This window comes from Paramormyrops kingsleyae, chromosome 23, assembly GCF_048594095.1.
Source record: "Paramormyrops kingsleyae isolate MSU_618 chromosome 23, PKINGS_0.4, whole genome shotgun sequence".
Taxonomy (NCBI): Eukaryota; Metazoa; Chordata; class Actinopteri; order Osteoglossiformes; family Mormyridae; genus Paramormyrops; species Paramormyrops kingsleyae.
In genome coordinates this window covers 6,231,611-6,292,558 of record NC_132819.1, presented here as the reverse complement: position 1 = coordinate 6,292,558, position 60,948 = coordinate 6,231,611, and the positions used below count along the sequence as shown (strand labels likewise).

General features: G+C 51.0%; 2 protein-coding genes across 6 annotated transcripts in view; one reads left to right on the top strand and one right to left on the bottom strand.

The window, feature by feature from the left end:
• Positions 1 to 3,042: 3,042 nt before the first annotated feature.
• fam49al (family with sequence similarity 49 member A, like) lies at positions 3,043 to 31,038 on the top strand. Of its 4 annotated transcripts, none has more exons than XM_072705442.1 (12): positions 3,043 to 3,434; positions 14,273 to 14,355; positions 19,855 to 19,934; positions 22,522 to 22,643; positions 23,257 to 23,362; positions 25,109 to 25,245; positions 26,329 to 26,406; positions 26,531 to 26,647; positions 27,349 to 27,428; positions 27,898 to 28,024; positions 28,524 to 28,594; positions 28,726 to 31,038. In XM_072705442.1, the coding sequence occupies exons 3-12, from the start codon at positions 19,862 to 19,864 to the stop codon at positions 28,787 to 28,789; spliced, it is 975 nt and encodes a 324-aa protein (XP_072561543.1). In that variant the 5' UTR covers positions 3,043 to 3,434; positions 14,273 to 14,355; positions 19,855 to 19,861; the 3' UTR covers positions 28,790 to 31,038. The 4 variants fall into 4 exon arrangements, with proteins under 4 accessions (XP_072561543.1, XP_072561545.1, XP_072561544.1 ...); XM_072705444.1 differs by lacking the exon at positions 19,855 to 19,934 and adding an exon at positions 19,200 to 19,280; XM_072705443.1 differs by lacking the exons at positions 3,043 to 3,434; positions 14,273 to 14,355 and adding exons at positions 15,069 to 15,437; positions 18,412 to 19,280.
• A 9,799-nt stretch (positions 31,039 to 40,837) lies between these two features.
• The window catches only part of trit1 (tRNA isopentenyltransferase 1), a 21,586-nt gene continuing 1,475 nt past the window's right edge, over positions 40,838 to 60,948 (bottom strand). The window contains exons 2-11 of one of the 2 annotated variants that reach the window (XM_072705672.1): positions 52,016 to 52,155; positions 50,490 to 50,589; positions 50,088 to 50,230; positions 49,193 to 49,335; positions 48,641 to 48,752; positions 45,932 to 46,041; positions 45,138 to 45,215; positions 42,039 to 42,148; positions 41,587 to 41,704; positions 40,838 to 41,481 (exon numbers count right to left, since the gene is read on the bottom strand). In XM_072705672.1, the coding sequence (XP_072561773.1) occupies positions 41,204 to 41,481; positions 41,587 to 41,704; positions 42,039 to 42,148; positions 45,138 to 45,215; positions 45,932 to 46,041; positions 48,641 to 48,752; positions 49,193 to 49,335; positions 50,088 to 50,230; positions 50,490 to 50,589; positions 52,016 to 52,155 (1,332 nt within the window). In that variant the 3' untranslated portion in view covers positions 40,838 to 41,203. Of the gene's footprint in view, positions 41,482 to 41,586; positions 41,705 to 41,913; positions 42,149 to 45,137; positions 45,216 to 45,931; positions 46,042 to 48,640; positions 48,753 to 49,192; positions 49,336 to 50,087; positions 50,231 to 50,489; positions 50,590 to 52,015; positions 52,156 to 60,948 lie in introns of those variants that run through there. The other variant, XR_011984936.1, reaches the window with a different exon arrangement.

The following is a 60,948-nucleotide window of genomic DNA, read 5'->3' as shown; positions in this document are numbered from 1 at the left end:
ACCATAAAATGGTATGTAAATTAATAAATGCTTCAGAAAACACAGCCAGTGTCTTTCTCATGACCTCCTGGTGGGTTGTAAGCCTTTACGGTTAGATATCGAATTGAGGTCTTCATTCATAAATGCACGGGGGGGGGGGGGGGGGGTCACATTAAAAAGGCATGTGTGGAATCGTTACCTGTCATTGGCCCCAGGCTGGGTGGGGGCGGGGGAATGTTCTCTTACCCATGAAAACTGGCCATTTAGCCCAGCCTGGTGTGCCGGGTTTGATAAGGGATGGCCCCCCATGCTTTACACCCCAGTCCTGTGTGATGGGAGGGGGTAGGGGGTTGAGACAGCCCAGCCAATCCCTTTATAGCACTTTTTCTTATATAAAGTCTCTTCTTTTTCGCCCTGTGGATCCTTTCTCATGGGGGCATATTTATTCCATAAATCTGTCTCCCACCAAAGCATTTTATTTCCACCAGGCAGTGGGGAGAATCTCAGGTCCTTTGAAGCGCTCTGCCTCTGCAGAGCTGGTGACTCGCTCTGTTCCACGGACAGTTACTCATCAAACATGAGCTCTCCTATAGGCAGGCCGAGAGCTCGCTGCACGTGTTTTAACGGCAAAAGAAACTAGCGTTAAAATGAAAGCTCCTCTTCCTCTATATGGCACCTGCGAGAACGCGCACGTGTGTGAACATGCACCCGCGGGAACGCACACGCGTGTGAACATGCACCCACGGGAACGCGCACGTGTGTGAACATGCACCCGCGAGAACGCGCTCATGCATTCAGGGTCCCAGGAAGCTCAGACTTCGATGGATTGACTCAGATGTAATGCCAGCGGCGGCTTATGAGGCATTTTGCACATAAAATAACTATTTTAATTTAACTCTTTGGGTGCCTGGTCTTCACACTTAAGGTATGCAGTGACCCAGGTAGGAAGCAGCAGATAGAAAAAATAAGTTCTGGTCCTGGATTATTTTGAATGTCCTACTTTGCTCTTGTGTGGATTAGCCTGTTCCTGATCGGACTCGCTAGCACAGAACACAAAAAGACACCAAGCTGTACTGAAGTAACATTTTGATGAATGTGCAGTTTGACTTGCGATTCCCTAAAAACAGAGACCATTTTGACTGATATAAAATATACTTTGTTAATCCCAGGGGGAAATTCTTTCATATAAATAAAGTATAAATCTTATCGTATCTTATAGTATCGGTGATATATCATACTATCGATCACTGATCATTGATCCATCCACCACACAGTGGAATAGCTGAAATAGGGGCGTGCTTCGGAAAAAATGCCGGCATTTTTACACATCCTCAATTTCACAAAGCGCTAACAAACCAAAACACCTTGGAAATGTGGAAGTCCCACTTCCCTCTGGTGGCCGCCAGTTGCCCGGCAACGGCCTGCTCTGTCAAGAGCCACGCGCAACAAATGCGCTGCATCCATTCATCCGTGAGCAGCTGCTTCTGCCTGCCAGGACCCAACTGCCCAGTGCATGACTGTAGACGTAGTCCAATCTCTCGATGTCCTTCTCTATTACAACAATGGGTTTTGGCCGTTTTAAATTATGCATCTCGGCGCAGGGTAATCTTCAAGGTGACTGAAGGGCGCGAGGGGGGCGGCCTGCAAGGCTGTCTCTCTGAATGTGGCAGAATGACACAAGGCTGGTCCTCGGGCCGGGTGACATCTCTGGTTATGCGAGCCCTCGCAGGAAGCCTTTCGTTACTGATATACTTAGAGACTGTCGCTCCGCACCGCGACTCATTCAGGAAACGTGCATCTAAAACGGTGCAGGTGTGAAGCGCCTTATATCTATAAACAGAGAGGCGGGCCCTGTTGTGGTATGGCGAACGTCGACAGTTTTTATCTCCAGATCCTCGCTTAGCCTAAAAGTGCGTTACGCTTCTCTTACTTTGATGCAAATAACAATGAATAATCATTTGATCTCCTTGGCAGGAGGAGAGAGTGAGGAGTACCGGGTGCTGCATGCACCTCCACGTGGGCCCCTCCAGACTCCGCCCCCTTCCTGGCGTATAGTGGGTGGCTTCATGGATTGGGGTATGTTCAGCTCCCACCATCGCTGTTGTGTCCCTGAGCATAGCCCTTCCCTGCTAATTGTTGACTCTGCATCTCAAGAAGATGTATGTCACTTTTGATTAAAGCATCTCCTAAATGAATTAAACACACAGCGGACACCCTAGGGCACACGACGGCGCCCCCTAGGGCCCCGGTGAAGAGCGACTTTTTAAGGAGCGAGCTTAGCACACCTGCAATTTACAGGACCGAGACGTGGAGCATTTCAGGAGGAACACTCTTGATTCGCCGCCGGGTGACAGTTCAGACGGCCACCGTTTTCCAGATCTCTCAGGGTCAGGGTGACAGTTCTGATGACCAAAACGATTTGATTGACAGTCATGCTCAGCTAGATGAAATTCTGCATGTAAGTCCTGGGAAAGTCTGTGCTTATTAGCATAACCCCCCCCCCCAAATGCATCCCAAATATGAGGGTCTCCCTGTTCAGGAGCCCCTATGAACCCCCCCACCCCCACCACAATAACACCCAGATGCAAAGGGGCTCCCAGGAAAGCCAGCATTACTGGAAAAGCACATGCAGGAGATGGGTCCCAGTACAGGTTACATCACACACCTGTCCGTAAGCAAGGCAGAACTATTAAGGTTCTGTTTAGGTTCTGATTACCACCTGCAACAAAAGGAACCCGACATCCTTCTGTCCACAGAATTTATTGAAGCTACCCCCCCCCCTCCTCAAACTCACGCTTAGCCAGCACCAATGAAACTGTTATGGGGCTGGGGGCTGGTAAGAGGTAATAGGGTCACCCCCCCCCAAAAAAAAAACCAGTGAGCTTATTGGAAATGTCACTTGTTATTCAAGGGGAGGGTGGGCAAATGGGGTTAGTTGGTGGGGGTCTTTGTAAAAGGGGGGTGGGGTTAGGGGGTGAGAGAGAGAGCAAGAGAGAGAGAGGGAGGGAGAGAAAAAGAGAGACGGAGGGAGGGTGAGGTGGCATTCTGTTTCACATTGAAGAGCAGCTGCTAGGCAGGGGCTGGCTTAAGCAGATACACGCCGAGAGAGAGTGAGAGAGAGAGAGAGAGAGAGAGAGGGAGGAGAGAGAGAGAGAGAGAGAGAGAGGGAGGAGAGAGAGAGAGAGCGTAAAGGAGAGGCAGCAGCAGCCAGGCAGCCGCTGACACAGAGGGATCCTTCGGCTGAGACCGCAGTGCGAGGCAGAAGCAGGTGCCGAACCAGGGAACCACGCTCCATCCTCGGGGGGGTTGATCGGATACCATCCCCATCCAGGAGAACTCCCAGCGAGCGCCTGTCATCTTTGGGAGGAGGGGGAGCCGTCCTTGCCTTCGGTCGCCTGCCGGTGTGGACACAGGAGGAGCAGGACACCGTGTTCCCGTCGCCGCCCTTCTGGCCGGTGAGTGCGCTGTCCTTGGTGCCACCTCTTTGCTCGCTCACTCGCTCTCATACTCTTTTCATTCATCCTTTCCCTTTGGGCAGATTGAAGGAGATGTCAGCCGGCTCGCCTGGGCGGCACGATGGGGCTTAGCTGAGACCTCCATGGGGGGGGGGGGGGATTGTGAATGGGGGAGAAGTGTGAGGGGGCAAAGGGGGGGGGGGGGGGCGGCTGTCCCCAACACCCGGCAGTGTGGACAGCTGGGGCTCGTCCCTCGCTCGCCGGTGCATTCCGATCACACACACACAGGGTGTGTGTTACCCTGTTGTCTGCAGTAACGCGGATCCCGTCAGGCGTCAGCTGACACACACACACACACACACACACACACACAAACTGCGCATCCGTCCTAATCCGTTCTGAAACCAGGAACATGGTCGATCAAAAAAAAAAAAACAAGGATCTGAGACAATGTGTTTATTACACAACACACAGGAAATGTGCTTGCCGTGTAAAAGCGGGGTACTGAAAATACCGCCAATCACCGTGGAAACGCACTGTATGGACGTGCGGTCCATCAAGCCTTTGAAAGCCTATCTGTGACTGAAGATGCCTGTTCGCTGTTTCCCTGTCAGATTGGCATGGCTTTCTGGGGGGTGGAAGGGGGTTGTGCCTAGGAGTTAATAGGTCCCTGTGTATGACCATGTGTTCCATTCTGGCGTCCACATGAAAAACAATAGCTGTTAATATGCAGCTCGTAGCCGGGGGGCGGCTGGATGCTGGTCAGATTGAAGGAGCCAGGGTTGGGGGGGGGGTAGGGGTGTGAAAGAATGAATGGAGAGGTGGGCAGTGCGAGAGGCACTCCTTTTTTCACCCACTGACGGAGGGACAGGAGGCGAGGCGGACAGACAGCCCTCTCGGGGTACAGCGAAGGGCGACGTGCCGATGAAGTTTCAGACCTCCGGGGAATCGGCCAGGCGTGATGGTCCAGCGCTGTGTGTGTGTGTGTGTGTGTCTCTGGAAGCATGAACGAGGAAAAAGAGAACATCGGCAGACTGCTGCATCCCAAGCTGCAGATCAGAGCGCTTCTCTGACGCCGCTTAGGCAGGCTGTGTATCTTCCCCCGTCACCGATTTAATGGGGTTTGGCGTCTATTTTGTCGCCTGAATGTCCGACGCTACCAGCAAGATGGATCTGTTTCTCCCTGGTTTATTTGTGACCCGTCGTTCCAGTCTGATTAACCCCCGTAATTCCACAACACCCTGAATTAGCTACTGAAGCCTCTTTGTCTCAGACAGTGGTTTTATGAATGATTCTGAATGCCGTGGAGGACAGAACGAGGACAGACATTTTATCGCAACGTCGATTTCCCTTCGGGAATGTTGGGGCAGCAAACTGGGCTGTGATAACTCATGATTTAGTCAGAAGCGCGTCAGGAAAATTGACAGCAGGTATTAATGCATGCGATCTTCTGTTGCTAGGACACTCCCTTTGAATATTATGAAGGAAGCCTCCCATTGGCTGTTGGGAATGATGCAGGTCTCCCTTTCGCTGGTCCATGGAAACATGTCTGCCCGTCTATCTGTCTGTCTCGCTCGCCTCCCTTGTTTCTCCCTCCGTCGTTCCTCATTTTCCCTTTGTCATCATCCTTCATCCCCGCCGTTGCCGCTACACGGATCTGCCTGGGTCGCAGTAAGACAATAGCGCGGTAGATCATGCTGCTCGTTTGTGCATCAGTCCTTCCAGAGAAGTCTCTAAACCTGGTCAAATTTCATTCTTTAATATCAGTTTGGCTTCAGCCGCTTCTGTAAGATTTTTCACGGCTCAGCCAGGAAGAATATTGAGGGGGGCGGGGGGGGACAGGGGCTCTTACCCCCCCCCAACCTAGAAATAAACATCTCACTTGCTGTCTGTTTCCCTTTGAGGGGGGCTCTTTTATGTGCATGTGCAGGGGTTGACATCTGACCATCTTTATCTACACCCCCGCCCCCTGCATTGTCCTACGAGCTTCCAAAGCTGTCACTTAACACCCCACCCCGAATCCATCCTATTATATGACTATCCGTAAAAATTATTAGCTCATTCAGGCAACTTCTGGGGTGACATTGGACACCCCCTCTTCCCTCTAACAAATGGGATGGCTGTAGAGGGTCTCGGGGTTGGGAGGGGGGATTGGGGTAACTCTAGCATTGGGGGTTGGGGATCGATCCCGCCTGGCTCGTTGCTGGATTAGCCAAGGAGCAGAATGCCTGTTAAGGGCTGAGGTCGATTTTCACGCACACCGGACATTATCCCACTGTCCGGACGAGCTCCTGTCATAACTCAAAGCCAGCTCTTCACGCCGTGCCATCAACGACTGCCGCACTCAGTCAGGGATAAAAAAAATATGGCAATCGATGTGACTTATTGTTCCACAGAATGCTTCGGAAATGCTTTGCATTTAGCTCTAAATTGTTTCACGGGAGCCGTTACAAATTGCACTGGCGATATTCGAAATAGCAGTGCATATTGACAAGGCTATTTCAGACCAACCTGGCCCTGGCCAGCAGTTCAGGGCGCGACTGCAGTGCATTAAGTAATATGGCTGTTTCTGTTCAGTTTTAATTCCCTAAGTCTTCTGATGGATGCAGAAACACCACAGCTAAGGGTCAAAGTGAGGCTTTACATTATTTAGTATATTATATATTATAATTTATCCAGATGGACTTACATGGTTCACACTTTTATAGCCCTATACTTAGTGAAGCAATTCAGGTTAAGTAACCAATAACCCCTCCCACCATGTGTGAAGGTACAACAGGCTCGACACTGTTTAATTTTTCTGTAGCTAAGCGGTGACGTAGCCGCCTTTGGTGTTTGACGTTTGGCTACACAGGCTAAAATAACCGCCTCGGAGGCAGAGAGCCGATGCACCTCTCGGGGGTTTGGACGCTCACCTCGCTGAAACTGCCGTCTGCGCCGGGCTCATCTAATCACTTTTCGCTCACTTTCAGAACGACACCTTATTTTTAAAATCATCTCCTGCATGCTGCAGAGGGCGATACAGGTGAAATGTCACCCCTGTGGACAGAAAAAAAGAGAGAGATTCTTTTCATTGTGATTTGTGTTTAAGCCAATGGGTTATAGCCTGGAAACCTTTTTGTCACAAGGTCTATTTGGACGTCCAGTGGAGGCGTATGACCATCTAGGACGCATAATGATGTCACTCTCAGGTGATGCTCCCCCTCCCACGCCCACACGGGGTGACCTGCCATGTGAGTTTGGCTCTGGGCCCCCGAATGGATCGCTGCGACAGTACAGATGCCTTCGGTCATCTTTACAGGGGGCATCCCTGTAAGCGCCTTGAGGCTGCTACGATCTCAGGCGAATGTCAACCAAGCATCGTGATCGACCTTAACAGTTGTGGTGGGGGGGGGGGGTGGAAATGTAAATGCTAAGCAAAGCTAGGGCGCAGCTCTGAGATGCATCTGGGGGGGGGAGGCAGGGTGATTTTTCAGATTAGCGCGAAGGCTAAGTGTTCTCAGAGGCCGCTGACTGTTTCGTCGTGGACCGTCCTGTGCATCTGCCGGTATCATCGCCCCTCCCAGCCGGGCAGAAGCAGCATCTGTCAAATCGGCATCTCCGCTTCGTCCTGGTTCGGTGCCGAAGGTCAGTGGTCAGCAGTTAAAAAGCTGAGAAGCAGAATTTCTGCTATCAGGAAGGTCCTTCAGCATCTGTTAATGCAGGTTCGGTTATACAGACCTCATTCAGAACCATTGTCGATGGCTCAAAGTGCCAGACCAATCAGGTTTCTTGAGCAAAGGGGGCCTCCTGATTGGCTGCCAGTTCGGGTGCACAGCCCTGTAAATCATCTTTCGTCTGCAAGGCTGGCGAGCGACATGCAGACAGTTGGTTAGAAACTGCAGACAAAAGCTGACCTCACATCTGACACCAAATATCTGCGATTTAGTTAATAACTGTCACATGAATGCAATTGATTTTGAAGAACGTAATTATATTAAGCGATGGCTTCTCAAAGAATGGCAGAATCTGGGACTTCCTTATGAGGGGAAGTGATAATGTCGACACTTTTGCGAATCCCGATTAAACTAAATTACTTAACCTTCTACTGCAAACTCCCACTGCATTTGATCCTATAGCACATTGAAATACAAATGGGCCTTTTAGCATTTAATTCATTGTAGAAATAAAAAAATCAATGCATTTGCCATATTCTTGCGCAAAGGGCGCCTCCTGATTGGCCGTCGGTTCGGGTACACAGCTCCCGTATGAGCGTCCAAAATAGGTTTAAGAACCCAGTTTGGGGAGACTAGACTCAAAATGTTTGACTTTCTCATATATGTGCAAAATTTGGTGGTTAGTGCTGCCATCTGTCATGCCTTAGGAATATTAATATTCACGAACAGATGTGACATTCAATAATAAAAACCATTTACATTTAAGAATAAGAATGCATGCCTTAGTAGAATGCAGTTTTTTTCTGTATTAATATTTTCTTATATATATTTTTCTTATATACATTTTCCATCCATTTGTGTCCCATGTCCAGTGCTGCAGTGAGTCTGTTCCACTGTTACAGTGAGCACAGAGAGCTGCTGGTAGATGCCAGCTGGAGATTGGGCACTGTGGGCTGTCGGTCACTGCCTTTTTTTGGCAGCGGTTTGGGCAAGGTACTTGGTCATCAGCGTCAAAAGCCATCGATGGGGCAGATCTGCAGTATGACATGGGAGAGAGAGGCGGCGGCCTGATTTTGAAGCGACGAGGTCTCTGAAATATTCGCTAGTGGAATCTGAGGCCTGTGCTGGAGCGACCCGGGGCTGTGCAGCACCAAAACGAGGCCTGAGCAAAGACTTGTGCAGCAGTGAGTCAGACTGCAAAAGGCATATCAGGCCAGGTGATGCTGCTACGGAAATGAGAAAACTGCAGTGGATTGTGGGAAGCCTGCCACATTACGTTCCCCAATCCTACCAAGTCCAGCAACATTTTCAGTAGTTTCAACATATTTTTACCAATTAAAACCTGTAGCTCATACCATATGCCACAGAAGATATCAGTAAGTGTTGTCGAACCACATACATTTGATGCATCAGTGGGTATTTCGTTGTCATTTTTATGTCATATTTGACGATCAGATTGACGATCATCTAGATTGCACGTTCTTACAAAGGCTTGTTGGAAGCTACTGCCGCTGTCTCCTTCATCCATCCCGACATGCGAAACCCCTCACCCACCTCTCTCCTCCCCATCCTCCTTGCTGTCTTCCTTGGCCATCTGCCAGTAAGCTGAACCAGCAGTCAAATGACATGTGAAATATTGACACCCAGGCTAAGACCAGCCCGCCATCGGCTTAAACATAGAAATCTTCTTCTCGGTCTCTTACAGTTCATGCTTTTGCGGATCAAACCATCTAGTCTCTAGTAATTCGCTCCATCCTCTCTGCCTATTTTACAACCTACCCGGTTTGGACCCGTTCACATCTTCTCTCCAATAAATGAATCAGGCTCTTTATAAAACCATCCAGAATCTGTTAAAATCTGTTCAGTCTCTATTTAATAATCTGCAATTTCCAGTAATCCACCCACAGTCTATTAATCCGCACAGAGCCTCAGCCTATTAACCAGTCCATCTTGTTGGCTTATTTTTCCTTTATTTTCCTACGGTGATGCTATCTTAGCATTTTTTGCCATTACACGCGTTCCGCTGTCGCCTAGCGAAGGGGGTGGTTTACATCAAGCAGAGACAGGAGGAGCGCGGACACAGATACGGACCAGTAATCTATTTTTCAGAATGATTTCATAGTAATTGTTGCATCAATGACCTGCCAGTCTTAAGTAAAGATAGTGAGTCCTAACAAAGAGCAATGATTGCAGGGGCTTAGACGAGCTTTCCCATAAACACCTGTTTATCTGAGGCCACAAAGCCCATGAATAGGACATGCTGCTCTGTGTGGTGACACAGGTACACTGGCTGTGCTGTTATGAAAAGCGGGCAACTGGAATTGTTCACTGTGTCCTCATTTGGGGTGGGGGGTGAGGGGTGATGATGATTTTCCAGCCTTTCGCAGTGGCTCTGGTGCTGAAGCAGACAACCATAATTAACAGGAACCCCATTAGCAGCCACAGGGGATTATGGGTATAATCAGCTCAGGCCAGCTTTTCGCAACAGAAGATTTTTAAAATGCATGCTAATTTATGGCATTTCATGAAAGAGTCCTACTCCAAAACATCATCAACTCAAAACAGCACCAACAGCCCCCCCCCCCCCCACTCCAAGGGGGGGGACTGTAAGGTGATGGAGGGCAGAGTCACGCACGATTGTTCAAACGCCGCCCCCACCCGCGGCCAACATTTACAGAGCAGCATCTCTGCCCTACATCTGAGCCAGACAGACTGCAGCCGCCAGCCCCTTATCTGGGAGAATGGAACCTCTGCCTGCCAGGCTTTGGTGGCAGACGCCTGCCTTAATTAAGGAAGCCAGCGGCAGGCTGCTGGAGGAATAGCTCAAGGTTAAGCCTGGTCAATTAGGTGCGTGGTCAGCATCTGGAGAGAGGGGCCAAAATGACCCCAAATGTTCAAAGTCCCCAGCAGCACAATAACATATGTTGCACCCCGTGAACATGAATGAATGGAGAGGAAGTTGGGGCAAAAGCAGGCCCGTCACATGATCTGTGTCACATGATGAAGCTGCGATGCCCTCTCGAATCGCTAAGACTCTCAGGAACGTGCTTTTCTGCTTCCACTTTATTTATTCATCTAAAGGGAAAGAAAAAGCCCTTTAGCCAAGGTGTGACAGGAGAAGCCGGGCAGTGGAAAGACCGCATTTCTCGTTCCTGTATGACTCCAAGCAAGTCGCTGCCGGAAACGAATGAGCGGAACCGTAGACCGCAGAAGGCATCGGAACAAGTGGGCATGAAGTCATGTCTTCTTGTCCGTTTGCTTTTTGAGGAACTCAGATATAACCTTTGGTTTTGAATAACAGATTCAAATTCAGTTCAGGCTTCCATTAATAGTGGTTTGCATTAGATTATTTGTAGGTGATTTTTTTTGTAATTGTTCAAACCTGGAGGGTCTCTGTCACTACACAGGCATATGGGGGGGGGGGGGGGGGGTGAGCAAGTGGGGGAGGGACCGCTCTGGGTTACTGTGACCCGAGAACGTGCATGGGGGGCAGGTCAGGATGCAGCTCTATCCTCGATTCGACTGCGCCGTGGGGGCTGAGGTGGGGTGGGGGAGGGGGGCATAAAGCTCTTTGTCATCTCCGTGGGAACAGCAGGAAGGCTCGGCGATATGCGCGAAGGGGATGTGCGAGCACTTCTGCGTTCCCATTGCCATGGAGGGCTGATGGATGGTGGGGGGGGCAGGACAGGGGGGGACATAAACATTATTTCATATCGTTTGCATCATTTTAATTCCCCGGCAGATTCTTCTGTGCAACGCAGCTCACATGGTTCACAATGTCCACATAGGGCACCCACCACAATGGGGAGGGCAGGGACATGCAACTCAGGACACATACACTCACCCCCGACACCCAACCACACTAATCCTAGATTCAGACCTGCAGCCCCGGAGGTACTGAGCCCCCGCACCTCCCAGCTGACAAATCAAAAAAAAAATTCTCCTTATTTTCTCACTTAAATCGGGCTTTAATTAAAAGCAACGTTTATACACATTTGCACAAAGGGACTTTTTACTTCACCAAAGAGCAAAGTTACCCACTGGTGACCACAGCCTGATGGGGGGGGGGGGGGTTCCTCTTGGGAAGCGGGGCTGCAAGCCCTGACCCAGAATCTCTGCTAGGTTGCGGTGACGATAGAGCGGGGTTGGGGGGGGGATACCTCCCCCAGATGAAGCCGGCAGGTTGACCAGCAGTAATTAGGGCTAAGAGAGAGGCTGACATTGAGAAAGCACCAGACCCCCCCGCATCCAGAGGGGATTTGACTCACTGTCCACAGCAGTCTCTCCTAGTTATGACCCAATTGGGGTCTGTTGATATGGTAACTGTTGCCAGGGAAAGGTTGCTAGCTGGTGTTGGTGACGGGAAGCAGCGTAGCAGCCAAACACATCTGCAGGCAGGAATGCCAATGTACCTCTGTGGTATTAGCTGTTATGCTAACAGGTATAACACATGCTGCCCCCTACTGGGGGGGTTGTGCAACTCAGCGGGTTAGGACACCATGCCTGCAATCGGAAGATCCTAGGTTCAAATGCCAGAGTCGACAGAATGATTTTTACCAATGAGCATGACCCTTAACCCCCATTTGCTCCAAGGACTGGCTCACCCTGCATTATCAATTGCATGTCACTTTAAGTAAAATTGTCTGCATAAAAAAATTAACTGTAGCCTGAGTCAACGTGCCATTTAAATCACTCCAAATGCTTAATGGTGTATTTGAACAAAAATGCAAATATAGTGAATTCAGACTTTAATAATGTGATAGTTAAACAGTTTTCACTTACAGTGCTGTCCAATACGTCACATGCGGACTGAAGTTACTGAATGCACCTTTATGTACCTTACGTGTGAAGGGGACCTTGGTTTAGTCTTGTACAGGTTCCTAGCTTCAGCCGCTAGCAGGCCGAGTGCGTCCCTGTCATACCTGGATCAGGACCCCCGTCCCCCACAGGTCCCCACGACAGCAGCAGGGCATTCTGGGTGCTGCTCCTGAAAGTTCCGCACAGAGATCGATGCCGTAGATCCTTTGACAAGCAAAACAAATAATGTATCAGGTTTCCAACCATCAACAAAAGGGTCCAACTGTTTAAAGAAGAACTGAAACCGGCATTTCTTCTTATTTCGATTAGACAGTTCATTCGGCCAGGCATTTCTCGTGACCGGCCAGACCGGACCTTCTTACCAAGAAGCCAATGCAGAAGCCACTTCTGGCCAACGTCCTCCACAATGGAAATGCCGCCCACGGTCATGTGACCACCGGAGTTGGCGCATCTGCCCTCTGCTTGTGCTGTAAACCCACGGGGGCGAAGATTTACGGTGCAAAACCGCTTGCGCTGCTCATTGATCCAATCAGAGGGACTCATTCAGGTGCTGGGAGGCCTGTTGGGGGGGATCTGCTGATTTATAGACTCCAGTGGTGCTGATCTCTCCACGCTTTAGTGAGGGGGGGGCAGGATGGCAGTTAAATGCCTCAGTGCACTGCACTCTCATCTCCTGCACTCGTTTGACTCCAGGCTCTTTTAAACACAGGAGCTTTTGACTTCCAGGCAAAATCATCACACGCAAATTGGATTTTTTTTTTTCCACCCGACAAAAGGAACGGGTTGTGGTATTTCTGAATGGTCCCCCCCCACCCCCCCCCCGCCCCAGTAGCTTGCTGTTCTCGGCTCTCCACAGCATCACATGAGCATGGCGCTGCCTGTTACCGTGGCAACAGGAGGACCCAGTAATCGTGGTGCCGGAGTACAAAAGATGATCGAAGGAGGAGTTGTTTTTACCATCAGTTGAAATATAGAAAACAATATATTCATGTCAAGGCGCTAATAATCACTGCTTAACATTTTTTATGCAAAATATTTCAATAAATTGAATAAAATGCACATGACGCTATTTTTCACAGCCATTGTCAACTAGCTTCATTTGAACCATCCACCAACAACAATGCACTGCATAGGGAAGCTGATTGGTTCTTATGAAGGCTCTTGATTGGCTGAGAGTGAAGTAGCATGTGATTGGGCGAGTGAGAAGTCAGAATGTCATGAATATCTTCTTGAGGCCACATTTATTCAACTCACAGAGGGCTCAGGTAGACGTGCCTCCCTGAGGCATGCCCCTCCCCAAAGAGCTCTCTGTCGCCCCCTTCTGAAGGATGTGAAATACATAGTGTGACTTTCCTACAAGGCAGTGTCAGTCCTACTCCAGTGAGAAGGGCCATTGTAGGGGAGGGGTCTGACAGGTAAGGTTCTGCAAGGGTCTCGAAGAAGTAAAAGAGGCCACGCTGCTACCCAGGTGGAATTGCACGATTCCCATCCATGCTGGAATATTCTTTCAGTTTCCTTCTGCGGTAGTACTGAGGGCTACTGGCTAAGAGCAGCACTGAGCCATGCGATCTCACGATGAGATCTCTGAGCACGGGTACACAGCGCTGGGCGAAATTTGATCCACCATGAGCCAACGTTTTCCCGAAGTCCGCCATCGATTAGATGATATGATACGCGTTTGGGGACGGACAGGCAAAAGGGCAGCCCATCTCAGATTAGGCACTACGTCGCTGTCACAGCGGAAGTGGAGATAATGGGAGAGGCGGCTTTGAATGCAGCCCCTCCCCCGGGGAATGTCATTCCCTGCCATCCTTCCGCCTCGTCGCCTTTTTCCAGACCCTGATCAGAGGGGAGCAGCATTTTGAGCCGCAAATCACCTCACATGAATAAAGCTGGGCTGTAGGTTCTCGACGCGTCGACGTGCACTTTCACAGACTCCTCCCCCGGCTGCCCCTCCCTCAAGGAACTGGTGCTGTAGCAGTGTGCCGTCATGGTTTTGCAGTGAAGGGGGGGGGGGGGGGTGATATTCGGTGGACGCTTCCTTTCCAGAAATGCCTTTAGCTGCCTGGAGATGCTGCCGCGGAAAAACACAGAAGGCCTGTTTCCATGGTTACAGTCCAGGTGCGGCGATGGCGGGTCCGGGAGTCAGGGTGCCGGGTCAGTCGGAAGTCCACTGGGTTTATTATTTTTATTACATCCTTACGGCTATCTCCCATAATTCCACGGGAGCAGAGTCACAGAAGGATTCGTGCGGCCTTTCTCCAGCAAGGACACAGAGGTGGGGGGAGGATGCTATTTTTAGACTCAGCCTCTCCTCTTCTCTCTCTCTCTCTCTCTCTCTCCCTCTCTCTTTCCATCCTTCAGGTTGCACGGAGCAGATGCTGTGATTCCACCAGCAGCTCCGGTTGATGCAGTGAAGTGCTCCAGTGAGGAATATCGCTTGTAAGGTAGCTAAGAAAACGCCGGCCATTAATCCCCACCCCCCAAACCCCACCCACTTTCTGTGGCCAGTCGCAGGCCAGTAGGCACATGATCGCAGGCACACACAGCTAGAGCTAGGAACTTCTCTTGCTTCACAAACATCACGCTGCATGAATCTGCTCCCTGGGTTGACGTTCCCCAATCCTGGCGGCGTCCTGGCAACCCCATGTTAGCGTCGGACCCCGGCCGGGGCCGAGCTTGGCGGAGCACCCGCTCCGGGGAATGGGGGCTCACCGGCACCGAGCGCTAGCTTTAGCATTAGCTCGCGTCAGCCTCTCGCTGTGCAGCGTACCGAGCATGGAGACTGAGGAAGCGATTCACAGAGGTGCACGAGTCCCCAGGGGGGGCGCAAGCCACTCATTTAACAAGACTCCTCTACAGTATCATGGCAAGCAAGTGTGAGAACAGAAGGGAACCTCCGCACCTTTCTCCCCCTCGTGGTCGGGGACTGAAACTGGAGCCCTTTCGTTTCCCAATTTGGATCCCAGGCTGGAAACATCCAGGGACCTTTGCTGCTGCACGTAGCATTAATTTGGTAATATTTTGTATATTTTAGTGTGAGCCACTGAAGAGAGCAGGAAGGAAGCACACCAAACCACCCCCCCCCCCCCCACTGGAAACCTTACCCCCACCCTGGTCAGCGACATTTGTGAGAAACAAAAATAGGAAGTAAGAGCTGGCATTTTTTGGTTTTCTTTTTGAGGAACTTGCGTGGGTGATATCGCGCTTTCACGACAAGAAGACATCCCCCCCCCACCCATGACCTCTCGCTTCTCTCAGAGCATTTCAGTTTTAAAAAAGCCCGACCAAGCAAACGACAATAACAAAAAAAAAACTTCTCTTAAAAAAAAAAGAGAAGCGTGGATGGCTATGAGCTGCAAAGGGGAGGATAGCGAGCGTAACCTCAGAGGATCCGTCACAGCGGATGCGGGTGCATAAGAGAGAGGAGCCTTGGATGAGGAAGAAAGAGGACGGATGATACGGCAGCAAGACGACAGCACGCAGGGCAGCGGTGTGTACAGAATCAGGCAAGGAGCAGGACAGCAAGGTGGGGGTCCACGACATTCGATAAGGGCGGGGTGACAGTCACGCCGAATGCTCTGTTTATGCCGTTTGCAATCTGCACCATCCTGCAAAGCATGAACCGCTATGACGCTACGATACTTTTGCAAGAGTCAGATACCTATTTGTGTGTTTTAAAAAGGGGGTGCAGAGCATTGCAGGTCAAACCATCAGCTCGGCTCCCGTCGGCGTGTCATGGATAGAGGTCAGGAGCGCGGTCCTTCAGAAGTTGGAGAGAACAATGAATGAGCGCGTTGGTTTGATCCGGAGGGCTGTTATGGGCGTGGCTTCTGCTTAGGGTTCAAAAGCCGGGGTCCGCGGGAATGTAAACTGCGGCGTCAGTGAGAGAGCCGTCTCCCCAGGGCTGCTTCTCCATGTCAAGCGAATATACAGGTCTGGAGCCGCATGCGGTCCAACCTGACTGAGCTCTTCTGCAGGTTGCCAGGCAACCAGCGCCCTGGCAGTGACATGCTTTTTGCAGAAGATGTGAAACTCACTTCAAACGCAGATGGCGCTTTCTGCAGTATGCGGTTTTGCTTCTGAGCGAACGATCTGTACTGATCGTTCAGTGATAGATATCAGCCCTTTGACCTGGGGGGGGGGGTTTAGCTTGAGTCGGACGGTAGGCATTTTGTCTTTGGCCTTTTGTACAGTGACTGCTATGGTTACATAATTGAGAGGCTCTGTGAAAGTTCCGTCCACAAGCATGGCAGACAGCTGCAGTTCTTTTTTGAGCTTCCTTCCGAGCGTCTGCGAGGTGCAGCTTCCGCTCCCTGCTACAGGAACTGTAATGCAGGGTCACGGTGACTCTGAAAGCTATCTTAGGAAGCACAGAGCACGAGGCAGGGGACACCTGGGGTCAATCACAAGCACCCAAACTCTGCCAATGTACGGCCGCCATGCAATGTCTTCTTGACTTTCAGTTACCCAGAATCCTCATTGCCATGTTGCAGTAAGCAGTAGTGCAGCTACAGTGAAACATGCCCCCTTTTTTCCATTGTGGGAGGGTGCTCTGCAGATCAGGGAATCACCCTAACTATTTTAGATTCCATATTGACAGGGGCTGTGCGTATCATCTCATCCAAAGGTACAACAGCAGCATCCTGCTGGAATTTCATCCTTATTTAATGCTCCACCAAGTGCTGCTATTTACACCTGAGCCAGTGGTACAATTTCTTCTATTTCAAAGTGCATTGACTTAAACTCTCCAGGGCTGGAGACAAGTAATTTCGTCGAGGGGCAACTACAAAAAGACCGAACGCTAGCCCACTGCCGGACTGCATTTTTCTTTTTACTAAACTAGCCTTGTCGGCTAGTGCCAAAAGTATTTAAGTTCCATCCCTGCTTACCACTGAGATTTTTCAAGATTATGCTGCATATGCATGTGTCTTGTCCTTTTCAGTGTGGCGGGGTTCAATGTTGTACACACACCAGCTCTGACCCCACATCCTGCGTGTCTTAACCAGCCAGGCCCCCGTCAGTGGGCTAGCGCATTAGCACACTGTCACGCCGGCCTGTCAGGTGTCCCAGCCCTCCTGGACTCCGGTGCTGCGGCGCCTGAAAATCATCCACACGCTGCATTATTCATCTGCTTGGTGCTTAGCGTGCGCTTTCATCTGCGGCGATTTACATAGCTTAGCATTTCATGCCTTGCCCGTTTACTCAGCTGGGTAGGTCTTTGTCTTTCTTTTATATCAAACCAGGCTAAGCAGCTCACTCAAGGGCACGCCATCTCTCCTAGGTCAGCGTCCATGACTACTATGCTCCCAGCTGCTCAGTGGCAATCGTCACAAAGACATAAAATTTATAGTACTTATGTCAACAGCAGCCCGTTTAAGAATGTGTCTTTACTTAAAGATGAGCACACTCCCCAGTAGACCCATCCAAAACGGAGTCTCTTTCAGATTTCAGTTCAAAGACACCTGTCGGTTTTGAAAAGGTGCAGAAAGTCCAACTTTCCATTCTGCCGGTAACACAAACCCCCAAGTTTACCTCATACGTCACTACTGCTGGGCTGAATCACTAATATTTGTGCTCCTCGACATGAGGGGTATTCCACAAAACAAGATTTCCTAGTTAGCTGGATAACTTAAGCTAACTGTGAAAACTGTCCAATAGGAAGACAGGTCCTAATGCTTCACCTCAGGGATGTTTGATACATGAAGAGTAAAAACAGCTTAAAATGTGCTGATTAATGAGCCTGAAGCTGTCTCTGCTAGCGTAGGTCATACCCAGGACAGGATTTTACGAAAAATAAGTGACCACATAAAGACTGAAATATTTTTCTCAGCAATAGTGAGCAGAGGGTGGGCAATGCCTTGCTTAGTACGCTTACTTTCACGGATCTTGTACCACAGCAAAGTTCTATCGCACTCAAAACATCTCGAGACCCTGTTGAAAAAACAGCAAAAAACCAACCTATGCTGGTAGCTGGTCTTAGCTGGTCTAAGATGGTCTTAGATGGTCTTAGATGATCTAGGATGGTCTTAGCTGGTCTAAGATGGTCTTAGATGGTCATGTCCCATGTCCCCTGTTCTTTGATGGTTTAACTGGGTGAGTCACCAGTTAGTCATGCTAGTGTAGTCAGCCTATCAAGCTGTTCATGCCCATATAACCAGCTCAACCATCAAACCATCATGCAAAATCAAGGTCAAGGTGGTATTTTTCAGCACACAGTGCTCAAAACCCAGTTGCTCTGGACCCACTTGGAAAGATTCTGCTACAGTGCCATCAAAAGATGACACACTGTGTCCTGGTTCCACAGCCAGGGCGCATTACGTGCATCTATAGAGTATTCCTGTATTGATTTTTAATTCTTCAGCTGCTTAGTGCGGACAAGAAAACAAACGAGATACATTTCTCAAAACATGATGAGTTTGTCAATATTTTTCTGTTCTCTGCTGCCATATAAAGAGGAAGGCATCTTACAATCAGCCAGAACCAAGTCTTATGTCACATAGATCGGTGTGGAGCTGTGCAACCTCGAGCAGAAAGAGCGAGGACTATTTCGCTGAGCCGATGTGCCAAGTAACTGACCGAGGAATATATGGAAACTTCTGGGAATGATGTCCTTGCTACATTGGAATTACATGGGATCCGTCTTCCTCGTGATGACACAGCAGCAACCTCAACCCACTGAAGAGGACCCAATCTGAAGCGGGTAAGGCTGCTGTGAAACACAAACAGCCACAGCAGTGATGGAGCTGACGTCCTCGATGACGTCAACTGCCATAATCTCCCAGCAAGCTGCGCGATTGGCTCGCCAAGGCCGGAGGCCCCAGGCTAAGCGAATTGGGCGAAAGGAAGAGATGATGTCACACCCGCTAAGCCGGTGCCCCGTCCTAGTAATTAAATTGTCACATGGAGCCCAGGAGGTGGAACAGCAGGAGTCTTAAGTGTCACCGATCCGTCCAGAGAGCAGCCGCAGCGGGAGAGAGACCATGGATGACAGCGAGGTGACGGTCACAGTCCTGGAGGCTGCGGAATCACACAAACGAATCAAAAAGCTAAGCTGGTTAGTCGCAGGAAGGAGGTGCAATTAAAACAGCACAATTTAAACTAAAACCCCCCCATTCATCTGCTCCAGCCATACACACTGCTCCATAGCATCCACCCAACATGCTGGGAAGATAAAGATGTCCAGTATGAATGAGTGACAGGTAGACAGAAGATGGAGAGACCTGGGGTAAGAGTAGGAGGTGCGCACTCCTCCGTACTGTATGTGTCTGTTGTTGTCTTCCCTGTTCAGGTTTGCCGGTCATGGGGAATCTCATTAAGGTCCTTGGGAAGGATTTAGAAAACTGTCCACATTTTTTCCTGGACTTTGAAAGTAAGTGAGCACTGCCGTGCATGTACGTGTGTGTGTGCACGTGTGAGCCGGAGAGCGGGGTGCTCGGAGGTGATACGGTGTGTGTGGCTGGGTGGGGGGGGGGAGTCATGGGAGGGGCGGGGGGACAGGGGTGGTTAAGGTTTCATCAGACACTCTCCAGTCTCTTTCCAGATCATTCCAGCTGCTCCCTGCTTCAAAAGCTGGCTTGTGACCATAAACCCAGACCCCCCCCCCTTATAGCCAGCTCCCCACCTCCCCATTTCTGTTCCCATCAGGCCTTTTTGGCATTTCCCAGAATTCCCAGTGACCATTTCCTCTCCTTATCTGAAGGATGAGCTGAGGAAAACGGGAGCAATAAAGAAGAAGAAGGAGAGAGCAGGAACGGGAGAGTGTCTGTGCGTTTGCGTCGCCATGCCGACAACGCTCAGAGCAAGCCCCGCCCCAGGCTAGGCCCCGCCCCCTCTACTGATATCATCACCACACACCCGCTCCTGCCCCCCAGGCGTGCTCCCTGGCCCCGTGCACACACGTCGACCCCCCATCACCCACGTGCATCTCCCTCTCTCTGTTCCAGGGGACACATGGGGAATCTTCTGAAGGTGTTGGCCTGCACCGACCTCGAGCACGGCCAAATAGTTTTCCTTGACTTTGAACGTGAGACCACTGACTTCTTATCTATCGGCGTACCTCTTCATCGCTCCCTTCCTCACCCTCTACCTGTTCGGCTACTTGATTTTTTCCCTCTGTGCACTAAAGGCTCGACTAAAGGCAGCGCAGATACTGTACAACCACCCCACACAAAAAAAAATCATACAATAACAACTGACTTCCATCTAATATAATTTTTCAACCAAAGAGGTCAAACATAATGAAACACACACACACAAACAAACATACACACATTGGTGTGTATGTGTTGAGAAATCCAATAAATGTGTTTTGTTTTTTTTACACATTTTTTGCGTTATAAGTTTATTCAAACAAATACCACAGCCTGCACCCGCCATATAACATATATATAACAGCAAGGTGCTTGAACAGACACCCACAGCTTGCAGTGCTTCCCAATCCAGTCCTTGGGGATCCTCAGACAGTCCACATTTTTGCTCCCTCCTAACTCCCCCTCAGACAATCTATGTTTTTGCTCCTGTCAGTTGGTCCCCAAGGACCACATTGGGAAACTCTAGCTTAGTGCACAAAGACACACCATCAAGGAGACAGACTTTGTTATAACGTTTGAAACTCACACATACAGCACTGAAAAAGGCTTCAGTTGGACCTTTACTCCAAACCTTACACTCTCCTTTTAGACCTGCTCCTCTTCTGCGGGCTGCTGCAAATGGAAATTACAATCACTGCTGTTATTTTCTCCTCTGAAGGAGTCTCCTCTCTCCATCCCAGCCTTTCTTTTCCCTGTCTCTCAAACTCTGGTCGGACACCTCTGATTAACATAGACACTTTCGTCTTCTGAATAACTTTTCGATCTTCAGCTACAGCCGGGTTCTCTTTAACTAACCACTCCTCTTCCAGCTTCTTAACTAGGACCTTCTCTTCTTCTGTGGTTGTCTAGAGCAGATCAGGGGTGGGCAAATCCATGTCCTCTAAAGCCTCAGTTATGTAAAGTCTGTGACTAGCTTAGATTAGCTTAGCAGAAGGTTGACGACTGGTACATCAGGTGCAGGGACTTATAATCACTGTAGGCTTGGAGGACTCAACTTGCCCAGTCCTGGATGGGCTTTTTCCAGGCAGGGGTGTTGAGGTCTGGTCTGGAAGATGTGCAAATCCATAGTTTATATACAGACTCAAATAATATGATGAATTGGCCTAGCTTTTAGGGGTGTGACGTGTAAAGGCATATAACATAAAATCATAGGTGGCTAATATTTGGGGGAAACTGGGGAATAGCAAACAGAGTTTCCAGAATTATTGGGATCGATCTTCCGAGACCAGGCCTTGGCAACCCTAGCAGGCCAGTGCGTCACCTTGGCCTCCCGTCTCCGAGGCCGGAATGAGTGAACTCGTTTGTGAAAATGAGGTTAATCTGCCATGGAGCCTCCTAGCAGGAACGAACAGAATTGGGCGCGTTTGCAGCTAGGGAGCCCCCGGGCCTCCACGGGCCCCTGCCGGCCTTTGGCGCTGACTCTCCCGTCCACTGATGCAGGGTGGAGCTATTTACCTGCGGCGGTCTCAGCCGGCGCTACACCTGTAAGCAGCTAGAGGGCGCTAGAGCCGCTTCTCCTGTGCACTTATCATGCAAAGCTCCGAAAGGGGCCAAGATTCATAGACTAACCATATTATTAACCAATGATATGCTTTGAATCAATGACAGGAGAGGGGGCATTCCTGTGGCCAATCAGCTTTCAGCGAGGGCCCCGCCCCATATACGGCACTAGCTGTGCCGCGAAGCCCAATTCTGTTCATGATGCCTTACAAGTGTGATGGGGGGCAGGGTTGGGATAAGATGGCTTCTTTGTGAAGTACACAGCACCAGCTGATGCTGAAATCCTTACATTTCTTTGAGGCAGGAATGCATCCTTAAAACCGCACCCTTTATATAATCAGACACGCTCACACAGGCAAGCAGGACACCCAGCGGATCATCACCAGGCTGTCAGAGGGCGAGAGAAAGAGAGAGAGAGAGAGAGAGAGAGAGAGAGAGAGAGAGATGGATCCGGAGATCGTGCTCTGAGCAGTAGATATTAACATTGATATAGACAGAGGCTCATGGGGGCTTCACCATGCTCTTTATCACCCATGTCATTATGATTTTGATTATACCGCCCCCTGCAGGGACGTCCCCATCCTCGCTCGGAGTGCCATTTAACCCATTAAGAGTGATCAGAGCGCTCCTGTTAAATCTAGCCTGGATCCAGCAGGGACCCCCATCCTATCCAATAAGTTACATCATTAGCTTACAGCGCTAACTGCATTGTGCCAGTATAATTAACGACCTCATCCCCGTAGACACACATGCTTTTGTTACATAATAGATGAAAATAAAGAGATAATTCGGGCACATTTGCATATAGATGACATCACCGTCACATGACCAACCCCTGGCACTGTTCTCAAGTCTCACCCCACCCCCTCCTGGCAAAACACACACTCACACCCACACACACGGGACGCATGACCCGTGCCCTGAATTCTGGTGCCGGTTGCTCAGAGATGGAGCGCGTACGCTGGCTGGCCCTCACATCTCTTCAACACGCCCCCCTCCCCCCACCCCGCCCCCGTCCAGATGCCCAACCCACAGAGGCGGAGACGGCAGTGTGGAACCAGGTCAGCGCTGTGCTGGAGGAGGCCCACGGCATCCTGGCAGAGCTGCAGTCCTATAACGGAGCGGGCCAGGAGATACGAGAGGTGAGCGCGCACCCCTTCATCACAGCTACGCCCAACATGCCCCCCCAGGAACAAGGCGCTACCCCCCCCGAGTCAATTCAAGTCACATTTTAGGTGTGATTTATCCACTATAGGGCGGTGTACCGCTCAGTTGATTTAAGATCCATGCTCACGTCCAGAAGGTCTTGGGTTCAAATCCCAGCAGAGTAGCCACCTCACTGTTGGACGCATGAGAAAGGCCCTTCTCAATCCCAAATGCTTTAGGGACATGAGATGCTTTCTGATGATGAAAGCTCCTACTACACATGTACATACAGGAACATCGTCACCTCCGTACAAGATGAGAAGGAGGCACCTACATACAAAGTGGGTAACTGAATGAATAAAATCGCAGATCAGTTACCGACACGTTTCATTTTCAAAATCAAGAGATATTCGTTTTGATATCTTCCCATTAAACTGACCTTAGAGATCAAAGACAGTTCAGCTACAAAAAAGAAAAGAAAAATCAAAAGCACCAGGGAAACTAAAAATGTGGCACTGAAATATTTTCGACCCACGCGGCTGAGGAACATACTAGCGTCGAATCCATCACAGTGTATTTTTCCTGCTCAAGCCATGTGTCATTTTCTAGGCCATTCAGAACCCAAGTGACCTACAGCTGCAGGAGAAGGCCTGGAATGCAGTGTGCCCCCTGGTGGCCAAGCTGAAGCGCTTCTACGAATTCTCCCTCAGACTGGGTATGTTAAGCCTCAGGGGGCAGCTCACCTTCTGATTAAAAGCAGTCTAAGCTGCGGAATAGTCGAGGCCGTGGTTCTCGGAGGCAGGAGGGCTGCTGACGGAATCAGGTGTTTCTCCTGTGCCCATTTTTGGGACCGTCGTGCCACTAGATCTTGTGACTCAACAGTAAACAATGGCAGACCTGAGAGAGTGGCTCTCTGCGCCAGGGGCGGGGCTACAGAGGCACCGGCCCCAGATGAAAGCTGATTGGCCCCCGAAGGGCTCCCATTCCTGTCACTCACTGATTCAAAACACATCATTGGCTAACAATAAATTTGGCCCCTCCATATAAATTATGGGCCCTCTTGTGCCCCCCCAACCTTAAAAAATCCTAGAATAGCTCCTGCTGCCTTTCCACAGGGATTGTGGTCTACAAGTCGCCCTAAAGGCCATTGAATATATAAAATACATTATTTATAGACCCAATCCTGCATGTTTTATGAGGGGGTGGGATGCTTCCCTGGGGGCCTGACCTATATTACCATCACCACGTCTCACCTCAGCGTGGGAATGTGGGTATGGATACCTTACAGGGCAGCAGCAGATGGTTACATCACTAACCCCCACTGGTTTAGATAGGTAACTTTGGGTTAGCGTATCTGCTGAGCCACTAGCGACCGTAATGGAGTATAAGCACATGAAGACTGCGAGTGGACAGCAATGTACCTCAGTTATGAAAGGTCTTGTAGAAAGTTTCACAACTTACAGATAAATTGGCAAAGAATTCTCAGCTCTATCCACTATCCCGGGCCTCTTATATTATATATGTCTTATATTATATATGTTATATATGTCATTTCTACTTTTGTAATTTTCACATTTGTGGTGGGCGGGACCCACACACATCCCGTCCTCTGAGGCAGGTGATCGTGGGCTTGTCAAATGGCGCCATGACAGCCACCTCACTTGGGTAGATCTGCTGTCACAATCCGCCAAGCTTACCTAGACTTTTTAACGCCAGGATATAGGTGCCGCCGGAAACAAAAGCTGCCCCCCAGCACCCATGGAGTCGATACTCCTTGTACTGCTGTACCTTCTCATATCCATGGGCTGCGGCATAGGGTGAGAGGGCAGCATATGCAGGTTCCAGTGGGCCATCAGCGATATATCTGATCTTAACATCAGGACCATGCAGACACAACAGCCTGGAGATGATTTGGGAGGCGCCTGGTTTTATCCTGTACTTCTGTACTGCTGTGTTGAAATCAGCAACTTCAATCCACACAGCAGCCCCAGCCTGGAGCCTTCGGTCCGGTGCGGCCAATTGGATATAAAGCACACTGTCATTCAGACTGTCATTATCTGGCCTTTGTGTAGGAGAAACAGAAACCCGGAAGCCCCAAGACTGCTACTCAGCAACGATTCATCATTTCTAATATGTTTTCACAAGCTGTTTGTCACAAATCGCTTTCTAGAGGATATGAAAGGGGAAATCGAAGCACGGGGAAGCCAGAATTAATTACAAGGCAGCAGAGAAGTATAATATTCAGAGTTGCTTTTTGCCACGATATCACGGTGTATCATCAGGGGTTGTACTAAGAACATAAGAACATAAGAACATAAGAACTATACAAACAAGAGGAGGAGGGAGGGACGTTTGTGCTGGGTTTGTACTGGGAGGGAGGGTCATGCAAAAATACAGGACTGGAAGGAGTGAATTAGGGACATTCGTGGTCATTTTTTTCCCCCGTGTGTGTCCGTTGCAGAGAACGCACTGCGCAGCCTGCTGGAGGCGCTGACGAGCCCGCCGTACGCCCCCATGCAGCATCTGGAGCGTGAGCAGGCTCTGGCAAAGCAGTTTGCTGAGATCCTTCACTTCACGCTCAGCTTCGACGAGCTGAAGGTGAGACTGGGGGGGGGGGGGGAGTCATTTAGGGGCGGGCCTCCAGCTCCTGTCCCTCTACCAGCAGACCCGCTGTCGCTCAGCTAATGCCGAAGCTAATCCCGGCAGTGCCTGCGACCACGCATTCAACCTGGCATATTAGCGCTTGGTTTGGAGTGCTCGTTTAAACAGCAAAACTGGGAATCCATCGCTTCGGGATTTCTGTCTGGAAATCAGTTTGAATGCTCCAGTGTCTGACTGAATCACATAGCTGACCATGGCTTAGTTAAAGCCCATAATAAAGCAACAGAAGGGCACTGATGGATGTCAGAGGTATGTGGATTGTTTCAGTCCTGCAGGGCTGCACAGAGGATTTTTGAGGTAGGTGTTCAAAGGTTAAAAGACGGCACTCAGTATCTGTAAAGCTCACGCGCAAGATCTCATTAGATAGTTCAGAGAAAATGGCTGGTGTTCAGGCAGGTCCAGCACACTACACGCCGGCAGTCTGGGTCTGTGCTGGGTTCACTGTTGCTTTCTGTTGGTATTTTTAACATATTAACTTCAAGGCACAGAATATAGCATTCAGTATCAAATCCAAGTCCATCTGGTCCCACCTTGTAAATCCACCGGCACAGTGTCACCCAATCCTGCTGACCCACCTCAAAGTGCCCAGAACCCAACGTGTGCCTCTGAATCCACAAGCTGGGCTGTGCCAAGGTGCCAACTCCCTTTCTGGGGCGGTGGGCGCCATTTTGACAGGACACCCACATGCCACTACCCAACGGTGCTAGCGCACTAAATAATGCACTCTGACGTGCAAATTTTTTTTCTTTTTTACCAGCCTGCAGACTAGTGTTCAGGTTTTTGTACTCGCCCTTTATCTAAATGACTCACCTCAGATGAGTGGGCGAGTTTAATTTTCAGTGCCTGTGACTTTAGGGCACAAAATCGGCCTGGCCAGTAACTTACTGACAAAGAAGCTTTGCATACCAGTGCCCCAGCCACAAAATACCCCCGGGCTCTGACCCATCCATCCATCCATCCATCCAAACATCCATCCACGCTTGGCTCTCTAGACCAAAGCCTCTTTTTTCCTCCTTGCAGATGACCAACCCAGCCATCCAAAATGATTTCAGCTATTACAGGAGGACCATCAGCAGGAACCGGTTAAATAACCAGCAGGTAGGCCTGTATCTGCGGCACGTACCAAATCATATATACATCGGGATACGTTTCCCAAAGCATGATTGCTAACAATGGCTATGCCTCTCCCCTAACCTTGAGATATCTGTCCTCCCTGACTCAGCTGGATGCCGAAAATGAGGTGAACAATGAGATGGCCAATCGGATGTCGCTGTTCTATGCAGAGGCCACGCCCATGCTGAAGACACTCAGCAATGCCACCACCAAATTCGTGTCAGAGGTGAGCTCTCGCCAGAGCCGGCCTACATTCGCCTTTCCCCTGCCACCCATGCAAAGAAAAAAGCAGTGAGGCTGTGAATGCCATGGCAACCGGGCAGAGCCTAGCTTCTACCCTAGCAACTGCGAGGATGCAGCTGACAAGCAATATCCTCAACATTATTAATATTATTGCTCAAGTGCCTAGTCCTGCATGCATTCAGACAGAGGGTGTGACTCTTTGTTTTATGAATCTTTGATTCAGCAATAAAGAAACGGTCACCAGAACAAGAGTTAGTTGCCCAGCGGACATGGGTCGGGTTAGTAGCACCTTGTGAAGGCAGCCCAACCCAGACTCAGGCGCTGTGGCATCCCAGGACATGCTGTTCTCATTGGACTGTAACTCAGCGAGCTTCAGCCGAGCTTCTCCTCAATGTTACTTTACAGATTTAAGGATCCATATAGCAATCAAAGGGATGAAACAGATGCAGCATTCTCTCAGAAACAATGGTGCTTCACCAGAAATGCAATCAAAGTTTCCCTTTTTATCCATTTGCACTTTCTGAAACAGGACAGTAGGATGGCACATTACAGGTGCATTGTGTGAGATTTACACAAAATAGCTTCAAATGCTGTTATTGCAGGCAATTCATTTACATGGCTGTTTTTTTTTTTAATGAGTTTTGTCTCCCTCTGGTGGACGTGAATTGTACTAACTCATTTCAGAACAAAACGCTGCCAATCGAAGACACAACGGACTGCTTGAGCACCATGGCCTGCGTGTGCCGAGTCATGCTGGAGACGCCGTGAGTTTCCGAAACGAAATGCAATAACTTCCCCACTGCCAGATAATCAAAGAGCTCCCTCAGTCTCAGCTCTGAAAAAGCCTGCATCCAGATAAAAGACATCAGCTTCCAGTCACTTTCAAGCTACTCTAACTTCTTGTATTGCAAATGCACTTATCACCACTATTCACATCTGAATCAGGTAATTACCCACGACCTGCACATGCAGAGACGGCCTTTGTCTACACAATATACAGTCAAATGTGTGCAAGCACATTTCAGGAAAGAGGATTAGAGCTGTCCGGCGCAGAAGCTTCTGGCCTGGCCAAGACATGTGTCATTAGATGGTGCTTTTGGTTTACTATGGGGGATGCTTTGTGCCTTTTTTTGAACAGAGAGCGCCATCTAGTGGGTAAAAAAATACAGCAAATGGTTCATGAAGTGTCATTTTGTCCATCACTTCTAACCACTCTTGTCTGTCTGTCTGTAGGGAGTATCGCTGCCGTTTCACCAACACGGACACCATGCTCTTCTGCATGCGGGTCATGGTGGGCGTCATCATTCTCTATGACCACGTCCATCCAGTGGGCGCCTTTGCCAAGACCTCCAAGATCGATGTAAGCACCTGTTCGCATGTTCCATCAAAATAAAAGATAATTCTGCAAGCAACACCCCCTCCCCAAGCCCATTAAAGCAAACAGAATTGAGGTTAGGTAGAAAACATGCTTCCATGGAGTAGATGGATCAGAACCACTGCGCATCCCAAAGGGCCACTTTGTACTAATTGAAAAACTGAATAATTAGCCTCTGCTCTACATATAAAATGTTGCTGAACAATTAATTGGCCTGTTTTGCGGACTCACATGTTCACACAGCAAATTAAACATCACACAAGATTACACCAGCTTGACATCATTAAGGACTAACTGTTAGTCAGCTAAAGAAACAAAATGAGGTTTGGCCTTGACAAGGGGTGATGGGCGGTCTGTGTTTGCATGGGCACAGGTGAAGAGGGGGGTGTGATCCTCAGAGCGGCCATGGGGGGGGGTCAGGTTAACAGGAGGGTGACCTTTCCTGTAAAGTACTCCACAAGGATACCTTTGTTGACCCCTACAGATGAAAGGCTGCATCAAGGTGTTGAAAGAGCAAGATTCCAACAGCGTGGAAGGGCTTCTAAATGCTTTGAAGTGAGTGGGGGTGCTGGGGAGGGGGGGGGGGGATGCACGCCCATTATTGGACTTTCTGTTAATCTCATACAAAAAAAGTTAAATCATTTTTTTTAAAAGTTTGAAGCTAACACTGGTATCCTGTCCTGCAGGTACACGACGAGGCACCTAAATGACGATAGCACCTCCAAACAAATCAGAGCCATGCTGCAATGAGTGCGGGGGGGAAGGGAGAGGGGGGGTGAGCACGGGATCGATGTTGAGGAGAGAAAGAGGGGAGACTGTCGAGGGAAAGAGGAGGGCTGGGAAGAGGTTACGGGCGCGACCCAAACTCTGAGGCCCCTTAGGTTACATGAACGACATGCAGAACCATTCGTGTCAATATCTTGTTGTCAATATATATATATATTGTCAACTGCTCATCTCCATGTCTCTCATTTTATACAAAAAAGAAACAAAAAAATAGAGATATATATTAAAGTGAAAACATAAAAAACACAGTGTATGACATAAATAGGACAAAAGAAGAGAAATTATATTAGAAATTTTAAGGTTAAGAAATGGAAAACGAAAGTCCATATTCCAATTTAAGAAAAGTATTTTTGCACTCGTTAAGAAATCAATGCCATCACTATCGTTTCACTGTAAAGGCAAAAAATAAAAAAGGCGAGAAATGAAGTGTACAGTCAAATCCTACTTACCTGCATTCTGATTTCATTTGATTTGGTATCATGGCCTCATCTTACCCATAATCCTCGGCCGCCATTGGTAGTGCTTCATGCCGATTGGCTGGCGCGCTTTCCTTACTTGGTACAGAAGACAGATGTCCAACAGGGCCACAGTCTCTCCAGCTGATTTTTCGCATCGATGCAGACAGGACAGGACAGTCAAATATATAAATATCAGATTTTGCGTTTTGTAAAAGGAAGCCTGTGTTATGACATTGTTAGACAATGTTAGACGCAAGAAACTATTTTCTGGGTATTACAAAAAAAAAAAATGACCTAATCCAGTGAACTGCTATAAACTGCTGTTTGTATGATAAAAGCACACTTTAAACTTGATTAATGATCTTGTATGGAGTTTGAATACAATTCCGGTTAAGTGCTCTGGTTTTTTCTTTCCATTTTCTTGTGCAAAAACATGTTTACGGCAGTAATAATCTCCTTAAGGCCTTTACCAAACAAAAAAAGAAGGTTGCGATCAGACTGAGCGCATGAACACAGTGAACCGAAGAATATCAGAATGTCACCCTGCACCTTCCGTGTCTGGGTCTGCACTCCTTCCTTAAACTTCTTCAAGAGGAACTTCCAACGGTGCTACTACACTTAAGGCTAAATGAATGGCAGAGATCGTCGGCATGTGGGCGGGTCATAGGTATAGAGGCATTCCACTGGATTCCACCACCCTGGAGTCCCACCACTGCTGGTCACGTTCCTTCATCTCAGATGCTTCTATTCTGTCCTCCTTCCCCCCCCCCCCCCCCCAGCTGGTGGGTGTGCCACACATTTCTCCAGCAGGATGTGTGCTGAGGCTGTTCATGTAGCTGCAGTCATATTTTCGGGGGGTACGAATCTACAATTCCCCTCCACTCCCTGAATGCACATCCTGCTCTCTACTATGCCACCTGCTGGCCCATATCCCCAACTGCAATGGTTACCCATCATTGCACCAACATTAACGACATCATTAGTTAAATCGGGCCACAAGCTGTGCCAAAATAAACATCGTTCAGCCTGGAATGCTGGAATAATTCATATGACATGTCAGGTCATTCAGATCGCCAGTAGCCATCTTGGAAAATCAAATGTATTTTGATGGCAACAGGAAGACATGGAGCAGATTAGCAACGCCCTCCTCATTCTGGGGCTGCAGGCACAGATGGAGACCAGGGCAAGGCTTAACACCCACCAGTAGGGGGCAGTATTGGAAACAGGGGATGGAGGAGCAAAAGCATTCCGTGACAGACATGTACGTAAACTGGATCAGAAATGGAAATAGTGTGCTTATGATCTACTAAAGAGTCTACCTTTTAGTATGAGGCAAGCAGCGAAGATAAATCCACAAGGAAATAAAATTATGATGATATTAATAATAAATTCAAAGGAGACAAGCATTTCTGTACTGTGGATGTCCATAGCCCTTAGAAAGTCTAATTTAATTTGATCTTATAACATATATTTTAAATACAGGTATGTGTACATGCATATACTGTATAAATATATAGATGGCATGTTGTAAGTTCTGACGTGTAAATACCGTGTTTTTAATCACTTTTCTTGTTCAGTGAATCTGGATTGGGTATATGTCGTCTCTCCCATGCGTTTGGCTTGGACCTTCGGACTTAGTCACACACTTTGGATTTATAACTTCATATTGACGAACGGAACAGAGAAGAGAGTGTCCATTTGCTTGTTATTTTGTACATTTTGTGCAACAATAAACTTGTCATTTATTACATTCAACCTCAGGTTGTGTCATTTTGATTCATAACGTTTCACCAATTCTGCTGCCACCGATTCTCTTCATGACTTTCACGGACAGAATTTCTAGGCATAGCCAAGTTGCAGCGAGAGTCCGGTTTGGGGGCCTCGGGATCGCGTCTTTGCTTTTTGCAGATGATGAGGTCCTGTTGGTATCATGCAGCAGGCACTGGGGCGGCTTGCGGCTGAGTGTGACGCGACCGGGACAAGAATCAGCACCACCAAGTCTGAGGCCAAGGTTCTCGACTGGAAAAGGGTGGATTGTCCTCTCCTGGTGGGGGATGAGTTGGTATCTCAAGCGGAGGAGTTTAAGTATCTCGGGGTCTTGGTCATGGATGAGGGAAGAAAGGAGCGGGAGATGGACAGGTGGATCGGTGCAGCTTTCCTAGTAATGTGGACATTGTCCTGTTCTGTCGTGGTGAGGGAGCAGAAGGAGAAGCTCTCGATTTACCGGTCGATCTACGCTCCAACCCTCACCTATGATCATGAGCACTTAGTAGTGAACGAAAGAATGAGATCGCGGATACAAGTAGCAGAAATGAGTTTCCTCTGCAAGGTGACTGGGCTCAGCCTTAGGGATAGGGTGAGGAGCTCGGACATTCAGGAGGGGCTCAAAGGAGAGCCACTGGTCCACCACATCAAAAGGAGCCAGTTGAGGTGATATGGACATCTGTCTAGGATGCCCCCTGGACGGCTCCCTGGGGAGGTGTTTCAGGCATGTCCAACCGGGAGGAGGTCCCGATTATATCTCTCGCTGGCCTGGGAACTCCTTGGTACTCCTCCTGGTGATGCTGGAGGAGGTGGCTGGTGAGAGGGAGGTCTGGGCATCCCTGCTTATACTGCTGCCTCCGTGACCCAACCCTGGATAAGCAGCAGAAAATGGATGGATGGATGGATTGATGGATGGATGGATGTTTCAATACATGTGTAAATTTTACTGCAGGTACCCATACCGAGCTATTAAATATCACATGACAGATTACATGAGCTCCGTTTCTTTCCAGGTACAGCAGTCCACACGCTATTACTGTCTAACACATTACTGAACGTTCATTTTACTGGCTAGGATGAAGTTAATGGACGCTTGAATTAAATATTTTCGAATGCTGAAAGCCTGACAGAAATGTGTCTGCAGGAACGGAGGTACCTACTGGATTAAAAAGAAAAGAAAAGAAAAACTCCAGCGTTGCAGTTCTGCCAATTCAGGCCACAGCTTTGGATTGCCGGACAGAACCGTGTTCAGCAGTACCGCTGTCCATGGTACTGAGAGGGAGTAGAGCCTGAGCTGTCCAAAATCAAAAGTTTTTAAAAGCCATTTTTCATTAACATTTGCATCACTACAAGCTTCACTTGACTACACACAGAAACCTCCTTTACCAAAAAACCATAACCTGGATTTACACTACAGACAGTAACACTAACAATTTGCCCTTTCACCACCTCTGTTAATCTCTTAACACTTTCTTCAGACTAATTAAAGGAAAAACAGGACGGGGAGGGGTATTGGTGGACTTAAACATTTCTCAAAGGACAGTCCTTACACACCATCATTTGCAAAGCATCACCAGAGCAAACCACACAGCTCTGCATCTACACCACAGTGTCAGGAAGGTAAATACGAAAAAAGACCACTAGCACTTTTAAGGCAGCCTCTGCAGTTTACTTGAGGTTTCCTCTAAGCAGTGTGGCCCTTCATGTAAGCGTGCGAGGCAAAGGACAGCGCATGCATGAAGGCGCTCAGACCTATATTCAGGATATATTTTTTTGTTGACAGATAGACACAAATTCAGTCACATCCCATAAACTTTTATCCAGTTCAGGTTTGTAATGAGCCAGGAAGATGTGCCCGGGGGCAATGGAGATGGCAGGGGACACCCAGGATGGGATGCTTGCCCCCCAAACACACACACACAGACACACACACACACAAAGGGAAACTTATAAACACCAACCAGATGACTCTCGACCGGGTGGAAAGGGAGGAAACTGGGGAACCCAGACAAGACCCAAGGAGAACAGAAAACAACATGGAAACTCCACAAATACACAGAACATAATGTACTTTCTGTATAACACCATAAAAGTATTATTGATCATTTTACTAGAATAGTTAACATCAATTGTCTAGTCAAATTAAATTTTCTACCGAAGTATCTTCAACTTCGCCATGTTTTATCATTTCCTCAATTACGCCATAAGAGGGCGACAAAACCCTACAAATGATACCCTCTTGTCCGTTTTATTTCAGGAGGTTTTAAGTCCCCTTTACTTCAGTTTAATTTATAGTTTCGCCCAGGTTGTGTGTGATTGAAAAACAGTGCATGTCCTTAACTACGCTCAAGGCTCCGTGGCTATAATTCTGATGACTTCCATTTCTTATCTAGTGGTATAAAATAAAACTGAAATCCGTGAAAATTATAATAAGTATTGACCTAAAAAATAATGTAAGATCGAACGAATGAATGCATGAAAAGCGATGTGACATATTAGTGTTTTCACCTTATTATAGTATATGAATATCAATATACCTTATAAAGGAGGTAATGACAAAAAAAGCGCGATGCCTTAATCATTTACGCACTAGCGGGTAGTGTTAACGGATCAGTACATTTATAACAGAAGCAGTTTCCTACTGCACATCTGGGAACAGTCTGCCACTAAATAGGGTCTGGGAAGTGGGGGTGGTGGGCTGCTCTGAATTAGGACAAGGATACCCAGGAGATGCAGCCGGGGTTGGGCTCTTATCTCAGTACCAGCCAGGGATGGCTGCAGCGACAGATAGGTGCTGCCGTAACAGCGCACACTGACACGTACTTTCCTAAAATCTTTAACCATTACAAAGTCAGCTCTGTGTTTTAATGGAGACCATCAGGTCGAACTCTTTCTCGAAAATCCTACTTATTTATCACTTTGAGACTGCCCCTCCCCACCGTGTCACTCATCCATGCGTACGATCTGGGGGGGGAAAAAAGGACTAAAGTACCAGCAAATCTACCGACATCCCACATGAGCGCCAAGCCAAGACAGCCAAGGCGTCCTGGAAATGCAGGGTGCGGCGCCTCCCCAGCAGCTTATGGTCAAAAAAAAACCGCGATTGATAAACTTCTAGCGAAAACACCGGGAGCCGCATTAATCGGGGAGGGGCAGCCAGGGCAGGAACCAGCCCAACGGTCGGGGATCATTTGCCTGACAATCTGGCATTTAGGCTCCTTCCTTTGTGCGCCCGCGCTGCCCAGGGGCACCTGGAGGGATGACTCACGCGCCTGTGTGCTTCCCCTACTTCTGCTCTGTTGTTTGCTGTATCCCGCCACCCACCCGCTCCCTCTCATCCATCCATCGCTCTCCACACCTCTATTTGAATTTAACAAGTGCCGCTCATTTGGAAGGTAAACGATGCAGCTCCGCAGCGTCCACCTGCTGGGACGGGGTGTCATCCAATGCGCAAATATAGACACGCACGGGCAGGCGTGCGCACACACGCACACACACACACACACAGCTACGCGGTATTATGTGCACGTTTGGCACGGGATCTTGCCAGATCCCCTCCTGGCAAAACAGCCTGTGTTTCCAACGGCCGTGTCGACCTCACGCTTCTCAGCCCGCTCACTTCCCCTGTAAGCGGCAGAATATCCTCGGTCCCCGTCCCACACACAGATATCTAGCCGGAGTAACTTCACCCAGTATGACTACCGCATGCTTTAACCAGTCAAACCTGAAAAGAATCCAACTGGGGGGGGGGACGACGACGTATGAACTAGAATCGGAATCAGAATCGTTAATTTTTTTGCCAAGTACTTTTACATAAAGGAAATTTCTTAGGGTGTCGTGCAAAACAATCAAGCAGGGATCGTCAACCTGTCCGTACACGGACCAACGCATCCGTGGCAAAATGTTTTAACTGTGGGGAAATTACGTAGGCTACGGTTTTAAATACTATGTCCGTGGTTTAGAAATGCATTTTGATCAAAATGTCCTTCAGGATTTGTCATGGTGTTAATACCTGCAATCAATGACAATCAAGACAATAAAATAGATTAAATAAGGAAAAATGCCTGAGCCAGATAATGTGCTTGGTACTGGTTAGATATGCTTCTCGCTAAAGCCACACACACTGTTAACCATAATAATCTTATCGAGTCACTGAGGCGACCTGCTCTTCTGATAAAGTCAGCGGAGAGTCAACAGGCAGCTCCGTGAATACAGAACAGATTCATGGAGAGCAAGGGCAGTAATGGACGGGAGCGGGGAGCGGGAGGGGGGCAGTGACGCTTTAAAGGGGGTGGTGAAACACAATGCCACCAGCCAGGACAGGGGGCAGGCTACTGGTAAAACAGCAACCCGGTCAACATGAATTTGGAGGGAATTGGGCTCGGATCACCGGGGGGTGGCAGGTGCATGCGTCACTCCCATCTGCCTGGCTGTAACTGTAACAGTCAATAAACGGGAGACCAGCTGGGCAAGTACAGGCTTATCGAGCAAACAAGCGGCAGGTGCAGTTACACGGGGCCACACCCAGGGGGAGCTGAACCCGGAGCAGCTGGAATGCGGGCTGCACCGCGACACTGCGGTCTGGGTGCTCAAGCAGGCAAACAATCATCTCCCGAAAGTCAACACCCACTTAAAAAAAGAATACAGATAAAATCTACTTAATAAATTAATTCTATGAACTCATTACGAAGAAAATGCTGGGGAAAATGGCTATATACTCTTCATAATTAATTGAAAAACTCACAGCCAGTTAGTAAGCTACCCAAGGGTGTTGCTAGAGATTTTGGGCCCCATGAAAGCATATCATATTGGGCCCCCCAGTCCAGAGCAATCCCGTTACTGTCCTAATATTTTTGGGACCCTGTCACTCAGGGGCTCTTGGAATCATCCTGACTCCCCCCCCCCCCCCCTCACAGCGCCCCTGAAACTACCTATCCAGCAGGGAAAGCAGCTGTACTTGGGATGACCAGTATCTTGGAACACATGGGACGACCATATGTACTGGAAAGAAAAGGGTAAGTAAAGGCTAGAAGCTGCCAGCACAGGAAGAGTTAATGTCTTCCAGCGAGCAGCAGGCCCCACCCACTCTGCTCATTTGCATACTTGCCATTTGGCGGGAAGCCTTCTTCCTCTCTTTGTCTGGGCTCCTGGCCAGGGCCCCTCCCCCGCCGCGCCATTCTCAGATGGCGGGAAATGGAAGCCTGAGCGCGCTCACTGCAGCAGTTAAAGTCCCCGCCCATCCCCCCCCCCCCTCCCGCCCCCAGCCGGTCGCCAGGCAACCGCTCTGGAACACTGACACACAGAAGAGGCGCGGGACTGAGGGCGAGGCACACTGGTAGCGCGCGCTTTCGCCGCGGGAGGAAGGAAGTGATAAACGACCGTTTTCACAGCAGAGCGGGGCCGGGGGGGGGAGGCGGGGGGGTTAAATAAGGGCTCCCTCCAGCACACCAGCTCAGCTATACTCGCTGCTTCTGTGCCCCGTCTCGAGCCGGTTGTGGCTCATTCTCCAGCAGCTTGCATATGTGTAGCATGTATGCAGACATGCCTGGCTGACAGCATGAGGTCAACGTATGCCGTGTGACGGGGGAGAGTCACTAGGCCGCTGGTCATGAAAGCTCTAAAGCTGCTTCCACGCACGGAGCAAAGAGGGTGGCCAGTGGAGAGATGAATGTCACACACACCCACAATGCACCACAGGCTCTACCGCGCAGCTCGGAAGCCAGACCCTCGGGCATGGATGCAGCCCAGGTCCCTCTCACGCTGCCATAACGACACCGGTGCTGAGCTCACACTTTCAGACTGGCCAAAGTGCCCGGGCTCAGGTCAGAGCGGACAGCACCCTCTGGTGCCAGGAGGGCATATCAGCCCCCAGTTCCTGTCCGACCTCCTGAGCGCACCAGGACTGATCCAGCAGCTGAGAGTCAGAGTGGGAAAGAAAAGAGCCGTGATCAAAGTCACTACCCATCATGATCAGCCGCACTTTGAGGGACGACCACATCGCAGGCTGGGTCTCGATCTCACAAACACACCCTTAAAACATGACCCCTCTCTAAGACATTTCCTGTTATTACGCTTCCTTTCAGGTCAAAGGTCACGACCCTGCTGCACACACGTGAGAGTATTCAAACAGGACACCCCCTGTGTCCTCACCCCCTGAACTTGGCTCCTGTTTCAGGAGCCCATCGGGGCTACAAAGGTCACTGCAGATTGACGTCTTCATTGCTGTTCCTCTCTGCAACATACCTGTTTGATATGGCTCACACCTCACACAACGCCGCAAGTCATTTCCACCCCCCAAGACAGGGAACCTGAGGAAACGGATGTCCGGCGGACGATGACCAGGGCCTCAAATCCTTTTCCTGTCATTGTCTTCTCCTGGAGTGCTCAAGCCTGGCTATCACCTATAAGAGCAGAGTTACATCTCAAACCTGAACTTTATCTGGCTGCACAAATCAACTAATCAGCTGCTGATTGGCAGATTATTGGTTCCACAGCCCAGTCGGCTCAGTCTCAATTGGCTTTTCCCTGAGGGACTGTCAGGCAGAGCCTCTGTTGGTGGGGTCACTCGTCTCCTGAAGGGGGGGCTGGGGAGGGGAGTCATCTCTACGATTCTGAAGCCGGAGGGGGAAGGGGGGGGCAGTTTGTTCGACACACGGATGCAGTGAACCAGCATAGTTTGAAGTCAGAGGCAGTTCATGTGGTATAGGAAAAATCTAAAGCCTTCTGGGTGGGAAGGACTGCTGACAGATCAGAGTCATTACTACATTTTATTTATTGAACAGATACTTTTATCCAAAGCAGCAGCCTTTTTGAGTAAGCAGGGCCAAGTAATGACAGGAATTATTAAGGGTTAAGGGTCTTGCTCAAGAGCCCAACAGTGAAATTACTCAGCTGAGTCGGGGATTTGAACCAATGACCTTCTGATCACACGAACAGCATCCTAAGCTGCAGAGTCACACACACCCTTTTGCACAATCTGTGTCTTGCTACCAGTAGCACAAAACCAGCTCGTTTCCTTACCTGCTCCAGAACATGCCTCCAGCTGCGAGATCCTTTCTGAGATCCGACATTGTTTGGTTTCCCTTGCGGTGACGCAGAAACGGCTCTGTTTGCTGCTGTACGCCCCCCCCCCGCCAGGTTTTGCTCTAAACCTGTCTCCCCTCCCATGCCCAGATAAACTCCCCGTTCCTTCCTGCCATCCATGAGTCACGTGCAGGAGCAGCTTTCACAGCACCGCTGAGTTAATGATTGGCCTGACACACTTTTCACCCTTATGAAAACGGCCGGGACGCACACCAATCCGCCGCTGTGGCTTCCGTCTTAAAGAGCCACGCCGTTCAAAGCCGGAACGGCACTCGTGTGGCCACCCACACGTCTGACACTCGCCAGGCCAAAACGTAATAGGACCAGTCAGACAGACCAGATTGGTCGTGAAGAGAGAAACATACATTTTTATTTTTTCAGCAAATACTTTTATTCATTTTTCACAAAAGCTGGGTCAGACAGTCCCTGGGGGCTTGCTTGCTGAAAAGCCCAACAGTGACATCATTCTGCTGAGTCTGGGATTTGAACCAATCACAGGCAGAGCATCCTAACTGACACACTGCCACACATGCAGACAACCAGTGAATAAACATGTCAGTGCAATGGTGATTACACCTTCGCCGCAGTCTTACAGAGACCCCGGCGTCGTCGCTCGGACTTCAGTAACGCAACATGTTTCATTGTATGACATACAATGACAATAAAGAATCTATCTATCTATGTATGTATCTATCACCCCCTCAGCCGCCAGTCACCGCCCCAACCGAGCGAGGCGTGTAACACCCAATCAGGGTCCGCAGTCTCCGTGCTTGCAGAGGGAGGGCGTGGCTCATCTGTAACCCCACCCCCTAGAGGCCCCCCGCTGCGGCCAGTGACTTCTTAAGTGCTCAAAGTCAGGCGGCCACCTGCTCCTGGGTCAGCGGGGAGGGACAGCAACGTGACCACAGCCTGCTGGTGCACATTTAACTTGCGTGTGTATACACACACACACACACACACACACACACACACATATAAACACACGGACCTGTACTCTGAGGGGGCCACCCACTCATTTTTATGGGCAAACCTGAACCCCTACCCAACCTTAAGCTTAAGTAACCAAACAAAATGAAATATTTTTGGAAGTCTGGTCCCCACAATGTACACACACAAAGCCTCTGTTTCTGACTTTCGGAGACGGCATCCTGGTGAATCTGCCTCCCAGATCGGCACTAAGCGCAGACGAGGTAACGAGCTCGGTCCCGTCCTGAAAGCGGGGGCCGCACCCACGCCACGCCCCTGTCAGTGGTATAATGGGACCCAGGAGTCCAGCCCGCGTGACCCTAAGTACCACAGTCAGTTTCTGCCGCGGGGGGGGGGGCATCATGAAGTTATACGAGGACACCATGCTGCATGCCCCCGCCCACCCCCGACCTTACACCTGCTCAACCCACTCAAACCTCCACAAGGTCCAGAGATACCCAATGGCAGCTGGATGGGGCCGCTAATGACTATTCCTCATTTTCTCCCTCCCCTAAGTCAGCCCGTCAAACAGGCCCCCTGGAAATTGCAGCAGTGACCACCCACACACTCACAGTGGGGGCCGGCCTGCAGAGGAGTGACATCGGGTTCGAGTGTCACCGGCCCCCAACGGCAGCACGTCAAACCAGGAATAAGAGCACTTGGGGACTGAGAGAGTGAGAGCATGAGCGAGGTCAATCGTGGGGCTGGGGGGGGGCAGAAATGAGAAACAACAGGGGTGCCGCACTGCATAAGCCAGCGGCGGTATGAGAATAATCTGAGCCATCCACCCCCCCCCGTCTGACTGAAGCCTGCGCTGGGGGATGTGTGGGGGGGGCGGGACTGACCTACTTTCTGGCAAGATTTTCGACAAAAGCACCTGAAGGGGGAAGGAGTTCTGAGAAGGCGGGGCCTGAATGCGGATCCGTGTGGCCAGGCCCGCTGTTTCCACGGACGGGGGGGGGGGGGCTCATCGGGAGCCAACTGTCGCCTGTAACGCTCTGTAACGCTCACAGGGGCCTTCCAGGAACACAGCCGTCAGCGCAGCAGAGCAGCTTGGGTGCGAGTGCTGAACTCCACTGCGGGCGTGTAGAAGCTAATCTGCGTAACACACACAGGTGCACCACAGAAACAGCGATTCTATGCACAAGAGAAGTGTTACAGGTTGAACATCTGTCGGAATTTGTCCCCACAAAAAAAAAAAAAAGGTAAAGGTGAGAACATTCATGCAACACCCTTACACACACACACACATAACCAGACCAGACAGCCTGTATGGACTGTTTTCATTCCAAGGCCAAGGCGGGATGGAATTCCCCTGGTACGGCACGGTAAGCAGGCTGCGGGGCGGGGCGTCCAATGTCCAACACACAGGCCAAGACCCCCCACCAGGTGTTTATGGGTGGCTGCGGTCCAGACAGCGGCCGAACGGGAGGAGCAAAGACCCACACGACCCGGCAAATCACCAAAGGGAAGGAGCTGCCACAAGCCAGCCAGGGTAACCAAAGGTCCAGTGACTCACACCTCATGCACAGTTAGAAAAACAAAAAAAAAACATCTGCAAGAGCCGTAAATATCAGATTACAGGGAATGGGGATTAGGATGTGCCACAAGAAGGCGCCACCTAGAGGCCGAATCAACCGCGGATCACCACAATCATTCCCCCCTTCTTTCTAGAACGTCCCTCATAAGCGAGTCATTGCTCAGGCGTCATGAATATCAAAGGGGACACCGACACTAGGAGTAGTACGACAATCTTTAATTAAACACATCTGTTAAAACGGACAAATACATCAGGGTCAGATTTCAAGAAAATCGACACAGAGCAATGATTTGCATAATCAGTCACGTTCTTCACTCTCCTGGTGAAGGTCAGGCTGCCGCCCTTGAGGTTTATCCTCCAAGATCCGACATGCAGCTTTTAGTCACAGAAAAAAACAGGATGTTCCGGGATGGCAGAGAGAAATTCTTATAAAAAATATATATTTATTTAAGCCAAAGATCAGTCAGGAAAATGGACTGCTATAGAATAAACAAATTTAATAAATTAAGCATTGATTTGCAAAATAAAACCTTCTCGCAAACAGCGACATTGAGAAGTTGAGAGCCCTCACAGCTCGCTAGCGCCCCCTGTGCCATCGGGGTTCTCGGCCCCTTGGCACGACTCCGCAGCGATGGCACACCCCGAACCGGAGTCGCCCGTAGACCTACAGGCGAGCTCCGGCCCATCAGAATCTCGGGCTCCTAACGGAAAGGTCGCGTCGGATCCCAGCTGGCTCTCAGAACCACCCAGCGGTCCGGGCCGAGGCGTGTGGTCGTGTTCTGTGGTGCTCTCAGACTTTCTTTTCTTCCTTTTGTGGGACTGGTGGCTTTTAGACTTCAGGTGTGCTGGAGATAGAAATACGGAGATACAGCGTGCAGCTTAATTAGCTGGATTAACGGCACCTCCCGTTGCGGCCGTGGAACCCAAGCTGTGCCCCCCGTATCCCCCACCTTTCCACTCCAGGTCTCCAATGATGATCTTTTCACACAGCTCACAAATGTGTCTGCTTCGCTTGTTGCGAGGCTCCGCCCCCTGCACACTGACTGGCTGCAAAGGCGGCTGCTCATCCTGAAAGACAACGATAAGAGCCAATGCAGAGAGGCTCATGTGGATTGTCCCACCCCTCTGGGCACAGGAATGCCGAACTCAGGTTTTAAACTGCACTGTTACTGACATTTACCATAAATGTTATTAAACTGTTAATTAGAAAAAGCATTATAAAAAGAGCAAAACAGAAAAGATCAGAAACTAAGCATTTAACCTTGACCTAAAGTCACCTGACTAGTTGATCCCTCTTAACTTTCACCCTCCACTGAGTTTTGCCGCCAAGCACCGTCGGACGGCAGTCACAGAGATCACATGACCTGATCACATGACTGGGTCACACGGCCGCAGGCCGCACCTTCTGAAGGCTCTCCAGGACCTGCAAGGCAGGAGTGAGGACATTCTCCTCCCAGCGTGACACGTCCGTCACATCCAGCCCGAACACACGAGGAACATCAGCGCCAGGTCCTGTCAGGATGAGAGCGGGAAAACGGTGAGGGGGCCGTACGCAGGGATCCTGCAGCGGCGCGGAGCTGCTGAGTCACACCTGCTCGATAATCTGCCCATTCTGACGGCGTCAGCAGTCTCACCGCGGGGGAGGGGGCCAACCCTTATTGATCTGCACAAAGGAGCGAGCAAGTGGGCTGAGGGCAGGGCTAAAGCTCACAGGCCGCGACAGGCAAACACACACACACACACACACACACACACACACACACACAAGGATAGGCCAGTATGAAAACGTGGCACCAAATTCCTGTGTTTCGGGCAGAGACACAGGCATCAGGCAATTGTGCCAGGGACACGGGACACCACCGTCACCCCCCCCGTCTGAAGCTGTGGGTGGGGCCAAATCCGCAGCCGGCAGCCGGCACGCGGGAGCCCCACACGCAAGCCGTCTCCGGTGACCAGCGACCGCCGCCCAGGCTGCCGTCAGGCTCTGAAGGTGCCGTCCCTCCCCCGACCACTTTTGTGTCAGGAAACAACGGGGAAAGTGTTTCTGTCCAGGCTACCTGAGCATCCTGTTCTTGGAGTGGGGGGGGGGGCATCCCTGGGGGCAACAGGTGCGGTATGGGGCCAGAGCGGAGTGTCGCTGAAACCCGTCAGCTGGGAGGATGAGGGCCGCCACAATGGCCTACGGGGGTCTTTCAGTGCTGGAGGGGCGGGGGCGCAGCGGCCCAGGTGGTTTTCGGGGGGGGGGGGGGCATTCTAACCACAATGCCCCATCAGACAGACAGCAACTGGGCCTTTGTATACATGCTGCTGGCGAGGAGGCTGTAAGTGTATGTAAGAATGTGTGGTGGGTGGGGGGGGGGGGCAGGGGGATGCATTTTTTCCCCCATAAACACCCAGATCCCCAAGGCTGCTGACTTCCTTGTAATTATTTTAATTATACAGTCACACAAAGATCCCCCCCTGCCCAGCTGTGCAAAGATGTCACTCTGTCCCCAAGCCCCCCCCCCCAGCCCAAAAAACAGCACAGAGACCACACAGGCCCCGCTTGGGCCATGCGAGGCACTGATCACACTGGGGGGCGGGGGGGGGGCAGAGCACTTACAGTCAATGGGGGCAGAAGAGGGTGGGGTAGCAACCTACTGAAATGGATCCCGGAGCACAGGCCCCCACCCCCCCCCCCCACCCCCCGGGAGCTGGGGGTCGCCGCGGCCGTAAGGGGATCCTCCCGGCGTCTCAGTTCCCGGGGTTTGCACCTGTCACGGTCCGGGTCACGTTTCCGCGTGCGGCGACTAACAGATCCCAGCTCAGAGCCCCCCCCCACTACCATTCCGGCACAGATACTCGGAGGGCGGCTTTACAGGCAGCAGAGCGGGGGTACGCACCCATCTGCCTGAGCAGGGGCCACACGGAGCCAGGCGGTACGACCAGTCAGGGTGGGGTGGGCACAGCATCCCTCCATAGTGGGACCTTCAGAGAATTAACCACCATCCCCCCCCCAGCCAAAGCTAAAGTGACAGATGATTATCAGGTCAGTCAAGTGCTAAGGATGGCCTGGGGGGGGGGGGGGTTAAGCTGGGGAAAAAAACGAGGTCAGGTGTGATATGCAGGCATTTAGCCACTGACTATTCAGTCTGGGGAAGCTCGAGGGACGTGACTGAGCACCGAGCACATCGCCCGCAGGAGACACCGAAAAGTACAGATTGAGGTTTACAGGAAATGCTGTTGTACCCTAGAGTGACACAAACCAAAATACAACGCTCCTGTGAGGGACACGGGGGCGGGGCCAAAGGGGCGATGCCGCCCAGCTGAAAGCCTCACCTGTCACTCAAAGATTCAACACATATCATTGGTTGGCTCCTCTGTATGAATTATGGCCCTCTTTATGCCCCTCCCCCTTAAAAAATCCCAGAAATCACCCTGGGACCCCAAGTCAGTGCCATCGCCACCTTGAGACAGAGAGGTGGATTACATGGATGGAAAATTATTAAAACAGAGCGATGACCGCGATGGCGGTGACTCCAGAGGTGTCCCTTGAGGGAATGCAGGGGCGTCACTGCTTTAACGGCCAGACGGGGGCGCTCAGGTCAACGTATGCCGCTCAACCGAGGGAGATGAAAGACGTTTTAACCCGGGACCGAACACTGCTGTGACAGGCAACGGAACAAGTTGCATGGACTTCCTAAAGCTAATTAATCTGTTTCCTCTAAAATTGGATTAGATCCCAGGGGGAAATGTGGAAGGGGCGGGGGGGGGCAGAAGTCACGCGGAATGACAATAGGTGAGACCCTCTCCCGATCGAAGGTCAGGGGTCAGAGGTCAAGTGAGCATGAGGGCCCTGCATGGCCGAGCAGACTGGCGCTGGCGTCCTGCTGACTGGCGGGACCCCGATGAACCGTGAGGGGGGGGCATGTTTCGTACGGGTGGGTTTGGGACATTAAAGTCATCAGGCAGTTGGGGCTCGGGCCACCCCGCCCACAGCGTCTCCACAGGCCTCGCAAGCAAGCGTGGCGGAAGCTTCCATGCCACCAGCTTCCTGTGTTTAATCGTCTGTGTAAAGCCCAGCTCAGATGGTCCCAGTGCTGCTCTCATTCAGCCCACAGCCAGTTAAGGGGGCAGCAGACCATGGAAGGAAGAAAAAAAGAGGAATAGAGAAAGAACAGACGACGTTTTGGCCTCCTCGAGGGCCGGGGAGGGGGGTGGGGGGAGCGGCAGTTTGGCAGGGAAATTAATCAAAGCAGATAAAATGCATTGTGATTCTGAGCCAGGTCTAGCCGGAGACCGCATCGATTCTTTGACATCGACGGGCGGCCAGAGCGACCAATCGTGACATGCCTCGCCTACAGAGGTCACAGGATTGGCTCAGGCCCTCAAGGGGCACACAAATAGGAGAGATGAGAGGGCGGAGCCAGCCAGGGCATTTAGGTGGGAATGGGTTATTTACTCACTTTTTTTAAAGGTGGTTGTATTTCACATAGAGAGAGATGAGCGAAGGGAAACTTACGCTTGAGGAAACGGTACCGGACCCACTTGTTCTGCTTTCGGGCGTAGCGCCGCACAGCCAGCCTCAAGGCCTCGACACCTGGCGGAGGAGAGCGAGGGAAAAGGAGAAGTCACATGACAGCACGCTGGAGAAGCGGACTGTGATCTCGTCACGAGCACCGCATCACGACTCCGGCGTGTATCATCCAAAGCGGGAATCCGGGGGCAGCGGAAATGTTTGTGGGGGGGGGGGGGGGGGAGACGCCTCTCTTCAGCCCAGTCAGGTGGCCGCAGGCAAGAGCACCTAGCCAAATCGCTGCCTGGATCTGGTGCAGTGTTGTAGTGTCACGTGAGCTGTCCTGGGGAGTCTGGCGGGGGGGGCCGGTAGAGAACCGAAAACGCCTAAAGCTGGCAGCAGCACCGACACCTGACTGCAGCGGGAAGCAGCTCAGGGGGCCGCCACAGGCTTCCTGTTCCTTCCGGACCGCGGCTCGCGCGGAGCAGCCACTTCTGTAAAAAGATCCCGCCGCGAAGCGAAATCGCAAGCGGACCACGACTCAAAAGGCCCTCTGGGGGCAGCGCGGAGCAGCAAGAGGGGCATTAAGGGGAGCCAGACGGCATAGCGTGAGTATCGAAGATCCGTACTAACAGAAGTGGCGTCAAGGCGTGGGTGAAGGGGGTGAGTTCCTGAGGGCGTCAGAAGGTCCTCGGGGACGATACTCTGAAAAAGGTCAGCACGTTTCCGGCTGGACGAGCAGACCACGTCACACCCCCACTAGGGGTCCGAGTGGCATTTTGTGGGGGGGGAAGGCCTACCTTGCCTGAATAGGGACTCTCTCTCCTCCGCTCCCACACCGTCCGCCGTGAGGTACCGGTGGAACTCCTTAAAGCCAATCGCCTGGAAGATGCCGTGCTGGTAGTCCTGGCTGAGGAGAGCGCAGTGACATCCGTTAGCGGCCGGCCGCCACCCCTCCCTCCCGCTGGGCCATGTGTCGGCCGCTTTCCCTTCCAGCATGTTCCGCTGACTCGTTTTAATTAACTTAATAGGGCTAATTATAGCTCGCTACCAAACCCATGCATTCTGCTCAAAACACGGCGCTCCAGGACCGATCGCCCTAATGTGCTCAAAACGTCCGCCGTCGACAAATACGCTTTTAGACAAAAAGGAGTCGATTTAGCTCAGATAATTAAGTGAGGATGGTCCAGCCGGAACCGGCAGCCGCAGGGCGAGGCAGAATCCACCCTGTACTGATACCAGACTCACCGACCAAAGCAGATACCCAATACTGCCCCGCAAAGGTAACTACACTGACACTAGAACCTAGAAAAGGGCCTTCCGAGTTTTTTTGACTCTCCACCCATGTGTGTAGTAGGCAGGTAAATGACTGTGCAAAACTGAGCACCGATATTCTGTCGTGAGACCTGATCAAATATGCAGTCATGATATTTTTGAGCGGTAGATTGCTCCCCCCAGACGAGGCCATAGTAATAATGGAGCTGCACACGGTACTGCCCCCAGTGGCACAGAGCAGCAGTGGCTCGCGGTAACTCAAGGCGCGCACCGAGTCCCCCCAGTATCCTTCGAAAACGCATGGGGGGCGGGCGGGGGGCTCATGATCTGGTGAAGGGGTTCGATCAGCACGTTGCCGCCGGTGACGGCTGGAGATTAACCCGGATCGGCCATCGCATGGGGGGCTGGCTGTGTGCCCGTGGACCAAGGCGGCTGGGGGGGGGGGGGGGGGGGGGGGAGTATGGCAGGGAGGGGAGCTGAGCTGAGCTGACTCCCGGGGATGACAGGGTGTTGAATATTTGGGGGGGGGGTGGAGCTTCCAGGCTTCCATCTCTCTCCATATCATGCACACATGGCATATTTGACCTCCATGCTCAGCGATGTCCTTCCACAGACACATAGAGAGAGCACAAAGACACCCCTACATGGTGTGTGTGTGTGTGTCTGTGTGTGTGTGTGTGTCTGTGTGTGTGTCTGTGTCTGTGTGTGTGTGTGTGTCTGTGTGTGTGTGTGTGTGTGTCTGTGTGTGTGTCTGTGTCTGTGTGTGTGTGTGTGTTTGTGTCTGTGTGTGTGTGTCTGTGTGTGTGTGTGTGTGTGTGTGTGTGTGTGTGTGTGTACCAGACGCAGGGCTTTGACCTTGCCTCTTTGTGAGAAAGATGAGACAGTGGGTCAACAAAATGGACAGAGGGCTGGGTGCTGAGTAGCCGAGATGAGCTGATGGCTGGAGAGGGAGGGTGGGATTGATCGGGGGGGGGGGCACTGCGACAGTGAGCTGGCCAGTCGGCCATCAGCGCACTAAGGCTTCGTGGCCGCCAGAAGCGCCACACAGCCCGGTGTCATTGGTGTCACTGCGGTGGCATAAACACACACGCACACGCACAGACACACGCGCACACGCACACACACACACACACACACACACACACACACACAGAACACGTATCACCTGACCAGAGGCGATTTTAGGACTTTTAGGTGAGGGACATAAGATGGGCCATAATTCATACAGAGGGCCAACCTCATCATTAGCTAATGATATGATTTGAATCGGTGAGTGACAGGGGAGGGGTGACCAATCAGCTTTCAGCTCAGGCCAGTGCCCTATGGCCCCGCCCTTGTACTTGATAGACCGCCAAGTATGCGACAGTACAGCTGAAATGCACCCAGTTCCCGATGCTGTTCACAATCATTCATACTGATGGGCAGGCCTCTCAAAAGTACATCAGCAGGCCTCTCAAAAGTACAATGTGGCCGTACACCCAGCTGCCTAATAATACTACAGCAGACAGAGCATTAAACGTGCCCTTTAACCAGTCTGAGTGCTAACTAATGATTAACCATGGCGCTGTGAAGATTAGCCACTTTCAATTTAACTGCCTCAACTCACATGCCTGGCATTATGGGAAATGTGGGAGCAGGCGGTTCCCGCGGTCTTGTGGGCAGAGGCAGTACGTACCATACTGGTTTCCGAGGCCCCGAGTGGCCATCTCACGGTTCAGTCGTCTGCAGAGTCATTCAGTGTAAATCAAACCCCACGCCACCCCAGCACCGCCGCCCGTGTTCCGGAATCATCAGGATCCCTATGCATGCATGAGCAGGCAGGTTCCGGCTCAGGGAACCGTCTCAGCTTATGTGTGCAGGAGTGCAGCATGCCTTCAGCAGCCCTGTTGCGACACGTCGGTGCCGCCGGGCCGCAGAATGTAACCCCTGCTCTTCTTTGTGCCTCCTCAGCTGACGGATCAGGGCACGCCTACGTCTGCAACGCGGCAAGGCAGCGTGGGAAAATTCCACGGGGCTGGCTGCTTTCTGCCCTACCCCGTTTCCCAGGACTGGCTATGCGTATATTACAAAACGCAAGCATATTCCAGCCGGCTTCAATTTCTTGTCATTCCATTAAAAAAAAAAAATTTAAACTGGAGTGACTGTCCAACATCAGAGCTCCAACAGCATCCAGGAATAAACACAGGAGCCAATCACTGACGGACAGACCGCGGGAGGGCGGGGCAGCCACCCACCTGCTCTCCTGGACCTTCTGCGCATTATAGCTCTTGTGGAAGTCCTTCAGCTCGTCCAGCAGCCCTGCGGCGATCATCTCATCTACACGCTGATCCAGTCGCCTGTCCAGGACTGAGGTGGAGAGCGGTGGGCAAAGAAAACATCACACACCTTATTTTTTTCCCAGGTGTGAAATCCACAGGAAGTAGTGTCTCTCTCTTTGGACACGGTCCAAATTAGACGTGTATTAGGCAGAGCCTCAAACTGAATTATTAGCTCAACGACACATTAATATTTAAACTGTGGGTGATTAAAAGCTGTGATTAATGTAAGGCCCGTGTGAGGCAATAATGTAGTGATGAAGCCTGCTAACAATTGAGCCTAATTATTAACAGTGACGCTACCAATCGGAAAGGATCACATAATGCTGAGATACAGCGAAATTCCTCCAAAAAATACACAGGGATCCAAAGCGAGCAGGCAGCTGGGGTCCAGAAGTTCCAGCCCAAAGATGGGGGCATCGAACCTCAAAGATTAAAAGTAAGGCCAGAAGGCAATGAGTAGAGCCTTACCGTCCATGTTCGAGTGGAGCCAGAAGATGCAGGGGTCCAGAAATCGGAGTGGCCCCCCCAGGGAGCCGCCACCCTCCTGGCCCCGCTGTTCCTCCAGTAGCTGACTGTGGGGGACCCCCGTCTGCTGGTGAATCTGCAGGCTCCTGAAATTGGCCGGTCGATTGGCCATCAGTCCATCAGCAGACAAGGTGTACGTATTACCCATAATGCATCAGCTGACAGGCAACACAACAATGAATCAGGCGCCGGCCAGCGGTTATGAATTATTAATCAGCCAATATCCGAATACAGAGTCTCAGTTTTCAATTAATCAATTATGAGTCTCCCGACGATGAGTCACGGCATTGAAAAAAAAACCCAGTCACTTGTCATAACGAGGGATTATGTTCACAGATGGCATACAAAAGGAGTCGCCGCAGTGGACAATCTCCAGTGCAGCCCAGCTCGTCTGGTAAAAACCCCTCACTGGTGCCTCAGCCCTGACTTGTGTTCCGCATTAAATTGCGAAGCCCCAATGGGCAGGGGTGGGGGGGGGTGCGAGGTGTTAATTAGCCTGCCCTAATCCCGACGGATGGGCACAGAGAGCTCGAAGGCGCGTGAAAATGGCACGGCCGGCCAGAGCGCTAACGAGTGCCGGGTGCCCAAGGAAAGGCTGCCGTCCAAGGGAGCCGCTAATGAGATTCGCCGCTGGGGCCGTGCCGCCGCCTTCGGGGGCCGCTAGCTAGTCGCCCCAGCTGGGACCTCAAGAAGGACCCGAGGGGTTTAGAGACAGATAAAGGGCGACGAACACATCATCACGCTTGGCTTCAACGCATGGGGCGAAGCAGGACCCCTACCAGAATGCGGAGCGCATCTACATGGACGGTATTTTCCAGTAACTCCACGGCGCCCCCACCTGGCGATCTTGCGCACGTCGTGGGGGTGCAGCAGGGCCGCCATGTCAGGGTCCACCTCAGCCAGGCGACGATGCAGCTCGGCCCCACCCACTTCCTCCAGCTCCACCTTCCCGCCGGGGGAGCCCCGCTCTCGTCCAGTCTCCTTTCCGAGGGGCGGAGCCAGAAAATGCGAGTTTCCAATCACTCGTTTATTAACATTTGCTTACCCAGCACCCTCCCAAACAAAAGGACACTCAGGCAAAAAGAGAGGGGGGGCACCGATCAAACACGTAGGCCAGCAAACGGGATATATCCAACTACTCTCCCTCACTCTTTCTGAATCCATCTGATTCTCTCCCTCCCCTCCCTCCTCCAGGCCCCGCCCCCTTCCCACTCCCTACACCAATCATGATGAAGCTTACCCCCGTGTCCAGCAGCACCTTCCACAACAGGGACTCGATGTAGTAGTTGGTTCCACCGACAACGATGGGCAGCCGGCCCCGGCAGTGCATGTCCTCGATGTATGCTGTTAAGGAGAGCAGCCCCAACTGGCGCCCTCTGCAGGTCCGAAGGGGCATGACCTCACACAGAGGGCATCTGACAGAGAGAACGCTCTCGTTCCTGGCAAAGCAACCGATGGACTTTGGAGCACAGTGGGGCGGGGCCAGGCCACGCTGGGAAGGGGGGGGGTCTATTATAATTCGGAGACAATACCAAGTGCAGCCAGAGCTGATTCCGACCCACATGAAAGCTGCCCAGAGGTAACCAGGTAACTGACCTGACACGACGGAGAGCGTGACTCAATATCCACCCCCTCCCCCACCACGGCGGCCACAAAGCTCCACCTTCCGGAGTAGAGGTGAAACAAGGAGAAGGAGCGACGAAGGTCAGGTGTCCAAACGAAGGTCCGAGCCGTGGTTCGCACCAACGCCCTAAAGGGCCCGCTCCCGGTTTCCAGTGCTGACTGGCTGGGAGAGCCCCCCCCCCCCCATGGTGATCCAGACCCTGGGGCGACTGTGCTCCAGCTGCCGCACGGCCCTGAGGCAGAGTGTGCAAGCGTGTGTGTGTGTGTGAGTGTGTGTGTGTCCCATCTCCCATCACTCCGACCCTAACCCTGCTGCTATTAATAATCCCCCCCCAGCGAATGGCTCAGATCCGCTCTGCAGAGGGCCGGGAGGAGGCTGAGGACACACACCTGAAATGCACCCGGCATGCGCACGCACACTCCAGCCAATCGGCAAGCGCACCCTCTCGCTTCGGACACGCCCGCCCAAGAGAGCAGCGAGTTCACTCCCCGTGCGAAGAGGCGGCTGGCGAGCCGCCAGGGGCGTGGCGGGCCTGAGCGGGGGCGACAGCTCTCCCCGCCGAGGCCCGCGGTGGAGGGGGGGGGGCACGCGGTGGAGGAGGGGGGGGGCACGCGGTGGAGGAGGGGGGGTACGCTCTCCCCATCTCTCTCTCTCCCAAACTATTTTAATAATTCATCCCCCCACCTTCCTCCTGCCCCCACCACTGCCCAACCCGTCCAGATGGAGGCAGGAACTGCGGCACAGCGATGGTGCACGTGATCCGGTGTGCCGCAACGCGCAGCTGAGGGCAGCCCAATGCAGCATGCAACACCAGCCGTGCTCCCGTCGCATTTCTATTAGCCTCTGAAGGCATGCGGCACACGAGTCTGCATGAACAGCCCACCTCCCCCCCCATCAAAAAAAACAAAAAAACATAAACTTCATGAATCTTCTCAGGAGACCAACATTTCCTAAATCGTCATTTCTGAGCACCGGATTGATTTTGCACCAGAAGAGCGTTTCACAGACACGTTGCTGAAACAGCAGCACCTGCCACGCCCACTTTACACACCGTGTCAGCGTGCGAGACGGCGGATGCCCGCGCTCCGCATTAAGCTGACTCATCACGCACAGCACCGAGTGCCGCTCTTGGAAAGGATATGAGAGCCAGGGCCTTGTTCCGGAAGTCCACCACAGTGTAAGTGCTCACCAAGGGGTCGACGAAGCTGATCATGTGATGTGGGCACTGTGCCTGCTCCGCCGCGGTCACCTTGTTGGTGACGATGTCCAGCCCACGGTACACCTAGGAGAGCAGAGCCGAGAGGCGGAAAGGTGACCGGCGTCTCCGGGATGTTAAAATCGGGGTAGCGAATCACAGGTGACAAATCCAGCTGCCGAAAATCGCTCAATTCTCAGGAACGCACAAGGCGTGGCCCCACGCAGAATAGGGGGCGGGGGGTGGGGTGCTTCCCACACCCCCTCTCTGCTCTGACACACAGAGACAGAGGGATAATCTGCCCCAAGTCCACCCCCCCCCCCCATTGCCCAATCCCCAATCACCCAATTTTCCCCTGAATTTGATCTTGATCCCAAAAGCAATAATGGACCAACAAAATGACCCCAATGACCAGTCACACCCGAAAGCAGTAAGATCAGCAAAACACTATTCAGCACAGACTGACACAGCAGAGTGTCCCCCTCCCTCTCTGTTAAGTTAAATGGTCCCATACCAATCACCCCACAAAAAAATTAAATAAAATAAAAAAATCTACTTCACCCACCTGATCGATACCTTGTAGGAAATTCCACCTCACCTCAACAGCCTAATAAAGGCCTGTGAAGTATTTCCCAAACAGGAAAGCAGACAAAGTACGGTGCCATGATTTTACAGCTCCCCGTCCCATGGCTAGGAAGCACACAATAACAGCACCCTTTTACGACGCTATAAAACCTGGATTGCTTACCAACCCTCCCCCGGACATCGGCGCTAACACAGCGGCCTCGGTGTCTCGGGGGATTGTTATCTCATTTACCGGCACCGAGAACATGACTAAATCATCTTACAGGACACCCAATAAAACACAGGTAACACGAGCGCCATAAGACAACCCAATCATGCGATGTTCAATTAAACAAACACAGCGACCCCCTCGATTTGCGGTAATTCGCTTTATGTTCTTGTCAGGTCCTGAATTTTCAATTTCCCCCGATACAATTGTTCCTCGGCGAGTTGCGATTCTGATGACCTCGACAGTTTCAGCCCGGGGTTATGCTTAAAAGACAACGCATTACACACCAATTTCCTCAGCGCTGTCTGGTCAATAAACCATCATTACATTCAATTGTATTGATCATGTATTTCAGTTTGTTACTTCCATACATATTTTCCCCCATGATACTTGGGAAAACTGAGGGCTTTAGGTTGGTATGGAAGAGGAAAAAAAACATTTTAGGGGGGCACTGAATGATTTACATTTCCTGGGGTATTTCAGGAACGAGTTAGTAATGTAAATTCTGGGAGGGCTGCAAGCACAGAAGGTCTCTTTAATGGTGGTTTGGCTGAATAAGAGATCTTTTATAAAAAAAATTTAAAAAAAAGAAAAAAAGAGAAAAAAAGCCCCTCTTCTGTTATCCGGGATCGACAGCGATGTCACCTGTCAGGAGCGACCGCATTCCTGTCGATGGTGAAAGAGCAAAATCGATAAGCGTCTGTCCGGGTTCAGCCTCGACCCAGGGAGGGTGACAGCAGGTCTCCATCTCCAACAGGCTCCTTCCCATGTCCCATATCCTCCTTCCAAGATGCGGCAGCAAAATCAGATAAGCCCCAGAATTCCCTCTCAGAATTCCTCTGCAAGCGAAACGTGATTCCATATGAGCCCACGGGCTGCTCAGAGCGTACTTAAGATCGAAAGACCTGTCAAGGCTTACGATGAGAGCCAGGTCAAGGGCAGAGGGTGATATAACCCGCCGTGATTCGATTCAACCAATGTACCGACGGTGTAATTCCACTGGGTAAAAAGATGTCAACACTTCCGGTCATACGACGACTCGATCGGGTCACGGGTCACTTCACGAATTGTTCAAAGCGAATAAGAGTGAGCGGATGGTGAAGCCGCAGTTCTATCCTGGTTTAAGTGACGAAGGTCAGACTTCAGAGAAGTGAAACCTTGCAGTCGAATGTGTACAGCAGGGGGGACTCCGTGGCTCAGGACCCGACGTTGGTGATCGGAAGGTCGCTGGTTCGCATCCCGCGGTCAGAAGAGTGATTTCACTGTTGAAAGGCCCTTGAGCAAGGCCATTAACCCCAACCGCTGCAGGGACCGGCGGACCCTGCTTTCACAACTGTACGTCACAACAGATGAAAGCGGCTGTTAAATAAATGACAGCCCTCCTTCACTTGAGGGGGGGCAGACAGCATTCGTCACGCAGTCGAAGCACAGAGCCTCTGGCCAGCACCTTGACTGTGGAGTTTGGGTGCGTTTTTTTGCGGCAAATGAGTCTGCTCCAGTGCCAATAGTGGCCATGTGGTCCGCTTACAGACCACGTGGCCCCAGGGCAAATGCCCCGCCCCCTTTATGGCTTCCAGAAGCTTCCTGGTTTTGCGCCTATGCCCCATTTTCCTCATCCCCCCTGACACCACCTGTCCTGCCAGACCACCATGCCAGTCCTCCCACTTCTCCGCAGTCCCTGGCCTCTCAAGTCAGTGCCTCCATCTTCATTTCTCCGCTTCCTGTTCTTCAACGGCTCTCCTTCCGAGTCTCCTGGTCCTTCTTCCTACACTGCTGTAACATCCCCCTATCCCTACTCAGACTTCTACAGGATCCCTTTTCTCCATCCCTCCGTCCCAAGAATGACAGGACACCCCCCCCCCCCCATCTCCCAGCCCCAACCAGCCCACACCCTTGCTCTTCACAGTGGTCTCTAATTTTCCTCTCTGAATGGCATCCGTATAATCCCAAACAGCTGCGGCGCGGTACGCGAGTGTCTGCGTCCGTCTCTCCGGAACGTCTTCATTAACCAGGACAGAGAGAGACGGATGGAGAGAGGAAAACAGGAAGACAGTGTCCGGCGGGTCGAGCCGGAGGACGCGATGTTCCCATGGGGTCTCACCGACACCTGGGCGCGGAACTCAAACTCGCCCTTGACAGCTAGCAGAGGGGCCGACTTCCAGCTCCACCAGGCTTCAGGACGCTTAGCGATCGCTAACAATGGCAGCGGGAAGCGTCCATGGAGAGTGTGTGGGCGCATGGAGACGGGTGGGGGGACACAAAGGGGACGGAGCGGAGCACCAGCTTGATCTTTGTGGGCGTCTGAGCGTCTGCGGCAGCCTGGCAGTGTGCGTGCACCAGCGCGTGTGAGTGCGGCCGCTCCTTTCTGGATACTTCTTTGTGCATCTATAGGTGCGTGTGCGGATCCTGCAGCTCGTCGCCACGGTGACACACACCCGAGGCGAGATGGAGGGGGGGGCACAACACAGAGCCCATTGTGTGGCAGACGGGGGTGCCCGACACCGGTCCACACGGCACCCCGGGCCACGCACAAGACAGCTGCTCCCCCGCCTGCACAGACGCGGGGGGGGGGGGGCATAAGAACGAGCAAGAGGAAGGGGGGAGGGGCGCTGTCCTCGGATTGACCCCCCCCGTTCATTCAGGATTCAGCACCCCCAGCCGCCGAACAGTGCCGCTTCTTTATTAAATTACGCGCTGCAGCAGTCACACCCCTCATCTCCTGTATCCCCCCCCCACACCAGCTCCCAACATCCTCCTTACCTCCACTGGGAATGCACCGTAATTCAAGCCTAATAAATCATTCATAGAGCGCCCCCCCACCCCCTCCCCGCACCCATCTCAAACCTAATTGGCCATGGCGTGAGCCTTCTCGGAGTACCAAAAACCACGCTGCCTTCGAATCGATCCCCCCCCCCTCCCCAATCAAACCTTTTAGTCTTTTCTTGGACAGCAGATGGAGGAAGGGCGCTTTCTAAGCACTTAAGAGGCATCGGGCAGCTCTTGGGGGAGGGGGGGGGGGCTTTTGGCAAAAGACCCGGTTTCCTCTGGCGTGAGACGCCCCGAGCTGTGAAGTCCCCTTCGCAGCGACCCGCTACGGTAAACATTAACACCACAGTGCGATCGCGGCAGCGGGCCCAGACCAGAACCTGCACCAGAGTGTGACCCATTTTCAGTCAACCGGGACATAAGCACCCCTAACCCAAATACGCCCCTCTGGGAGCTGCGGTTTGGGGGTCCAGACCAGACACATGACGATCCTGGGGTGCTGGGGGCTGACCCCCCAGAATGAATATGAACAAGCCCCAGATAATTTGTGTAACTTGGGTGATATAACAGTCATGCCCTCAGTTTGAGAATCCCGTAAGAACCTCCGTAGTGCTGCGATCGCATCATCAGAGAGGGACAGTATGAGGGACAGGTCAGGTGTCTGGGCCACAGCCCAGATGTCTCCCAGTGTGAGAAACCCTCACAGAAGGAGAAGATTTAGTACTGAGAAGCACTAAAACAAGCAGGCCTCTCAGAAGACAATGTCGGGTAAGTTTAGAGAGGGAGGTGGGGGGGTTGATAGATAAATGGCTAACCCTAACAGAAAAATGTGTTATTAAACAAAGAAATAAATATCTTAAAGCATGATGATCACCTTTCAGGATGACATACATCAAAATCCGAGCCAGTGAAGGTAACTCTGCCAGAAAGTAGGTTAACAGGCCGTAGCTGGATTCAATTATCGCCACTGAGTGGCGGCTTACTGTCTAAGAAATCACACAAAGCGGGGTTATGACATATTTTCTCGCTGGCCTTTGGCTGCCATTCCCCCACAGGTCCTCCGTAAGCCCCTCCCGTTCCGGCATTTAATTTCACGACGGGATGTTGAGTCTTAGTCAAACGTCAATCTCCTCACCCGCTCTTCACTCGGCCCCCACGCCCCTCGGCCTGACTGACTTTGATTGAGTGCCTATCCTTGTAAACACATATAATGTTTTCTCGTCATCTTGTGTCGGTCAAATTTATTGCCTATATTTCTCACTATACTCACCGGCACTCAGCTCCACCCTCACCCCGTGCAAAAGAAATCCGCTGATAATTAGAACGATAACGGCGCTGCTTCAGGAAAGCTGTCATTCAAGGAACGACAAGGAGCAGAGCCGTGACTGTTCAGTGTAACTGCCGGTCTTCCAAGAAGAGCTGCTGCACATCAGTAAGTCTCGCTAAAGAACATGGAACGGAGGATCAGACAGCGCGAGCCTGGTCAGACTGAGGTTCCTGTTCCCCCCCCACCCACAACCCGACTCAGTGGGGGAGGGCCTGTCAGACTCTTCAGCTGGTTGGTCATTCTTTTTGCGGTCTGACCCATTAAATCGCCCCAGGGCAGTGCAGGGACCTCACGCGAGATGGAGACACATCACACACCAATTCACACCCCTCCTCCTCCTTTTGTTCCCTTGCCCTGAACCAGCATGTCAGTCAATCACAATGTGCTCGTCACCCATTATTCCCTATTATTCTCAGCGCTCATCTCCAGCGGACGTGCCGATCGCGGCCTGACCCGCCGTTAGCCGAGCTTTGCTGTGACTTTCCCGGCCGGGTCCGTCCTCAATACAGGACCTCCAGCCTCCCGCTTGAATAAACACTCACATACATTCTGAGAGAGACACACACACAGAGCATCATGCTAACACTCCGGCAGAACCTCCAGAGGCCCGGCGCTCATTGTGGCTGCGACTGACTCGGGCTGAGAGATCTGCGGGGCCCACAGCAACCCCAGAGGTGATGCCAAAGATATCCAAGGCTGGAATTCGATTAGCGTAACCTAGTTAGCCGTACCGAGTGACTGGCGGCCAGGGAGACTACAGCAGATACACCCCCCCCCCCCCCGCCCCCCAAGGGATTGGGCCATCTCGATGGCGATGTGCACAGGTGAACAATTGGGGAGGGAGGAAAAAAAAAAAGCGAATGGAAAATGTGAGTTAGTGAAATATTTCATCCTAAGAGCAAAGCTGACCTAAAATAAAAGGGATAAAGAAAAAGACGACGACCTTCAGGGGCAGCTAAACTAAAGCAGGATACGGGAGTTTTTTTCGTTATTTTCTCACTGTATGTTTGTTCTGAAGGTCACGACGGCAGCTTCAGTGTGGGGGCACACGTGACAATCCCCGGCATTAATTCACTGCGGCTCACGGACCCCCACGTAGAAACGGCACCTCCCACTTCGATGAAACGCCCTGACTTTTCCCGCGCCCCTCCTCGTAAAACTCCCACGCTACACGCCATTCTTCCCATCCCTCTGGACCTCGGGCTGTTACCGGGGGGAGGGGGGGGGGTTGGGGGGCGGGGTACAATGGATGCCCTCCGCCACTAGGTTACCCTCAACACCCCCCCCCCCCCCCAAACAAAGAGGCAGAGAGCGGGGCTTTGATCATACGGGCTGTGCAATTCTAAGGCCACCTCTGGAAGCAAATTCACATGGGTGGGGGGGGGTGTGGGTGATGGGGGGGGGAGGAAGAATCACAGCAACCCCCCCCCCCCAATCTCAAAGTGACCCACACCCACGTTCATTGTCAAATGCGGGGGAACACAGTGACCCTTCTGCACAACACTGACAAAGGGCTGTTCTATACATCCGCATTCTTTAGGTGTGGATTCTCCAACACACCCCAGCAATGGGCCTGTTTAAGTGGCTGAATTAAATTAGACCACCTAGCAAATTTAAATCAATCAATCATACACCTTCTTGTCACATCAGTTGATACAGATGTAGAGATGAGTGAAAATCTTATATTCTCATGCAATTAAGAGATAATGATTCTGCAGCTCTAATTCATAAGTGCCACACTAAAGCTGGGCAACTGATCGAAAATTAATCAAAACCGACATTCAGAACCACTAATCGACGTTATCTTGCCCATGTCAGTTACTTCGTTTTTTTTTTTTTTTAATTCTTAATACCTCTTCTAAATCTGTTAATACTTCCCGCAGTGTGTGTTCATGTACTGTCCCTTTAAAAACACACTGTCACGCGTGTCGTCACATGACTCCACACTGTCGTCACATGACTCCACACTGTCCAATCTGTGACATGGAAGCAACATGGAGGCAAACTCAAATATAAGGAGCATGCGCTGACCGCGCGTTGCCACAGCCACCACACGACGAACCACCTCAGGGATGAGAACCCGAGTGCAGCCATGTGGCAGGCGATACCTCAGCACCACACTAGTCCGAATGGAACAGCGCGAGTTTTTTTCCCCGGTGCCTGGACTGCCAGTCCTGCCACTAACCCCCAAAGTTGGAGGACCTGCTTGCAGGGCTGGATGTAGATTAACATCATACCCGTGACGAAGCAACTGCAGGTCAAGGGCCTTTGCTCAAGGGTCCAACAGAGTAGAATTACTCCTGGCAATCATGAGATTCAAACCAGCAAACTTTGAATTGCCGGAACAGATCCATAGCCTGAGCCACCACGCCGCCCACTGAAATAGCTGTACTGTAATTTGAAATAACCAATAAAATTTTGCAAATAGCATGTCTTATTGCCTCATGTAATAAATAAACAAATGTCTATTAGATGGTAATCTGCATGAGACGGAAAGGAAAAGAATAGTGATCAATTTCACCCAATGCAAACTATTTATTTTATGTTTTTCTAGGGAGCTTTACATTAAATTAGATTTTTACATTAAAACTAAAATGTGACCTTTTCCATAGGACCATTTTAAGTGATTTGTGCTTTGATTTCAGCTGCCTGAAATATTCAATAAATAACCATAAATGGTTCATCTGTGTGTTTCCTTCAATTATTTTTAAATCATACCAATAAGATATAGTCTTTCATTAAAATATCCCAGCTTTAACAGTTCAGCATATTCACAGTACAGACCTTGTCAATGAAACAAGAAAAAGAGAGCAAGAAACAAACAAAAAATAATAATAATAATTGTTCTTTAATTGTAATCGAGGTAAAATGTTCAATTAATCGTGATATTGATTTGAGGTCAAATGACCCAGCCCTATGCCACACTAAACTTCACGTTGATTTAGAGGGATTATGAATAGCCTTCACTTTAAAACATACTCGCTGAATCCCATTTACATTAACGATGAACCACTGCCAGACATTCGCTGAGCTCAACAAAACCCAATGCAAATCTGGCACAGACAGTATTCAGGCTTTCAGTTAAAAATAAGTTGTTTTCAGCACCTGTTCCAGCAACTTTATTTAGCAGACACTTTAATCGAAAGTGACATACAATGTTTTTCAGAAAGCAGGGTCTGACAGACCCTGGAGCAACTCGGGGATTAAAGGCCTTACTCAGAGGCCCAACGGCGAAATCTCTTTGTTAATCTTGGGGTTCGAACCGGCAACCTTCTGATCCTGACCCGAAAAGCCAGACACCAGCACCATGTGGTCCTGTCCATGGGGGATGTATCAGATTGTTTGACAGGGACAGATACTGCACGTTATCTTGGGCAAAAGGCCCAGAAGCGATTTTCAACAGAGACCGAGAAGACCCGGGAACTCCAAAGTCCAGCATTCCTTTCAGTACGTAGCAAAGCCCCTCCCACCATCTAGCGCCAACAGGAGAGACAGGCATGCATCAGCCAGCGCTGATGTCCAACCCTCCCGCCAGGCAGGGGCAATCATACGGCCGCCTGGTCACATTTCTTAGACGGTAAAAGGCTGGACTCCTCACCAAGATCTGGACATTAATTAGACACAACTCGCTAACTGAATTATGCCCATATCTAAAAATAGTGACGTATTGTTGCTGACTCGGGGAAGTTCACTGACGGACCCCGACTAATACCAAGACAGAGAAACGGCGTTCAGAAATTAAATACGCATAAACATGTCAACAACGTGTATATCACTACACGTCCCAAGTAGTTTGCGACAGAGACGGCCAGGAAACTGTTTTTTCATGCATATCTGGCCTGCCATCAATATATCTTGGGCAGCAAACGTAACCGCAGTGGTTTTTAATTCCAGAAATGTATGCAGTAACATCAGCCGGGACCCTGTGCTTTTAATAACAACTTCAAACTTACTTTTCTAACTTGGATCAAGATATGAATAAAACAGAAGGGAA

Excerpts from the sequence above, each read along its gene's own strand:
- fam49al (XM_072705442.1), top strand. The coding sequence starts at position 19,862 with ATGGGGAATCTTCTGAAGGTGTTGGCCTGCACCGACCTCGAGCACGGC. Across the intron at positions 19,935-22,521 it reads AGTTTTCCTTGACTTTGAAC|ATGCCCAACCCACAGAGGCG; the intron begins GTGAGACCACTG and ends GCCCCCGTCCAG. Across the intron at positions 25,246-26,328 it reads TCAGCTTCGACGAGCTGAAG|ATGACCAACCCAGCCATCCA; the intron begins GTGAGACTGGGG and ends TCCTCCTTGCAG.